Source organism: Rutidosis leptorrhynchoides, chromosome 8, assembly GCF_046630445.1.
Source record: "Rutidosis leptorrhynchoides isolate AG116_Rl617_1_P2 chromosome 8, CSIRO_AGI_Rlap_v1, whole genome shotgun sequence".
NCBI classification, from domain to species: Eukaryota; Viridiplantae; Streptophyta; class Magnoliopsida; order Asterales; family Asteraceae; genus Rutidosis; species Rutidosis leptorrhynchoides.
The window spans coordinates 314270649-314342737 of NC_092340.1; the positions used below are offsets into that span (position 1 = coordinate 314270649).

The 72089-nt window shown below is 35.0% G+C and overlaps 4 protein-coding genes across 4 annotated transcripts; 2 read left to right on the forward strand and 2 right to left on the reverse strand.

The window, feature by feature from the left end:
• Nucleotides 1-313: 313 nt before the first annotated feature.
• LOC139861408 (VQ motif-containing protein 4) lies at nt 314-1944 on the reverse strand. The gene is made up of 2 exons (XM_071849803.1): nt 1162-1944; nt 314-632 (listed from the first exon to the last, which is right to left on the reverse strand). The coding sequence occupies exons 1-2, from the start codon at nt 1844-1846 to the stop codon at nt 616-618; spliced, it is 702 nt and encodes a 233-aa protein (XP_071705904.1). The 5' UTR covers nt 1847-1944; the 3' UTR covers nt 314-615.
• A 27367-nt stretch (nt 1945-29311) lies between these two features.
• On the forward strand, nt 29312-30592 carry LOC139864433 (uncharacterized). The gene has a single exon (XM_071853012.1). The coding sequence runs from the start codon at nt 29312-29314 to the stop codon at nt 30590-30592; it is 1281 nt and encodes a 426-aa protein (XP_071709113.1).
• Nucleotides 30593-30710: 118 nt separating this feature from the next.
• LOC139864434 (uncharacterized) lies at nt 30711-31313 on the forward strand. The gene has a single exon (XM_071853013.1). The coding sequence runs from the start codon at nt 30711-30713 to the stop codon at nt 31311-31313; it is 603 nt and encodes a 200-aa protein (XP_071709114.1).
• Nucleotides 31314-39021: 7708 nt separating this feature from the next.
• Nucleotides 39022-44905, reverse strand: LOC139864435 (uncharacterized). Its single transcript, XM_071853014.1, has 3 exons — nt 44195-44905; nt 39289-39977; nt 39022-39172 (listed from the first exon to the last, which is right to left on the reverse strand). The coding sequence occupies exons 1-3, from the start codon at nt 44903-44905 to the stop codon at nt 39022-39024; spliced, it is 1551 nt and encodes a 516-aa protein (XP_071709115.1).
• Between the last annotated feature and the right edge of the window lie 27184 nt (nt 44906-72089).

The following is a 72089-nucleotide window of genomic DNA, read 5'->3' on the forward strand; positions in this document are numbered from 1 at the left end:
CAAGTTCAATACCTACCAATTAGTTCAATTCAATGACACTAATTTTTTACATAGTCAAATACTAAAAGAATCAAAACAAATTAATACCATAGAATATTATATCACTAAACAATAATAAAAATACAAAATTGCACATATACTATATATACGAGTTGTAGACGGTCAATCCTTAGAATAGAAAGTCATTCACCACTCTCTAAGGGCAGAGACAACCAAATAAACTGTTATTTTAAAAGACAAAAAATTCATAACCTTTAAAACGGCAAAATCCCACTACATAAAAACCACTTATAACTCAATTAAACTCTATATCTATAAAATATATTATTATATATTTATATCTTAACATAATAACATCCGAATAAATATAAAACATCAAGAAAACATATACTACTCTAGTAAAAAAAATGCATCAATCTGACAATCTTCACTAATCAAGATTCCTTGGCCCATTCTACTATTTTCCTTGACAATCAAATAGACCCGAACGAAATAACAACTTTACCCTATTTTCAATCACTCCAATCAACTCCTATTTTGTAGTTTAGCTTCACAAACATACAACCCTTCATGCAAAGTGTACAACACTTCTTGCACATGAATATAATCTTGTCTCTATGTGGAGTACTTATCTTCAAAGATATCAACTTGTAAGTTTGATCATTGAAATATGTGAACATTGGATTTGATTTGGTCAATATTAACAATTGGACCAATTTAACAACATCCATTTGATTTGGTCAAATTTAACATTTGGACAACATCCAATTGCCAGCCTAATGCACATGTGAGATGTAAGATTGTATTGATTCCAAAGCATAATGTACAAGCAAGTAATGCATTTCAAATGATATCGAAATTGAACACATCGTAAAAGTCTAGGGCTTAAATTGAGAACATGATAGAAACTTGTACAAGGAAGAGATTAAAAATATCTTTTCTGGGGTAAATTCCTTTCTCATCACAACAATTCAATAATCAATACTGACTTGTACATTGTGCAGTAAAGTTGTACCTTTTCCAACTAGGTCAATTTTCACTCTTCTTTTTTTACCCTTTTCACCCACCAATCTCTTGTAGTACAAAATTCAACTACTATAAAAAAACCATTACATAGAAAATTAATTAATTGACGAAAAAAACTCATTATTCATGAAGAACCTGAAACCCTAGGTGACGTCACCGGAAACAAGGGTAAAAGTCGGGGCTCCGAATCCCTTTTCGGAGTACTCGCCGGCGATGGATGTAAATAAAAACCCTTTTTTGCAATCGCATTATCTTCAGCTTCAACGTTCATATTCGTACAATTTCCGGTCACCGGAGACTTAAAAAGATCCGGCACAAGTGGGGTTACCGGACTAAGCATTAAAGACGGAAAATTTAGAATTCCGGGAGAAAGAATCTCCGGCGTACTTGGTCGCCGTGGAGATCCAGAAAAACCAGACCCGTTTACAAACCCGGGTACCAAGGGACTGATCTTGAAATTCTTCATACTATTCCTCCGTTCATACAATTTGGAGGTGTGTTTTTTGTTGGGTCCAGTTTTCATGGGCGGAATGGGGTGTCTGGTATGTGGGTCGGGTCGGGTTGCGGTAGCATGTTTGACTGTTTCGGATGATCCGGTTAGCATTTGGACAACTTTCTTGAAAGAAGTTGTGTCAGCTTGAACGAAAGTTGTAGGGTATGGGTTATTCGGGTCGGATCTAGGGATGGGTGTTGGTGGTGGTGATGGATGGTGGTGATGATGGTTTGTGGTGGTGGTGGTTGAATTTGTACTAGTGCTATGGGTGTTTGGTGATTGATTTTTGGTGTCTAGAGGTCTAGGTGAATAATTGTTGTTTTCCATTGGTAGAGTGAATCTAGAGGGAGAAAATGAGAAGAAATTTAGTGAGAGAAAAGTTTATTTGAGAAGAAATGAAGAGAAAGGTGAGAAATGAAGAGAAGGATGAGTTTGAAGTGCGTTTGTTTGGCATTTAGCATTATTTATTATAATTATAATATAATAATATAATTAATCAAAATTAAATTTTGTTACTTTGTTTGGTTGGGTTGGGTTGGAAATGTCTTGGTGGGACTTTGGATCTATTCCGTTTTTACATTCTTACTTGCATATATCGAGAGTTAACTACACTTGCGTTTGACTTTACCATTTACTACAATAAGTTTTTCATTGGATTATTAGGTGTCTACACGATTGAGGAGGTTGTTTATCTTTTTTCATCTATCAAGTCATATTTCTGTTTTACAATTAATCCATTTTTTTGTTTGACTATATTTAAATAGGTAGTTTGATTATATATTTACCGGAAATAAATTAATTTTTAGATTAAGTGAAAAATAAACAACGTGCTCTTAGATATGTTGATGTCAATTAGAACAAAAATTAGAAATTAGCTCTGACTTGAGACTCATGTTCGAGTATAAAAATGATCGTTTGTTTTTTATTTACTCTTTTCTTTCACCCAAACCACCCTATTTCCACCACTAAACCCCTTTTCCTCTACCCATAACCACCCCATATTCACCGCTATACTCATTTTTCTCCACTCACAACCACCCCATATCCACCGCTATACTTCTTTTCCTCCGCACACAACCACCTCATGACCTCATCTCCACCTCTAACTTCTTTAAATCACCATTTCCAATTTTTCTATGTATTATGCATGAACCTTTTCTCTTTCAAAGTCACCTACCATCAATCACTCTTGCTTCCTAAGGCCACATACAATCATACACTTCTTTCAGTAAACTTCTCTCCTCCACATCAGCGCCACATCAGCACAAACCCTTTTAACATTTCTTTCACTAAACACTCACAATCATACACCACATTTCAAACTTTAACCAATTTTAAATTATTATTTAAATACATAAAATAAATACCAATAACATTTTATTAAATAAAATTAAAACATTACATTATTAAGAAATTAAAAAACATTACATAATTAAAAATAAAAGACAATACATAAAATAAAATAAAAAAACGTTGCATAATTAATAAAAAAACAAATACGAACTTATTATTAAAAAAAGAACTACTCGAGTGGTGTCAGGTCGTCGTCTTCGTCTTCGTTTTGTTGTTCTTCGGTGTCTTCGTCGGTTAACAAGATCGTCTTCATTTTTTGTCGATACTTTAGAAGTATTTGTTGGTCTTCCGATGGCAAGTCAGGGTTGATGCTTGTGTTGAAAATTCGAAAGGCGCGATTCATTACTTTCATTAAAGACGATTGTCGTTTTTGTTTTTGAGTTAAAGCAATTTCTTTTTGGGCGACCAACAGTTGAGAACGAACTTCTTCGGATGAACAAGAAGAGGTGGCATCGGACGAAGCCAAACTCTTTCGGCTTTTTCTACCGGCTAGTCGACCCGGTGGACACCGGATTGCGTCTTCCCCGAATAAAGTAGTGTGATCGGGGTTTGGATCAACCCGTAAAGGTTGATCGTCCCCCAAAGTGATCGGTGACTCGGGTATTGGACGCCTACGGGATGTCATTATGCCATCCAGGACAGAAAACTTCGGACACCTTCTGAGTACTTGCCATGCTTTGTAATGCGTAAACACGACACTTTGACGCTTCCGATATTCATCACGCGCTGCTTCAATGATATCCGCGTCATTAGCTCCACTTGGCCAATTTTTTTTAATTGGTTGTAAATACTAATAAAAACTTTGATATCTCTATCATTTTCGTCCATTTTCCGGTTATTTGATCGTTGTTTCTTTTTCGATCGGCGACTTGATTATAGTTGGATACAACTGTAGTCCAAAACGAATCGGCCGATTGTGAATTTCCAGTTTTCGGGTTTTCCGTCGCATCGAGCCAACGTTCGGCCAAAATTACTTCTTCTTTCGGAGTCCAATGCATTAATTGACGTTTCGGCTTTTCACTTCCTTCGCCTACTTTGGATTTTCCCTTTCTTTTAGATTTTTGTTTTTCGGTCTCGGTTTGTGTTTCGGGTACGCTTTCAAGCGTCGGTTGTGTTATATTTTGTGACAAATTGTATGAAAGTTGTTGTTGTTGTTGAGATTGTGAAAAGAATTGTTGTTAGGGGATAGGAAATTGTGATTGTGTATAGTATGGATTCATGTTTTGATATTATAATTGTTGTTGAAATGGTAGTGTTGGTGGTTGAACAAATTGTAATTGTTGTTGAAATGGTAGTTGTTGTGATGGGACAAACTGTTGTTGTTGAGAAAAACTAGTTTGGCTTGGAGACGAATTGCTAGCTTGGTTCGATGATGAATGATTTGGTGACGGGATTGGATTGTTTAACATATGGTTAAAGAAATCGTTGTTATTTTGTTGACACATTTTTTTGGAATGGAAGATTGGGAGTGTATAAAAGTGTTTGAGTTTAAATAAAGATTGAAAGTGTTGAGTGGGTTGAGTGGGTTGAGTGGTTTTGTTTGTGTAGTATGTGTATGTATATATAGATAGGTAAATAAATATGTAAAAGAAAAAAAAATAAAAAACTAAAAATTAAATTATGTAGCCGTTAGGGGGGGGAACAAAAAATAAAATAGTGGGCCCCACAAAGAGACCGTTAGAAGGGGGTAAGGGGGTGGCTGGCGGGTGATGTGGCGGATCGGTGGTGGTGGGGGTGAGACAGGTGGCGGTGGGTGGCGACTCCTTTCACGAGCCATTACAAGTGGCCTAATACATCTCCCCCTAACAGCTCTTTTGTTACACCGGTGTTGTTTATATCGATGTCGAAATTGGTTTTCAGGTCGATTTGGGTTATTCTTATGTTTATTGCCATGTGGTCTTCATAGGTCGTCTTAAAAACTCTGCTAAGAGGCATGTGATCAAGGCAACTTTCGGCAATGTGGGTGAGATCATCGATATTCGGCTTTGGTCTTCGAGACGGTACGCACTTGTTTCTTTTGCGGACAAGGATCATGCTTCGACGACTGTTTCATCCCTTAACAGATCTGCATCTTCGATCGTCCTATGTACGTCAGATGGCCAAGGCGTTGACAAGTTAGAGATTCCGGTCGTCGATATTTCGATAAGCATTGGGCCAATGTTAAGGTGCAAACTCTTCTAGAATTCTTTCATTTCTGAGTGCCTTGACCTTTTCGTGTTAATCAACGATTTTGTACCGAAAGATCAAAGATTTGTTACTTGGTTTTAAGGTATCTATCAAAATAGTTTTTTCGAGGTATACAGCTACGTCTGTCTATGTGAATGAGATAGGTGTTCGCAAACTCCATGATGCTCCCCTTGACGATTTCGTTTCAGTAACCCCAATTGTGGATATTGCCTCATCTTTTTACCAGTTCTTTTGGATCGAGATCAATGGTGTTTCGCCAATGTGCTTCTCGGCCATTGGCGCAAGAACAATTGCAGGTTTATTCGGCAAAGTGTTGTCCACGGCGAAGGTGTCATCTTCCCTAGGTAATCTCGGGTCCCATATCGCGCTTATTAAATCGTCCTCTTTTAAACGTATTCACGATCTCGTCAATGTGTATTTAGATGTTTTAGTGCCTTCGTCTTCTCTTATCTGGGTTTCCGAGATTAGTGATGTAACGTGTTTAGATAACATACTGAGGAAACATACGGACGAAACAAGCCAAAAACATTGAAAAGTGGATCTCTCCCAATGCAACTAATATTTAGCTTTAAGCAATTGTGGTTACCGACAACTAAATCGCATGTCGACCGCATCAGAGTCTGTAAAGATTTACTTTGTCTATTTAAATTAACGCTTTGCCTAACTTTAATATCACTAGGGATGGCAATGAAAATTTGACCCGGTTGATATCAGCCGGATTCGATTCATTTAAAGCGGTTATGGATGATTTAAATGGATGAATATCGTATATGAATATATACGTTTATTAGATCAGATATGGATGACATTTTATAATTCGTGAACATACCTAATTTCAGGCTAAATATATTATGTGTATGACTAATTTTATGATATAGTTCAAAATTTTTATCCCAGAAACGGCATTCTAACCTTCTAACATTGCCAGAATTAATTTATCTGTTTTATTATTGCTATTTGACATAAATTTTTATAAGTGTCTACATTCTTAATGATAGGATCATTTCTAATGAAGTTTTACTTGACTTATAGAAAGAAAATCTATATATAATATAAATACTCACTCCTTCCCAATTCCCATATTAATTGTTTCCGGACAAAAAACACATAGTTTAAGAAAATGTCATAAATATATTGTACTTTTTGTTTACTTTTCAGTTTTACCCTTACGTTTTCTTTTACCTTTAATTCTATCAACATACATTAAGAGCATAGTAGAATTTAAACTTCTTATTCTTTTTAATTTATGAAAGGGGACAATTAATTCGAAACATCCTTAAATAGAATATTGGACAACAAATTAGGGACGAAGGAAGTATATATAAATATATCAATATAATGGTTTCACTATATACGTATATTCTCCTTAAGTAGATAACATTTACTTCTACAATTTCACAATTCATTGCATTACATATTTATTTTTAATTTTTTTGTATTTTAGTTGCGAAATATTTATCTCCATATTTCTCTAATCGGTCAACGTATCCGTGGAGATATTTCCCTCCAATATATATGTTACGACAGAGTAGTCATTTCATGATTCGGAGTATGTAGGTTATGTCAGTTAAGACTTATTTTTGACAAATTATACGATTATATAACAAGATATGACTTTTAAAAGTAATAAGTTAAAAAAATTATATATCCGTGAATAACATGATTAAACATCGGATATGGATATAGATGAAACTTTAAGTAATGGATATAGATGTGGATTTGGCATAATCCGATGCATTGTCATTTCTAAATACCACCATTTGCATACTTATTCTTTGATATTTTCATGCAACTCACTAAGCATTCATGCAACAATTATATATGTTGGATTTGAGGCCAAAATGATTCTAGTTTTTTTTTTTTTTTTTTGAACAGCGAATGGGATCACCCGAGGTGGACTTTAACCACCCGTTGCGACCATCTCTCGTTTCGACTATGCCGATGCAGCGATAAACCCCGCCCCCATCGCTGCCCGGGAGGAAACCTTGAAACCGATCCAAGGGCACGGCCAAGTAAAACCCCCTCCCCTTTACCCCCCAAACGATATGGGAAAGGTGCCATGAGTGGATACTTCATGGAAGTGATGAAATTGTGTTTTTAATATGTAGCCAACGAAGGTCGAACTCCTGACCTCCCCTAAAGGAGAAAAGCCACCACCTGTTGAACCACATCAACAATGGAAATGAAAAGTGTTCAAAGTGATTCCGCTTACTTAATCTTGTTGGTCATGATAAATTTTTATGAATCTTTGTAAAATTGGATCTCCCTCGACTTTGGAGAATACTCAGTGAAGTAAATCTAAATTGGTAAAAAAGGAAATTAATTATAAAAAAGAGTACATATCGTCGTCTACGACCACCATGAATTATATATATATATATATATATATATATATATATATATATATATATATATATATATATATATATATATATATATATATATATATATATACTAGGTTTTTGAGCCTGTGCGTTGCACGGGTGTGTAAAAAATAGTGCAAAAAATGTAATTAGCAGTTCATATTGGTATGTAAATAGCGGTACTAAAAGAATATAAAAAGTATAAGAATTACTCCGTATTTAAGAGCCCGTGGTGTTGACAAATTTTAAAAATTCTTTTGAGTTTAAGAGCCTGTGGTGTGGACAAATTTTAAAAATTCCTTTAGAGTTTCAGAGCCCGCGGTGTTGACGAATTTTAAAAGTTCTTTTGAGTTTAAGAGCCCGTGGTGTTGACAAATTCTAAACGTGGTTTCGGATCGCGTTAGCACCATTAATATCTTTTTAATATATAAATTATATATCACGTAATATTTAGAGTATATTGAAAACTTGTAATGGAACGTAATATTAGTAAAATATAAGTTATATTATTTTAGAATTATTATATATAATTACTTTAAATAAAGGTGTAACCCGCGAGTTTAATTTTATAAAAGTTGTTAGTCATTTCAGTAAAATAATGATACCCGGGGGAGTCGTCATGTATAATTAATGTTATAATAGTTATATTTGCGTATTCATAAATATATTAAGGACTTTAACTGTAAATTCATATCACTTTCATATTTATTGCTAAAAAGAAATGCTCCGTTGGTAGTGCATCGAAGCTCTGATTCGAATACCATTTATTGCGTTTTGTTTGTAAAATTATTTCGAGTTTAACGGTGATGGCGGTGAAACCTAACTCGTGGCGAAAGGAAAGATAAATCCGTTAAAAGAATTTGGTGGATTTATTTGAAAACTGAAATGTCCCGTTCTTATTGATTAAAAACGTTCCATATTAATTGATTTCGTTGCGAGGTTTTGACCTCTATATGAGACGTTTTTCAAAGACTGCATTCATTTTAAAACAAACCATAACCTTTATTTCATCAATAAAGGTTTAAAAAGCTTTACGTAGATTATCAAATAATGATAATCTAAAATATCCTGTTTACACACGACCATTACATAATGGTTTACAATACAAATATGTTACAACAAAATAAGTTTCTTGAATGCAGTTTTTACACAATATCATACAAGCATGGACTCCAAATCTCGTCCTTATTTAAGTATGCGACAGCGGAAGCTCTTAATAATCACCTGAGAATAAACATGCTTAAAACGTCAACAAAAATGTTGGTGAGTTATAGGTTTAACCTATATATATCAAATCGTAACAATAGACCACAAGATTTCATATTTCAATACACATCCCATACATAGAGATAAAAATCATTCATATGGTGAACACCTGGTAACCGACATTAACAAGATGCATATATAAGAATATCCCCATCATTCCGGGACACCCTTCGGATATGATATAAATTTCGAAGTACTAAAGCATCCGGTACTTTGGATGGGGTTTGTTAGGCCCAATAGATCTATCTTTAGGATTCGCGTCAATTAGGGTGTCTGTTCCCTAATTCTTAGATTACCAGACTTAATAAAAAGGGGCATATTCGATTTCGATAATTCAACCATAGAATGTAGTTTCACGTACTTGTGTCTATTTTGTAAATCATTTATAAAACCTGCATGTATTCTCATCCCAAAAATATTAGATTTTAAAAGTGGGACTATAACTCACTTTCACAGATTTTTACTTCGTCGGAAAGTAAGACTTGGCCACTGGTTGATTCACGAACCTATAACAATATATACATATATATCAAAGTATGTTCAAAATATATTTACAACACTTTTAATATATTTTGATGTTTTAAGTTTATTAAGTCAGCTGTCCTCGTTAGTAACCTACAACTAGTTGTCCACAGTTAGATATACAGAAATAAATCGATAAATATTATCTTAAATCAATCCACGACCCAGTGTATACGTATCTCGGTATTGATCACAACTCAAACTATACATATTTTGGAATCAACCTCAACCCTGTATAGCTAACTCCAACATTCACATATAGAGTGTCTATGGTTGTTCCGAAATATATATAGATGTGTCGACATGATAGGTCGAAACATTGTATACGTGTCTATGGTATCTCAAGATTACATAATATAGAATACAAGTTGATTAAGTTATATTTAGAATAGATTTGTTACCAATTTTCACGTAGCTAAAATGAGAAAAATTATTCAATCTTGTTTTACCCATAACTTCTTCATTTTAAATCCGTTTTGAGTGAATCAAATTGCTATGGTTTCATATTGAACTCTATTTTATGAATCTAAACAGAAAAAGTATAGGTTTATAGTCGGAAAAATAAGTTACAAGTCATTTTTGTAAAGGTAGTAATTTCAGTCGAAAGAACGACGTCTAGATGACCATTTTAGAAAACATACTTCCACTTTGAGTTTAACCATAATTTTTGGATATAGTTTCATGTTCATAATAAAAATCATTTTCTCAGAATAACAACTTTTAAATCAAAGTTTATCATAGTTTTTAATTAACTAACCCAAAACAGCCCGCGGTGTTACTACGACGGCGTAAATCTGGTTTTACGGTGTTTTTCGTGTTTCCAGGTTTTAAATCATTAAGTTAGCATATCATATAGATATAGAACATGTGTTTAGTTAATTTTAAAAGTTAATTTAGAAGGATTAACTTTTGTTTGCGAACAAGTTTAGAATTAACTAAACTATGTTCTAGTGATTACGAGTTTAAACCTTCGAATAAGATAGTTTTATATATATGAATCGAATGATGTTATGAACATCACTACTACCTCAAGTTTAGTAGGTAAACCTACTGGAAGTGACAAGAAATGATCTAGCTTCAAAGGATCTTGGATGGCTTGAAAGTTCTTGAAGTAGGATCATGACACAAAAACAAGTTCAAGTAAGACTTTTACTCGAATTAAGATAGTTTATAGTTATAGAAATTGAATCAAAGTTTGAATATGAATATTACCTTGAATAAGAAAGATAACCTACTGTATATAACAAAGGTTTCTTGATCTTAGATGATTACTTGGAATGGATTAGAAAGCTTGGAAGTAAATTAGTAAACTTGAAGGGATTTTTGAAGTGTTCTTGAAGTGTTCTTCCTATGATGATTATAGCTTGATGCTTGAAGTGATTTTTGATGAAGATGATGATTAACTACTGGAAAAATACGTTCATAATAGTGTGTGTGTGTTGAGAGAGAATTAGAAAGAGAATTGGAAGTGAAATGGAGTGAATGATGAGTGGTAATTGGTGAGTGGTGAGTGGGGTTAAAAGGAGTTCTAGTTAGTTGACTAGCTCATGGTAGAAGTTAAAATTGATTAGTCATACATGACATAATCAAGAGTGGAATCCCATGCTAGTTCCTATTGGTATATACCCATAGTAAGTACGTTTTGAAGCTGTGTATAATACAGGTAAGAATACGACTAAAATTCTTGATGTAAGAAAAGAATGGGAAAGTAACTGTAATCATTTTCGTTAAGTATGAGTGTTTTGATATATGTCTTGAAGTCTTCCAAAAGTATTTTAATACATCTAAATACACTACATGTATATACATTTTAACTGAGTCGTTAAGTCATCGTTAGTCGTTACATGTAAGTGTTGTTTTGAAACCTTTAAGTTAACGATCTCAATTAATGTTGTTAACCCATTGTTTATTATATCTAATGAGATGTTAAATTATTATATTATCATGATATTATGATATATTAATATATCTTAATATGATATATATACATTTAAATGTCGTTACAACGATAATCGTTACATATATGTCTCGTTTCGAAATCCTTAAGTTAGTAGTCTTGTTTATATGTATATAACTCATTGTTAATATACTTATGGAGATACTTACTTATCATAATCTCATGTTAACCATATGTATATCCACATATATATCGTCATGTCGTTTTTACAAGTTTTAACGTTCGTGAATCGCCGGTCAACTTGGGTGGTCAATTGTCTATATGAAACATATTTCAATTAATCAAGTCTTAACAAGTTTGATTGCTTAACATGTTGGAAACATTTAATCATGTAAATATCAATCTCAATTAATATATATAAACATGGAAAAGTTCGGGTCACTACAAAAACATCCTTAAATAGCTTATTTACATCAATTTTAAATACTAATGTATATAATAATTAGTTTTTGATCCGTACTAAGAAGTTTATATAGGAACATTACGTACTAAGAAGTTTAGTATAGTTTAAATACTAATGTATACGAATGTATATAATAATAATAATAATTAGTTTTTGACCGTTCATGAAGTTTTATATAGGAACAATATATTTTGAAGTTTGAAATATATATATAATATAGATATAGATATATAGATATAATATATAGATATAAACATCCTAAAATAACTTTCAACCACAATTCACAAAAAACTTTTGATTTATATATATGTATATATATATATATATATATATACTGAAGTGCCCTTTAAATTAATTTTACAGTTAAATTTACTGAAGTGCCCTTTAAATTCTAAAATTTACCCTCATTTCTAGTGTACACATGTCCTCATTTCATTGCTTCCTACCTCAATGTATTATAAGACCTTTTGTAGATGAACTAATACCTATATATATATATTATATATATATATATATATATATATATATATATATATATATATATATATATATATATATATATAATCACTTTACCTACTTAGTTATGTACAAACTTCAACCTCACTTCACGCGCTCAAGTTTAACTATACTTTAAAATAAACAAAGAAAAAAATTAAGACTTTACTATTTAAGCCGTTCTTATCTAATTGTCCACTTGAAAATTGAACACATTTTAAAAAAATTAAAATGATTAAGCTGCTAGTTAACCAAAATTCATTTTGACAAACTTAAGTTGTTTTTAATTAACTGAAAATGAAAGTGAACAATTAAACTGTAACATCGCAAAATGAAATAGTAAACATTAAAAATAAATATGAAGGCAAACAATTAAATTAACCACTTATACTATCGATGGACGAGAAGTAAGTAATTATTCAACTGCTTTCTGTTTATTTACATTCAATTGTTATGTTATGACATACCAATTGTGAAGATTATTTTACATAGTTTCTGAAAATAGAAAAGTTTTTTATTTTTATTTTTTTATTTATAGTTTATTGTATTAGAATTTGGGAAGAGTAGTTTTGGGAGTGTGGTACAAGCGCTGGTATAGAGAGTAATAATGGAAAGAAATGCAGGCGGTAACAGGCATTGGGATCCGGGACCCAGTACAAAATTGTCAAACAAAGTTCAATTCTGCTCATTGACTTTTCAGGGCCTCTTTATTAAACTCATATATTTAAATGTATTTTACAATTATTTTCTAACTTCATTAAACAATACAACTTCCATTCAAAGAAAACGATATCAACACGGCGGTTGAGGTTGAATTTGGATATAAATCTGTGGTTGAGGTTTCGGGTAATGGAAGTTATAAGTTGGTTGATTTTAGAACCGTCACTTCTAAATTCAATAAATCATTTAGAAAGAAGCCTAATCTGAAGAGTGCGCTTGTTTGATTGGTAGTTTAGTTGTGAACTCTAGTTTGATTGATATATAAGTTGAACTCGGTTGTTTGTGCGTTTATAAGTTACATTGATGCTTCATTTTGTTAATGAATTTTCCGATTCGGTTATATATATTTTCGTTTTTGCACTATTAAAAACAATGTCAACATTTATGGTCGTAGTTGTTTTTTAATGGTTTCAATCTTCATTGAATTTTGTTAGAGTGCTTTGATTTTTAGAATTTTTTAAACCTTTCGAAAAAAAACTATATCAATAATTTGACATATTTTAGAGTACACAGTATCGCATGTTGGATCCGACGTCGGTGATGACTGACGGTCAACCGACACTTGACCGATGTCTGTTTGACATTTTTTGTTCCTAACTCGCTGAAGCAACAGTGAATTTAGCTAATTTGTGGAGCGCAAATTTGAATTTTTATTTTTTCTTTATTATAAATACCACTAACTTATAACATTTTACCCACCATGAAAGGGACCACGCCGGACGAACGGCTAGTCGGGAACATCATATAAAAATTCAGCCCGGGCGGCATGCACGTTACCGGCATCATGTGGCCAGTCATGGTAATTAGCACCGTAAAGAAACACTTGGAGTGAATAGAAAGCAAACCTTCCCCGTCAGACTAAGTGCTCCGTGTTATCTTAGCCGGTACCAACATGCTGTCGGTACCGTTACTACTTCCCGGTTCAGTATTTCAGCCCGGTATAAAGATACCTTCCCGGGACAAGCACGCTGTCCCGGAGAAAGTGCACTGTCCCAAAATAGATACTTTATCCCGGAACGAGTACTCGATCCCGGAACAAACATACAAGCAGGTTGCACGTCACGTCAGCCCACGAATCTAGGAAAGTTTGTTAGGATCTGCTCGATTATTTCCATGAAAGGGACAGGTGCCACGTCACCCCTCGGGATTGGCAAAGTTTGTTACAACCATGAAAGGGACATGTGTCACGTCACCATTCCCTCATAACATCTATAAATACGCGAACAAGATCATTTATTCAATTACACTGGGTGCATTAATGTTACTCTGCCAAAATAAATTACGGTAGCATTTCTCCAGTCGTTAACACAATTCCGATCAATACTCCGATCGTCATCGGAATTAATCCTCACTTTTAGATATTAACTTATTCGATTCCAATCGAATAAGGTTAATCTAATCGATTGTTTTACGCCCTTGGAATCCAGATTTCAAATCAGGGTTTGCACAATTATTAGAGTTAAAACATTCGACCCACTCTTTTTCCCAAATCAAGCACTCAAACCCGAAATCTATTTGCACTAGTCGATTTTGGTTTGATCAAATTGCGCTATCTAAAGGTACGAAATTAATCACTACTCACCCTAATGAGCTGGAAGACGAAGAAGCAAGCCCAAACAGCACAACCGACGCTGATGTGCACATGATTCACTCATGGATCGTGGGATAACGATGAAAATTAGGGTATTAGATGAATGGAAGCACGAACCAATCATCTTCCCCTCGTTAAATATTAACCCATCTTCAGACCCAGTTATTATACGGACACACATCTCCAATTGCCAAATTGAACGAATATACACCGACACCGGTGCTGGGGCAAAGGTCATGTTTGAACATTGTTTTCTGTAGCTACCAGAAAGCATCAGACGGAAGAAGAAAGCCGCAACTTCGCCACTAGCAGGATTCAACAGTGCTGCAACCTGGCCGGTGGGCTCCATCACGCTGGAGGCCATTTTAGGAATATTGTCCTTCCAAAGCACTGTAGACATCGAATTTTTCATAGTCAAAACAGACTCACGGTATAACGTTATCCTAGGACGTAACGCCATGCAGAAATTTGGTGCAATTACGTCAACGGTATACGGCATGTTGAAGTTCCCAACTCCAGCCGGAGTAGCCACGATCCGGACGCAAGAATTGGAACCAATCGAATGTATGCAGATATTCAAAGGAACCAATGATATTATAATCCATGATAACGGTTACGTAACCCCGAATCCCAAGCATCCGGACCAGCGGATCCAGATCGGCGCTACCTTGAGCACCAACGCGAGAGACACACTCTGTAAACTCTTAGCAGCAAATATTGATGTCTTCGCCTGGGAGCCATCCGACATGACGGGTGTCCCACGAGAAATAGCCCAACACCGGCTAAACGTAAACCCGAACATCACACCGGTTGTTCATAAGAAAAGAGCAATGGCGCTAGAACGAAGTGAATTCCTGGATAACGAAGTACAACGGTATAATGAAGAAAGTAAAATATCAAACATGGGTGGCAAATCCCGTGATGGTAAAAAAGGCATACGGATCTTGGCGCATGTGTGTCGACTACAAGGACATCAACAAAGCATGCCCAAAAGACAATTACCCTCTGCCGAAAATCGACTCGAAGGTTGAGTCCCTCTCGGGTTTCCAGTTTCTGAGCTTCCTGGATGCATACAAGGGTTACCAACAAATCACAATGGCAGAAGTCGACGAAGAAAAGACTGCATTCTTCACAAACAAAGGAATTTTCTGTTATATAAAAATGCCATTTGGGTTAAAGAATGCCGGAGCAACATACCAACAGGTAATCGCCAAAGCATTCCAGGACCAAATCGGACGAAATATCAAAGCATATGTAGACGACATCGTCATCAAAAGCAAAACAGAAGAGCAAATGATTTTAGACATCATTGAAACGTTCGATTCACTACGTAAAATCAATATGAAGCTAAATCCGTCAAAATGCTCTTTCGAAATGGAAGAAGGCCATTTCTTAGGCTTCACGATAACTCCGAGAGGAATCAAGGCAAACCCGAAGAAAATCCAAGCAATCAAAAACATGCAGTCACCCAGGAGTAAAAAAGATGTGCAAAGCTTAAACGGGAAGCTAGCGGCACTCACAAGGTTTCTGTCACGGGCGGCTGACAGAGCCCTTCCCTTTTTCCAAACGTTAAAGGGCTGTCTGAGCAAGAAAGATTTCATTTAGACAGATTAGGCCGAGAAGGCCTTCCATGTAGTGACCCGAACTTTTCCATGTTTATATATATTAATTGAGATTGATATTTACATGATTAAATGTTTCCAACATGTTAAGCAATCAAACTTGTTAAGACTTGATTAATTGAAATATGTTTCATATAGACAATTGACCACCCAAGTTGACCGGTGATTCATGAACGTTAAAACTTGTAAAAACTATATGATGACATATATATGGATATATATATAGTTAACATGATACTATGATAAGTAAACATATCATTAAGTATATTAACAATGAACTACATATGTAAAAACAAGACTACTAACTTAATGATTTTTAAACGAGACATATATGTAACGATTATCGTTGTAAAGACATTTAATGTATATATATCATATTAAGAGATATTCATACATGATAATATCATGATAATATAATAATTTAAAATCTCATTTGATATTATAAACATTGGGTTAACAACATTTAACATGATCGTTAACCTAAAGGTTTCAAAACAACACTTACATGTAACGACTAACGATGACTTAACGACTCAGTTAAAATGTATATACATGTAGTGTTTTAATATGTATTTATACACTTTTGAAAGAATTCAATACACTTATCAAAATACTTCTACTTAACAAAAATGCTTACAATTACATCCTCGTTCAGTTTCATCAACAATTCTACTCGTATGCACCCGTATTCGTACTCGTACAATACACAGCTTTTAGATGTATGTACTATTGGTATATACACTCCAATGATCAGCTCTTAGCAGCCCATGTGAGTCACCTAACACATGTGGGAACCATCATTTGGCAACTAGCATGAAATATCTCATAAAATTACAAAAATATGAGTAATCATTCATGACTTATTTACATGAAAACAAAATTACATATCCTTTATATCTAATCCATACACCAACGACCAAAAACACCTACAAACACTTTAATTCTTCAATTTTCTTCATCTAATTGATCTCTCTCAAGTTCTATCTTCAAGTTCTAAGTGTTCTTCATAAATTCTACAAGTTCTAGTTACATAAAATCAAGAATACTTTCAAGTTTGCTAGCTCACTTCCAATCTTGTAAGGTGATCATCCAGCCTCAAGAAATCTTTGTTTCTTACAGTAGGTTATCATTCTAATACAAGGTAATAATCATATTCAAACTTTGGTTCAATTTCTATAACTATAACAATCTTATTTCAAGTGATGATCTTACTTGAACTTGTTTTCGTGTCATGATTCTGCTTCAAGAACTTCGAGCCATCCAAGGATCCGTTGAAGCTAGATCCATTTTTCTCTTTTCCAGTAGGTTTATTCAAGGAACTTAAGGTAGTAATGATGTTCATAACATCATTTGATTTATACATATAAAGCTATCTTATTCGAAGGTTTAAACTTGTAATCACTAGAACATAGTTTAGTTAATTCTAAACTTGTTCGCAAACAAAAGTTAATCCTTCTAACTTGACTTTTAAAATCAACTAAACACATGTTCTATATCTATATGATATGCTAACTTAATGATTTAAAACCTGGAAACACGAAAAACACCGTAAAACCGGATTTACGCCGTCGTAGTAACACCGCGGGCTGTTTTGGGTTAGTTAATTAAAAAAACTATGATAAACTTTGATTTAAAAGTTTTTATTCTGAGAAAATGATTTTTATTATGAACATGAAACTATATCCAAAAATTATGGTTAAACTCAAAGTGGAAGTATGTTTTCTAAAATGGTCATCTATACGTCGTTCTTTCGACTGAAATGACTACCTTTACAAAAACGACTTGTAACTTATTTTTCCGACTATAAACCTATACTTTTTCTGTTTAGATTCATAAAATAAAGTTCAATATGAAACCATAGCAATTTGATTCACTCAAAACGGATTTAAAATGAAGAAGTTATGGGTAAAACAAGATTGGATAATTTTTCTCATTTTAGCTACGTGAAAATTGGTAACAAATCTATTCCAACCATAACTTAATCAACTTGTATTGTATATTATGTAATCTTGAGATACCATAGACACGTATACAATGTTTCGACCTATCATGTCGACACATCTATATATATTTCGGAACAACCATAGACACTCTATATGTGAATGTTGGAGTTAGCTATACAGGGTTGAGGTTGATTCCAAAATATATATAGTTTGAGTTGTGATCAATACTGAGATACGTATACACTGGGTTGTGGATTGATTCAAGATAATATTTATCGATTTATTTCTGTACATCTAACTGTGGACAACTAGTTGTAGGTTACTAACGAGGACAGCTGACTTAATAAACTTAAAACATCAAAATATATTAAAAGTGTTATAAATATATTTTGAACATACTTTGATATATATGTATATATTGTTATAGGTTCGTGAATCAACCAGTGGCCAAGTCTTACTTCCCGACGAAGTAAAAATCTGTGAAAGTGAGTTATAGTCCCACTTTTAAAATCTAATATTTTTGGGATGAGAATACATGCAGGTTTTATAAATGATTTACAAAATAGACACAAGTAGGTGAAACTACATTCTATGGTTGAATTATCGAAATTGAATATGTCCCTTTTTATTAAGTCTGGTAATCTAAGAATTAGGGAACAGACACCCTAATTGACGCGAATCCTAAAGATAGATCTATTGGGCCTAACAAACCCCATCCAAAGTACCGGATGCTTTAGTACTTCGAAATTTATATCATATCCGAAGGGTGTCCCGGAATGATGGGGATATTCTTATATATGCATCTTGTTAATGTCGGTTACCAGGTGTTCATCATATGAATGATTTTTATCTCTATGTATGGGATGTGTATTGAAATATGAAATCTTGTGGTCTATTGTTACGATTTGATATATATAGGTTAAACCTATAACTCACCAACATTTTTGTTGATGTTTAAAGCATGTTTATTCTCAGGTGAATATTAAGAGCTTCCGCTGCTGCATACTAAAATAAGGACAAGATTTGGAGTCCATGTTTGTATGATATTGTGTAAAAACTGCATTCAAGAAACTGATTTCGATGTAACATATTTGTATTGTAAACCATTATGTAATGGTCGTGTGTAAACAGGATATTTTAGATTATCATTATTTGATAATCTACGTAAAGCTTTTTAAACCTTTATTTATGAAATAAAGGTTATGGTTTGTTTTAAAAATGAATGCAGTCTTTGAAAAACGTCTCATATAGAGGTCAAAACCTCGCAACGAAATCAATTAATATGGAACGTTTTTAATCAATAAGAACGGGACATTTCAGTTGGTATTCGAGCGTTGGTCTTAGAGAACCAGAATTTTGCATTAGTGTGTCTTATCGAGTTTGTTAGGATGCATTAGTGAGTCTGGACTTCGACCGTGTTTACTTGAAAAATGATTGCTTAACAAATTTTGTTGGAAACTATATATTTTTAACATGTGAATATTATGTGATATATTAATCTCTTAACGCGTTTGATATTATGTGATAGATGTCTACCTCTAGAACAAGTCCCATTGACTCACCTAATAATAATGAAGAGTCAAATGTAAATTAGAATGATTCGTGGACTGATTCACAAGTTCCCGAAGAGGAACCGGAAGAAGAGTCGGAACCAGAAGAAGAATCGGAACCGGAAGAAGAATCAGAACCGGATGAAGGAATAGAACCGGTGGGGGAAATAATAAAACGGTTAAGTAAAAGAAAATCCTCAACCAACCGACCAAGGTTAATTATGGTCAATGGTGTTTCCGCCAAGGAAGCAAAATATTGGGAGGATTACCAATTCTCCGATGAATCGGATTCCGACGAGAATTCCGATGATGTTATAGAAATTACCCCAACTGAATTTAAAAAGGCAAAAGAAAATAATAAGGGAAAGGGCATAAAAATAGAGAAATCTAATTCCAACCCCGATGAACTTTATATGTATCGTCAACCCCCGAAGTCCTTAAGTTGTAACAATGACCCGGGAACCTCTAAACCACCAGGTTTTTCTAAACCAATGTGGAAAACGACGGCTCGTATTAGGGGAACATCATATATCCCTAGAAACTTGGCAAAACGAACCAAAACCGAAGAAGAAGAAACAAGCGAGTCGGAATAAGATAGTTGTATTCGTGTGGTGTAATATATGTAATATAGTGTGCTTATGCTTTATGATATATGTAAAAATTGCTTGTATTAATAAGTATTTTTTTTATGAATCTAACTCTTGTCTATTTTACAGTATAAAAACACAAAATGGATAAACAACCCAATATTTTAAGAGACCTACCCGGAGACATGATTGATGAAATCTTGTCTAGAGTCGATCAGAATTCTTCGGCACAACTATTTAAGGCGAGATCAGTTTGTAAGACATGCCTTGGTTTATAAAAGGCTTTCGTTCGAAAGATGGGGGATATCACATTGGGAAATCCATAAGTTACGATGTGTTTACTTTGACGCATATGTTGCGGGGAACCCAAATGCTATTTTACGCAATGGGTTAAGAAATTATTTTGACTCAATATATCCGAATATTGGACTTCGTGATTTAGAAAAAGCGGCTAACATGTAACATAAAGAAGCATGTTATGCTTACGGATTAGTAATGTTCGCTTCTCACCAAAGTGAGAACAAGAACATCGGGCTACAACTATTAAACAAAACGTTCCCACAAGTGACGGAGTCGGTAATTGGGGTAAGAAATGAGGTTTTTAGATTGTTACGGGACTGTTGGACATTACGTAACCCTCGTCCCTTTGACGACGTTACAACACGCTGTCTTATCAACGGCCATAACGGTTATGTTCCACAAGACCAAGGATGGGAAGTAATCCTAGTAAAACCAGAATGCATGACTTGTTTCTGGACGTATGAATTATGTGTCTTTATTGCCTTTGCTGAACGACCTGTGTACTAGCTAGAATTATCTTCACAACCATCTTGTATCAAATTTATTGTGTGCTATATTTCATGCTATATGTAAAATAAGCGGTATTGTAAGTTTGTAAAATATTGTGTAAAAGTTTGAACGCGAAATATTATTATAATCAGTTTTTCATATAGAATTGTAGTAGTTGAATTGTATATTAGCTACTAAGTATGAACTTAACGGGTAGGTACTACCCGAATTTAAACTTATAAAACGCTAATATGAAGAAAAAGCTTTTATAAATGAGTTCATATTATGCTACGAAATACTATTAACTACTCTTAATATTCTGTATGATTAACTTGTTCCATTTGACTATTTTGAAGGAAATGGCACCGACTACTCGACACACCATGAATATGAATGAAGAGGAATTCCGTACTTTTCTAGCTTCAAACATAGCCGCAGTACAGGCTGCGCTACATACCAACAATAACCTTGGATCTAGCAGTACAGGAAATCGTGTAGGATGCACCTACAAAGAATTCACTGCCTGCAAACCTTTGGAATTTGATAGAACTGAAGGACCAATCGGATTGAAACGGTGGACCGAGAAGGTCGAATCGGTGTTTGTCATAAGTAAGTGTACTGAAGAGGACAAAGTGAAGTACGCTACGCATACCTTCACAGGTTCTGCGTTAACATGGTGGAATACCTATCTAGTGCAAGTGGGACAAGACGATGCGTACGCACTACCGTGGTCAGCATTCAAGCACTTGATGAACGAGAAGTACCGTCCCAGAACAGAGGTCAATAAGCTCAAGACAGAACTTAGAGGGTTACGAACCCAAGGATTTGATATTACCACGTACGAAAGACGATTCACAGAATTGTGCCTATTGTGTCCGGGAGCATTCGAAGATGAGGAAGAGAAGATCGACGCGTTTGTGAAAGGATTACCGGAAAGAATCCAAGAAGATATAAGTTCACACGAGCCCGCCTCCATACAACAGGCATGTAGAATGGCTCACAAACTAGTGAACCAGATTGAGGAAAGAATTAAAGAACAGACGGCTGAAGAGGCCAATGTGAAGCAAGTCAAAAGAAAGTGGGAGGAAAACGGTGATAAGAATCACCAATACAACAACAACAACAGCAATTACAATAATAATCGCAACAATTATCCCAACAATCGCAACATCAATCGCAACTATAACAAACGGCCCAACAACAACAACAACAACAACAACAACAACAACAACAACAACAACAACAGCAACTACAACAATCATCCCAACAACAATAACAACCCCAACAACAACAACAATCAGAAGCAGCTATGCCAAAGGTGTGAAAAGTATCACTCGGGGTTCTGCACCAAATTTTGCAACAAGTGTAAAAGAAATGGTCATAGCGCGGCGAATTGTGAGGTCTACGGACCAGGGGTTAACAGAACGAAAGGAACAAATGGTGTCGGAACGAGTAATGGCGGAGCAAGTAGTGTCGAAGCAAGTTATTCCAATGTAGTTTGTTATAAATGTGGAAAACCGGGCCACATTATTAGAAATTGCCCGAACCAAGAGAACACGAATGGACAAGGCCGCGGAAGAGTTTTCAATATTAATGCGGCAGAGGCACAGGAAGACCCGGAGCTTGTTACGGGTACGTTTCTTATTGACAATAAATCTGCTTACGTTTTATTTGATTCGGGTGCGGATAGAAGCTATATGAGTAGAGATTTTTGTGCTAAATTAAGTTGTCCATTGACGCCTTTGGATAGTAAATTTTTACTCGAATTAGCAAATGGTAAATTAATTTCAGCAGATAATATATGTCGGAATCGAGAAATTAAACTGGTTAGCGAAACATTTAAGATTGATTTGATACCAGTAGAGTTAGGGAGTTTTGATGTGATAATCGGTATGGACTGGTTAAAAGAAGTGAAAGCAGAGATCGTTTGTTACAAAAATGCAATTCGCATTATACGAGAAAAAGGAAAACCCTTAATGGTGTACGGAGAAAAGGGCAACACGAAGCTACATCTTATTAGTAATTTGAAGGCACAAAAACTAATAAGAAAAGGTTGCTATGCTGTTCTAGCACACGTCGAGAAAGTACAAACTGAAGAAAAGAGCATCAATGATGTTCCCATTGCAAAAGAATTTCCCGATGTATTTCTGAAAGAATTACCGGGACAACCCCCACATCGATCCGTTGAATTTCAAATAGATCTTGTACCAGGAGCTGCACCAATAGCTCGTGCTCCTTACAGACTCGCACCCAGCGAGATGAAAGAACTGCAAAGCCAATTACAAGAACTTTTAGAGCGTGGTTTCATTCGACCAAGCACATCACCGTGGGGAGCTCCTGTTTTGTTTGTCAAGAAGAAAGATGGTACATTCAGGTTGTGTATCGACTACCGAGAGTTGAACAAACTTACCATCAAGAACCGCTACCCACTACCGAGAATCGATGACTTATTTGATCAACTACAAGGCTCATCTGTTTATTCAAAGATTGACTTACGTTCCGGGTATCATCAAATGCGGGTGAAGGAAGATGATATTCCAAAGACTGCTTTCAGAACACGTTACGGTCATTACGAGTTTATGGTCATGCCATTTGGTTTAACTAATGCACCAGCTGTGTTCATGGACCTTATGAACCGAGTGTGTGGACCATACCTTGACAAGTTTGTCATTGTTTTCATTGATGACATACTTATTTACTCAAAGAATGACCAAGAACACGGTGAACATTTGAGAAAGGTGTTAGAAGTATTGAGGAAGGAAGAATTATACGCTAAGTTTTCAAAGTGTGCATTTTGGTTGGAAGAAGTTCAATTCCTCGGTCACATAGTGAACAAAGAAGGTATTAAGGTAGATCCGGCAAAGATAGAAACTGTTGAAAAGTGGGAAACCCCGAAAACTCCGAAACACATACGCCAGTTTTTAGGACTAGCTGGTTACTACAGAAGGTTCATCCAAGACTTTTCCAGAATAGCAAAACCCTTGACTGCATTAACGCATAAAGGGAAGAAATTTGAATGGAATGATGAACAAGAGAAAGCGTTTCAGTTATTGAAGAAAAAGCTAACTACGGCACCTATATTGTCATTGCCTGAAGGGAATGATGATTTTGTGATTTATTGTGACGCATCAAAGCAAGGTCTCGGTTGTGTATTAATGCAACGAACGAAGGTGATTGCTTATGCGTCTAGACAATTGAAGATTCACGAACAAAATTATACGACGCATGATTTGGAATTAGGCGCGGTTGTTTTTGCATTAAAGACTTGGAGGCACTACTTATATGGGGTCAAAAGTATTATATATACCGACCACAAAAGTCTTCAACACATATTTAATCAGAAACAACTGAATATGAGGCAGCGTAGGTGGATTGAATTATTGAATGATTACGACTTTGAGATTCGTTACCACCCGGGGAAGGCAAATGTGGTAGCCGATGCCTTGAGCAGGAAGGACAGAGAACCCATTCGAGTAAAATCTATGAATATAATGATTCATAATAACCTTACTACTCAAATAAAGGAGGCGCAACAAGGAGTTTTAAAAGAGGGAAATTTAAAGGATGAAATACCCAAAGGATCGGAGAAGCATCTTAATATTCGGGAAGACGGAACCCGGTATAGGGCTGAAAGAATTTGGGTATCAAAATTTGGAGATATGAGAGAAATGGTACTTAGAGAAGCTCATAAAACCAGATACTCAATACATCCTGGAACGGGGAAGATGTACAAGGATCTCAAGAAACATTTTTGGTGGCCGGGTATGAAAGCCGATGTTGCTAAATACGTAGGAGAATGTTTGACGTGTTCTAAGGTTAAAGCTGAGCATCAGAAACCATCAGGTCTACTTCAACAACCCGAAATCCCGGAATGGAAATGGGAAAACATTACCATGGATTTCATCACTAAATTGCCAAGGACTGCAAGTGGTTTTGATACTATTTGGGTAATAGTTGATCGTCTCACCAAATCAGCACACTTCCTGCCAATAAGAGAAGATGACAAGATGGAGAAGTTAGCACGACTGTATTTGAAGGAAGTCGTCTCCAGACATGGAATACCAATCTCTATTATCTCTGATAGGGATGGCAGATTTATTTCAAGATTCTGACAGACATTACAGCAAGCATTAGGAACTCGTCTAGACATGAGTACTGCCTATCATCCACAAACTGATGGGCAGAGCGAAAGGACGATACAAACGCTTGAAGACATGCTACGAGCATGTGTTATTGATTTCGGAAACAGTTGGGATCGACATCTACCGTTAGCAGAATTTTCCTACAACAACAGCTACCATTCAAGCATTGAGATGGCGCCATTTGAAGCACTTTATGGTAGAAAGTGCAGGTCTCCGATTTGTTGGAGTGAAGTGGGGGATAGACAGATTACGGGTCCGGAGATTATACAAGAAACTACCGAGAAGATCATCCAAATTCAACAACGGTTGAAAACCGCCCAAAGTCGACAAAAGAGCTACGCTGACATTAAAAGAAAAGATATAGAATTTGAAATTGTAGAGATGGTCATGCTTAAAGTTGCACCTTGGAAAGGCGTTGTTCGATTTGGTAAACGAGGGAAATTAAATCCAAGGTATATTGGACCATTCAAGATTATTGATCGTGTCGGACCAGTAGCTTACCGACTTGAGTTACCTCAACAACTCGCGACTGTACATAACACTTTCCACGTCTCGAATTTGAAGAAATGTTTTGCTAAAGAAGATCTCACTATTCCGTTAGATGAAATCCAAATCAACGAAAAACTCCAATACATCGAAGAACCCGTCGAAATAATGGATCGTGAGGTTAAAAGACTTAAGCAAAACAAGATACCAATTGTTAAGGTTCGATGGAATGCTCGTAGAGGACCCGAGTTCACCTGGGAGTGTGAAGATCAGATGAAGAAGAAATACCCGCATCTATTTCCAGAAGATTCGTCAACACCTTCAACAGCTTAAAATTTCGGGACGAAATTTATTTAACGGGTAGGTACTGTAGTGACCCGAACTTTTCCATGTTTATATATATTAATTGAGATTGATATTTACATGATTAAATGTTTCCAACATGTTAAGCAATCAAACTTATTAAGACTTGATTAATTGAAATATGTTTCATATAGACAATTGACCGCCCAAGTTGACCGGTGATTCACGAACGTTAAAACTTGTAAAAACTATATGATGACATATATATGGATATATATATAGTTAACATGATACTATGATAAGTAAACATATCATTAAGTATATTAACAATGAACTACATATGTAAAAACAAGACTACTAACTTAATGATTTTTAAACGAGACATATATGTAACGATTATCGTTGTAAAGACATTTAATGTATATATATCATATTAAGAGATATTCATACATAATAATATCATGATAATATAATAATTTAAAATCTCATTTGATATTATAAACATTGGGTTAACAACATTTAACATGATCGTTAACCTAAAGGTTTCAAAACAACACTTACATGTAACGACTAACGATGACTTAACGACTCAGTTAAAATGTATATACATGTAGTGTTTTAATATGTATTTATACACTTTTGAAAGACTTCAATACACTTATCAAAATACTTCTACTTAACAAAAATGCTTACAATTACATCCTCGTTCAGTTTCATCAACAATTCTACTCGTATGCACCCGTATTCGTACTCATACAATACACAGCTTTTAGATGTATGTACTATTGGTATATACACTCCAATGATCAGCTCTTAGCAGCCCATGTGAGTCACCTAACACATGTGGGAACCATCATTTGGCAACTAGCATGAAATATCTCATAAAATTACAAAAATATGAGTAATCATTCATGACTTATTTACATGAAAACAAAATTACATATCCTTTATATCTAATCCATACACCAACGACCAAAAACACCTACAAACACTTTCATTCTTCAATTTTCTTCATCTAATTGATCTCTCTCAAGTTCTATCTTCAAGTTCTAAGTGTTCTTCATAAATTCTACAAGTTCTAGTTACATAAAATCAAGAATACTTTCAAGTTTGCTAGTTCACTTCCAATCTTGTAAGGTGATCATCCAACCTCAAGAAATCTTTGTTTCTTACAGTAGGTTATCATTCTAATACAAGGTAATAATCATATTCAAACTTTGGTTCAATTTCTATAACTATAACAATCTTATTTCAAGTGATGATCTTACTTGAACTTGTTTTCGTGTCATGATTCTGCTTCAAGAACTTCGAGCCATTCAAGGATCCGTTGAAGCTAGATCCATTTTTTTCTTTTCCAGTAGGTTTATCCAAGGAACTTAAGGTAGTAATGATGTTCATAACATCATTCGATTCATACATATAAAGCTATCTTATTCGAAGGTTTAAACTTGTAATCACTAGAACATAGTTTAGTTAATTCTAAACTTGTTCGCAAACAAAAGTTAATCCTTCTAACTTGACTTTTAAAATCAACTAAACACATGTTCTATATCTATATGATATGCTAACTTAATGATTTAAAACCTGGAAACACGAAAAACACCGTAAAACCGGATTTACGCCGTCGTAGTAACACCGCGGGCTGTTTTGGGTTAGTTAATTAAAAAAACTATGATAAACTTTGATTTAAAAGTTGTTATTCTGAGAAAATGATTTTTATTATGAACATGAAACTATATCCAAAAATTATGGTTAAACTCAAAGTGGAAGTATGTTTTCTAAAATGGTCATCTATACGTCGTTCTTTTGACTGAAATGACTACCTTTACAAAAACAACTTGTAACTTATTTTTCCGACTATAAACCTATACTTTTTCTGTTTATATTCATAAAATAGAGTTCAATATGAAACCATAGCAATTTGATTCACTCAAAACGGATTTAAAATGAAGAAGTTATGGGTAAAACAAGATTGGATAATTTTTCTCATTTTAGCTACGTGAAAATTGGTAACAAATCTATTCCAACCATAACTTAATCAACTTGTATTGTATATTATGTAATCTTGAGATACCATAGACACGTATACAATGTTTCGACCTATCATGTCGACACATCTATATATATTTCGGAACAACCATAGACACTCTATATGTGAATGTTGGAGTTAGCTATACAGGGTTGAGGTTGATTCCAAAATATATATAGTTTGAGTTGTGATCAATACTGAGATACGTATACACTGGGTCGTGGATTGATTCAAGATAATATTTATCGATTTATTTCTGTACATCTAACTGTGGACAACTAGTTGTAGGTTACTAACGAGGACAGCTGACTTAATAAACTTAAAACATCAAAATATATTAAAAGTGTTATAAATATATTTTGAACATACTTTGATATATATGTATATATTGTTATAGGTTCGTGAATCAACCAGTGGCCAAGTCTTACTTCCCGAAGAAGTAAAAATCTGTGAAAGTGAGTTATAGTCCCACTTTTAAAATCTAATATTTTTGGGATGAGAATACATGCAGGTTTTATAAATGATTTACAAAATAGACACAAGTACGTGAAACTACATTCTATGGTTGAATTATCGAAATCGAATATGCCCCTTTTTATTAAGTCTGGTAATCTAAGAATTAGGGAACAGACACCCTAATTGACGCGAATCCTAAAGATAGATCTATTGGGCCTAACAAACCCCATCCAAAGTACCGGATGCTTTAGTACTTCGAAATTTATATCATATCCGAAGGGTGTCCCGAAATGATGGGGATATTCTTATATATGCATCTTGTTAATGTCGGTTACCAGGTGTTCACCATATGAATGATTTTTATCTCTATGTATGGGATGTGTATTGAAATATGAAATCTTGTGGTCTATTGTTACGATTTGATATATATAGGTTAAACCTATAACTCACCAACATTTTTGTTGACGTTTAAAGCATGTTTATTCTCAGGTGAATATTAAGAGCTTCCGCTGTTGCATACTAAAATAAGGACAAGATTTGGAGTCCATGTTTGTATGATATTGTGTAAAAACTGCATTCAAGAAACATATGTCGATGTAATATATTTCTTTTGTAAACCATTATGTAATGGTCGTGTGTAAACAGGATATTTTAGATTGTCATTATTTGATAATCTACGTAAAGCTTTTTAAACCTTTATTTATGAAATAAAGGTTATGGTTTGTTTTAAAAATGAATGCAGTCTTTGAAAAACGTATCATATAGAGGTCAAAACCTCGCAACGAAATCAATTAATATGGAACGTTTTTAATCAATAAGAACGGGACATTTCATTCCAGGATGTAAAGGCATTCTTAAAAGAACTGCCAACGTTAACGGCACTGATACCGAGTGAAACCCTCACGGTATACCTTGCCGCCTCCTCTGAGGCAATTATCTCGGTTCTAATTGTCGACAGAGGTAAAACCCAAATGCCGGTGTACTTCGTAAGCAAAGTATTACAAAACGGAGAAGTAAATTACTCGGCCATGAAAAAGCTAATTTACGCCTTAGTGCACACAGCCAGACGGTTACGGCGATATTTTCAAGCACATCCGATACAAGTTTTCACGGACCAACCGATTAAACACGTCTTGACTAGACCAGAAATTTCTGGAAGAATGGCGAAATGGGCAATAGAACTTGGCGAGCACGAAATCACCTTCCTCCCGAGACATTCAGTCAAGGGCCAGGTCATAGCCGACTTCCTGGAAGAGCTCCCCTCTGACATGGTCAAACAAGGTGAAATCACTATCACAAGAAAGGAAACGGACGAATCCTGGGAACTATATACGGATGGAGCGTCAAGTGAGGAGGGGCTCGGCATAGACCTACTCCTCGTTTCCCCAAACGGAGAAGAAATAACATACGCTATCCGGTTGAAGTTCATTGCCTCAAACAACGAGGCCGAGTACGAAGCACTTATAGCCGGATTACGCTTGGCAAAAAGTATCGATGTACGACAACTCACAGCTTATGTCGACTCACAACTGGTAGCAAGCCAGTTAAATGGCAGCTTCGAAGCAAGAGATACATCGATGCAAAAATACCTAGAGCTCACAAAGGCACTAACCAACACCTTCGCGACATTTGAAATAAAGCAAATACCTCATAACCGTAACAAGAAAGCATATGCTTTGAGCAAGCTTGCCTTTTTGCTCTACGACCACTTCACCAAAAAGGTTATGGTTGAAGTACTGGAAAGAAAGTCAACTGAAGAGGATACTCTCATGGAAACAATCACAACAGAAGAAGAATGTTGGATGACACCTTTCATAAAATACGTTGTCGATGGTATCCTCCCGGAAGACAAACTACAAGCTCGTAGGATACGAATGCCGGCACCAATGTATAACTTTAAAAATGGCATCCTGTATAGGAAATCATTCACAGAGCCTTACTTAAGATGCGTTGGGCCAGCGCATGCCAAACAAATCATACAAGAAATGCACGAAGGAGCCTGCTCTAAACACTCCAGCTACCGAACGATAGTCAGCAGGATCAAAAGAATGGGTTATTTTTGGCCACCTATGTACCGGGACACATATGATCTGATCGTGAACTGTGAGGCATGTCAAATACATGCTCCCGTCAACAGATCCCCTCGTCGTAACATGATTCCTATACACCCCGCTTGGCTGTTCTGCAAATGGGGGATCGACGTTGTCGGCCCATTCCCAAGAGGTGTCAGAAACGTTAAATTCCTAGTAGTCACAATCGACTACTTTACAAAATGGGTCAAGGCAAAACCGTTAAGCACGATCACATGAAGAAAAATCTTAACCTTTGTATGAGGACATCGTTTGTCGTTTCAGTTTACCACGAGAGATAGTCAGCGACAACGGCACACAGTTTGCACATAATCCATTTAAAGACTGGTGTGCAGACATGGACATTCAGCAATCATTTACTTCCGTAGCCTACCCACAGGCCAACAGACAAGTCGATGTCACTAACAGAGACATCGTCACCGGAATAAAAGCAAGACTAGGTAAACATCGACAAGGATGGGTGGACGAACTCCAACATGTACTATGGGCACACCAGACAACACCGAAAGACAGTAAAAACGAAACTCCTTTCAGTCTGGTATACGGCACCGAAGCGGTTATCCCGGCTGAAGTGCTTATCCCAACCAACCGGATAACAACATTCGATGAACAACAAAACAACGAAGCATTACGAGAAAACTTGGATGCTCTAGAAGAACGGTGGACAATAGCACATATCCAGCAAGTCGAAAAGAAGAAAAAAATCGCAAATCACTATGACAAAAAAGTCAAGCCACTGGACTTTCGGTTAAACGACTTGGTGTTACGTAGCAACGAGGCCAGCCGACAGCAAGATATCATAAAATTGGGCCCACGATGGGAGGGACCTTACCGGGATGTCGGCATAACTGAGTACGGCGTGTGCCACCTGGAAACACCAGACGGAGTTTCGATACAATGCCCTTGGCAGGCCTTTCATTTAAAGAAATATCATGTGTAACTTATCTGCAACCGGGAGGCCTGATCACCCACTCGGATGGAAGAAATGCAAAACACTTATGTACTCAAATCATTTCTATGTATAAGTCATCAATAAAGTTTCATTTTATATACTTATGCATTGTAACGACTCTGAATATGACACAAACGAAAACAAAAGTTTTTGGCATATTCCAGACCTACCGCCAGAAGAAATTCCTTCTAGCTTTCGTTGGTAGGAGGACACCTCTTGAAGAACCTTCTCGGATAACGAGGGTGTCCGGCCATATCATTGATGGTCCGGTTTTACCGTATAAACAACTCGATCATACTCACGCGTAGTCTAGATATCTACGTTTTTGTCATGACACTACTCGTAATTAAAGCAAAATAAACTAGTTTACACATAAGACATAACAAAATGTAAGAAAATCACATTCATAACAAAAACACAACCGAGGGCATATCTCTACGGTTGGTAATTTAAAATATCCTCTACGGATGAGTTCTCGTCCTTACAGATTTTATCTAACTCTTCAAAGCTAATCTGGCCGAGAGCCTCATGTGCCCGCTGGCAGTCCTGGACACAGGTAGCGCTCAAATCAATTTTCATCTTTTGGGTCGCGCTATCAGACGGCAAGAAGCACTGCACTGCCCTCAACACCTCAAACGTAGTCAACTTCTTGATAGCATCGATAAAGGCATTAAACGGTTGATGAACAATGGACGACTTCAAAAGGCAGGCAAAAAGCACAGGTATACCATGTTGAACGCGAGTAAGTTCACCCAACGTTATCGACACCTTCTCTGATAACTTCTTATTGTCATCAGAAAGAAGGGCGACCCTCTCCTGTTCCCGGGCAAGCTCCGCCTTCAACACTTCCTGAGCTTCTCGGGAAATGCGCAACTTGTCCCGAGTAGGCTCCAACGCCTCCTTTGCGCACGCCAGCTCCCTCGCAAGGCGAGTAATTGTCCCTGAAAATTCTGACACATGACGGTTATCGTTCTCAAACATAACACAATGCTCGTGAATGCGACGAGCATCAGCCTCGCTCCAGTACAATTCATCCGCCGCAAGATTCTGAGCAAACACGGCAAACTGAGAACGCAAGTGCTGTGCCTGGGTGGCGGAAAGAGCGGCCAATGCCTCTTTCAGAGCCGGAAAGGTTATGAAGTCCAAATACTCCATGTAAACCGGGTAGTCTGAAGCATCACAGTGTAAAAGATCACGGAATGGCTCGACGTTACAGTCGGGCAGGACGTAAAGATTCTGCCCAACATTAGTTATCAGCCGGGGGCGAGCATTCGAGGCCTCCACGGCGGGTTCTTTACCGGGACGGTGCCCTTAAACCGACTCCCTTTCAGTAACCGGCTCTTCCTCAGCCACCCGACTCTCCCCCACAACCGGCTCAAGTCTCTCCCGGGGAGCAGCACCCTCTAGCAACGGAACCATGGGGACAGATGTCTGCGTCCCCGCAGAAGTCACACCAGAATTACCTATGAATAAACGAAAGAAAGCAATGTAGTCAGCACAAGATACTATTAGATAAACAAAAAGTGAGCATGTGTCAAAGGCATACCTTCAGCTGCTACAGACGGCTCAATCCGACACCTGGTACGACGGATTAGCCCACCCTCTGAAGAACCGCCATTGGAAGACTCCAAGTCTTCAGGAGGCGGCGCCCTATGCTGGCTGAAAGATACCGGGGCCATACCCTCAACCACCTTATCGGTAAAAACCATGCCATCTAGACTCGTCGCCCTCAGAACCTCCGACACGGTCAACTCTGCACAGATCATAAACGTCGTTCTATAAATCACGACTACGAAAAAAAAATAAAGAACATTACACGGATAAATACCTCTCCCGCCTCTGCGAGCAACAGGAATCCTATCAGAATGGGTCAAGTTGTTGCTAACATTGGCCATTACCAGCACCTACTCATCATAAGACCGTTGAGGAATCATCAGGCCCCTCAACTGGTCAACCATTGCTTCGCCCAGCTCAGACAGCTGTCTCGGCTATTGTACAGTCACCGACCTAAACAGATAGGACTGGGTGTTCCTTAACGGAAAATCGGAGCACTTAGCAAAAACGAATGATTGAACCAGTTATCTGCAATCACCGGTGCCTCCCCAAGAAAATTGATCTCATCTGTAAAAATGTACCACCCTTTGCGATAAGACGATAGCCGAAATATACTTCTGAAAATGTTCAAACTTAGGACCATGCATAAACCATTAAAATACATTTCAAAAAGCACAATCGCACGAACCCCATTCGGATGCAAACGTGCAACACTAAGGCAGTAGAAATTTAGAACCTTCATGTAGAAGCGAGTAAATGGGTATCTCAGATTTGAGACCTCAAAAGGTCTCAAATAGATAGCACAATGATTTGGTGGGGGCCCACAAGTGCGCTGTTGTGACCTGGGTATCACCAACCCCAAGCCTCGTAATTGAGGGCATATATAACAAATCCTATCAAGATAGGCTTGATCAACGTTGCTAGGCACACGTAATACGTCATGAAGAATATTAGCAGGTCTAGGAGGCATATTGAACGAAGAAGAAAATAAAGGAAGATTCAAATCGAAGAAGATAAGAAAATTATTTAAAATTATTTCTCTGTATTATGCAAAATAAAGACTATCGAAAGTAGAAAAACTTGAATGAACATAAGCGGTCGTTTATATAGGCAAAAATCCTATGCGGGTCTCATAAAACTCAAAAAGGTGCATCGAAACACGAGAAGCACTTTACTATGACTAAGACAGCATGCAACGCGCATTAATTGCATGTCAAATCACGCACGTGGGTCATGTTACCTTAAGTTTGGCAACGCAGCTGTTCCAGCCGACCTCACCAAACTGGGGTGACTTATTGATACGCATAATGATCCGTCTCAAAACGACACTAACAAGTAGCGCCCGACTAGGATCTTAACTGGCACGGTCCATATCAGAAGAAGGGCTCCTTACCAACATCATCCGGCATCAGGAGATTACTTGTGAGCATACCATGAAAGTGACTATGCCGGACGAACGGCTAGTCGGGAACATCATATAAAAACCCAGCCCGGACGGCATGCACGTTACCGGCATCATTTGGCCAGTCATGGTAATTAGCACCATGAAGAAACACTTTGAGTAAATAGAAAGCAAAACATTCCCGGTCAGACTAAGTTCTCCGTGTTATCTTAGCCGGTACCAACATGCTGCCGGTACCGTCACTACTTCCCAATTCAGTATTTCATCCCGGTATAAAAATACCTTCCCGGGACAAGCATGCTGTCCCGGAGAAAGTGCACTGTCCCGGAATAGACACTTCATCCCGGAATGAGTACTCGATCCCGGAACAAACATACAAGCAGGTTGCACGCCACGTCAGCCCACGAATCTAGGAAAGTTTGTTAGGATCTGCTCGATTATTCCCATGAAAGGGACATGTGCCACGTCACCCCTCGGGATTGGCAAAGTTTGTTACAACCATGAAAGGGACATGTGCCACATCACCATTCCCTCATAACATCTATAAATACGTGAACAAGATCATTTATTCAATAACACTAGGTGTATTAATGTTACTTTGCCCAAATTAATCACGGTAGCATTTCTTCAGTCGTTAACACAATTCCGATCAATACTCCGACCGTCATCGGAATTAATCCTCACTTTTAGATATTAACTTATTCGATTCTGATCGAATAAAGTTAATCTAATCGATTGTTTTACGCCCTTTGAATTCAGATCTCAAATCAGGGTTTGCACAATTATTGGAGTTAAAACATTCGACCTACTCTTTTTCCCAAATCAAGCACTCAAACCCGAAATTTATTCGCACTAGTCGATTTTGGTTTGATCACGAATAAATCGAAAAAATTGTTTAATGATATAAGCATTTGTGGCTTTGATTTATCGACATTGTGTGTGCTACTTGAAGAAGTACCATCTCTTTACACAAAAGTTTTGTATTTCCGCGATTACACTAAAATATTTGAAAATCCTGAATATCCGCAAAAATGGTATGAAATCGCAGGGGAAACCAATATACACGATAACAACATTTACATCCTTTCTACATGTACACGAATAGTTCCAATAATGGATACTACGCTGATTAGTAATTTAATATTTTCATTAATAATTTATGTAATGTTTAGCATTTTATAAATTTATTTTACTGTGTACTTGTAGTTTTTATTTATGTGATCTTATGAAAATTATGTGCTCATAGTTTTACTTTATGTAATTGTTTTTTTCATTATAATTTCCAGTGTGTTATTTTTAATATATTTTACTAAAATAAATAAATTGACTAATATATACTAGCTAAAATAATATATAAATAAATAGTTAAAAATAACCAAAAAATAATATTTTCTCTCCCCAATACACTGAAATTGAAATTGAACGACTTAGCATGTTTCTCACCAGTGTGTTTTTTTAGTGTCAGTCCGGTCACCGCCAGTAATCAGGTAAATACTGAAAGACATTGAACTACACTCGATGCTCTTATTTCATGCAATATACATCATAAGCATTTTAAGTTCAAATTATTAATATTAGAAAGATAGATAAATATTTTTGTTAACTTTGAAAAAAATGTATGACTGAATTCATTTGGATTATATTTTTTCCATGACGACTTTCCTGAGTTTTAATCCGACATGGATTTCTTGGATTAGGGTGTGCCTCTCTTCATCTAAAGCGTCACTTTTACTCAATGGAAGTCTTACGACGAAGTTTGATATCGGTAGAGGTCTTAGACAAGGCGATCTCCCCTCTCCTTTTCTATTTATCATAGGCATGAGAGGACTTATTTAGGAGCTATGACAAAAAGAAAATTACATGACCCTCAAAAGTAAATCAGTTCATCCAATATAATCATTGCCTCTAAACCGACACTAATAATACAAACACCTTCAATTATTATTATACTCTTAATTACCGGAGTATTTATCAAACAACTATATTTATTTATTTATTTATTTATTTATTTATATAGAATATTAATATGCTAATTTTACATCATTATCATATCATCCTAATTTTACATCATTATCATATCATTATGATTATACTAAATTATAGTATATAGTATGAGTAATATACTCCATAGGGAGAATGATGAGCCATTTACTATTCGCAATCATATAACCGTAATTAATTAATGTATAGTATAATGGCAAAATTAAAATTCAAATTAAATGGCCCATTTTAAGTCTAAAAAACAAGATACCATAAATCGATTTACGGAATATTTAATGTTTAATTGTTCGATAGTTAATCATTTATTTTACTGTTTACCCACCATTAACTGACCCGTTAACCTTTTTTAACGCTCAGTTAATCGACCAAAACTACCCGCCATTTAAGCCAGGGGCGGGTCTACATAGTGTCCCGTGAGGTCACGGGACATCGCTAGTGTAAAAATTACCAGTAGAAAATATCTTGTAAATTGTATAGGACACCACTAAATTTAACTAGAGGATCCCATATATTTTTTTTTCTAATTTATAACTTTTTCCTTTAAAATGTATTGGACACCACTATATTTGACTACTCGGACCCAATATATTTTCCGAATTTGTTGTTTTATTAAAGTAAACAAACACTAAAATAACATTAAAATATAATTAGTATTGAAAAAATTTTCAGGACCCCACTGAGTTTGCATTCTGAAATCGTCATTGAACAAAGCGCGGACTTTTCATCATCATTGTTCTCAAAATAGTTATTCAGAAATTGTTATTCACAATCAAGTTTAATAAGAACATTTTGACTAATCATATTTTGAAGCATTATACATCTGATATTTTTTTCACCAAACGTAACCTTAGATATTATATTAAGTCAAATAGAAATAAAAAGACTTTTTAATACTTTATAAAGTGTTTGACTATTTATTTATTTATATTGGAAATTAATTAAGTTTAATTAATCGTTGCTATTTTAATTTAAAGATCGCTTACATTGTAATTATTATGAACACTGGTAGGTGTGGCTTTTATATAAAGCAGGAAGCGGTCATCGACTCGTCGCTCAATTTAAACTAGTAACTGTATTTGTAGTTCTTTAAATTACGAAGTTTTTATATCAGCTATGTTGAAGTGCAATGAAAGAGATATGACAAAACTGTAGAAGATTAACACAATCTACATTTATCTAACAAATTTTTTTTTTTTTTTTTTTTTTGAAAAGCCAACATATAATATAAAATTAAAAAGAGAAATGTACAAGGGGAGAATGATGAGTCCAAATGCAGACCCAAACATTCTGTGACTCACTGTACAAAATAAACACAAGAGGATAAACACTATACATCAAGCTAGCAACAAAATGAAGAAACTCACAAATCATTATGTACACATAAATCCCTATCACACTCACTGTACAAGCTCAGCTCCCATTAGACTTCGTCTTCTACCCTGGATCCACAATAAGTTTCGGATCAAGCAACCACTGATGCCAGTCTAGCAGTTTAACCCTCGAACGATTGTGAACCCATTCAAACGTCTTGACTTGTATATCACTTACGATCTTCGAAGCAGCCCACGACTCTTGATGAAAAACTTTGTGATTTCTATTTTTCCAAATGTGATAATCCGTGACCCACTCGACTGCCTGCCAAATCTCTTTAAGAACACCTGACGAAACACCGCCAACATCCCCCAAGAATATATTACTAATATTAGGATTAGCAGGAGCAATAATACCCCACCAACTATAAATGCCTCTCCATACATCCCATGCGTGCTTACAAGAGACTATTGCATGATCAACCGATTCTACCCCGTTATTGCATAAATGACATAACACCGAATCAAGATCGACTCCACGCTTATCAAGTTCTACCCTTATCGGAATACGTTCCTTGAGAGCCCGCCATATGAACAATCCCACTTTTTGAGGAATCAACTTATTACGCATAGTGCTCATGTTCGAACCATGTCCAGCATGAATTAGTTCATCAATCTTTCTAGTCATTACCTTAGTCTTGTACACGCCACTGTTGTCCAACCTACAGACCCAATGCCCTTCACCATGATCAAAACCAGTGAATCCAAGGATTAGCATCCTTAGATCTTCCAATTCACCAATGAGTCTACTTGTAAGATTTCTAGACCAAAGCCACGAGAATTCCCACGAACCATTTATAAAAGAAACTCTATCCTTAACTGATGCCATCTGATTAATATCCAAGCGAAACAATTTCGGGAACCTGTATTTCAGCCGCGAACCACCAACCCAAATTTCGTCCCAAAAGAAGGTGTCACGACCATCACTTAATTTCTTTTCAAACAACACATTAAAGTCTAAACCGATATTAAGCAGATCATTTCCAGTTTTAATGATGTTGCGCCAAACTGAGTTACTGTTGACCGTAGAAAACAGATTTTCTTGACCCAAACCCCCGTCCCGCCCACAGATACTTTTGATAACGTTAACCCTAAGTGTGTTGCTTTCGGTGCGAAAGCGCCACCACCATTTACCCACCAAAGCCCAATTTTTAGCTTTAAGAGACCTTATATTTAACCCGCCCTCCCCGTAAGTGACAAGGATGGATTCCCATTTAACCCACGACATTTTAGTGTCGTTACTCGACCCGCCCCAAAAAAACTTACGGCGTAATTTCTCGAGGAGGCTGATGACATTAGAAGGAGCGCGAAACAAAGAGAAGAAGTAAATCGGAATACTACTAAGAACCAATTTTAAAAGAGTTAACCGTCACCCATACGACATCGATCGTGCCTTCCAATCCGATAGCCTCTTTGTGAATTTCTCAATTACAGGTTTCCAGGCCCGGTGCTTGCTCATATTATCCCCAATTGGCACGCCTAGATAGTTAAATGGAAGCAGCCCGGCACTACAGCCCATTCTAGCAGCAAGATTATGAACATCAGAATGTGTAACCCCCACTCCCAATAGGTTACTTTTATTCATATTTATTTTAAGTCCCGAAACTTTCTCAAAACACTCAAGAGTTTTCCGCACATTTGACACATTCCTTTTACTCCACCAAAGAAAATAGTATCGTCTGCGAATTGTAAGTGCGAGACCCCAACTTTGTTCAAGCCTACCTCTACCCCCAGGATCAGACCTTCTCGAACCGCAATTTTTGATAGTATATTTAGCCCTTCACCCGCAATAATAAAGAGATAGGGTGAGAGGGGATCACCCTGCCGGATACCTCTTTGCAACGAGAGCTCTTTGGTAGGAGACCCATTTATCAGGACTAAAATAGAAGCCGAGCGAAAACAAGTCTCAATCCATCTAATCCATTTTTGACCAAACCCCATATTAGTCATAATATCAAATAAGAAACTCCATCTAACACTATCAAAAGCTTTTTCAAAATCCGCCTTAAAGGAAAAGCATTTGGACTTCCTCCTCATGACATCATCGATCAATTCATTAGCAACAAGAATACTATCAAGGATGGATCTACCTTTGATGTACGCCGTTTGTTCAACCCCGACAAGTTTATAGATGACACCCCGAAGTCTACACGAAAGAACCTTTGCAATTATCTTATAGTAACTTCCTAGAAGAATTATCGGTCGATAATCACGGAGGCATAATGGGTCTTTTTTCTTGGGAATTAGAGTAATAAATGAGGCGTTACACCCCGGAGAAATCACACAACGTTCCCAGAACCACTGAAGCTCAGCCATTAAATCATCCTTAATAAGCCACCAAATTTTTTTGAAAAATTTAAAGTTAAAGCCGTCCGGACCGGGTGCCTTGGATATTTCACAATCATTAATTGCCACCCACACTTCTTCTTCTATAAAAGGATGTTCCAGCTTGCAAGCATCATCAGTCAAAATTTTTGCCGTTTCAAAACCCAATAAGCTGTAGCCTGTTTTATCGTGATCCTCGTAGAGATTTTTGAAGTAATTGAATGTGATGACCCGTCCTAATCCATCCGGACGAAGTCCATATCGATTATAAACGATTCACAACAGTTGATTACATCGCGAGGTACCTGACCCCTATATGATACATCTTATAAACATTGCATTCGTTTTTGAAAAGACAATCTTTCATTACAACGAAAATTGACGGCATGCATACCATTTCATAATATATCTAACTATAACTGACTTAATAATAATCTTGATGAACTCAACGACTCGAATGCAACGTCTTTTGAAATATGCCATGAATGACTTCAAGTAATATCTTTATAATGAGCAAATGCACAGCGGAAGATTTCTTTCGTACCTGAGAATAAACATGCTTTAAAGTGTCAACCAAAAGGTTGGTAAGTTCATTAGTTTAACTTAAATAATCGTTTCCATCATTTTAATAGACCACAAGATTTCATATTTCCATTACTCCTAAACATACGTCCCATGCATAGAGACAAAAATATCATTCATATGGATTGAACACCTGGTAACCGACATTCACAATATGCATATAAGAATATCCCCATCATTCCGGGATCCTCCTTCGGATATGATATAAATTTCGAAGTACTAAAGCATCCGGTACTTTGGATGGGGCTTGTTGGGCCCGATAGATCTATCTTTAGAGTTCGCGTCAATTAGGGTGTCTGTTCCCTAATTCTTAGATTACCAGACTTAATAAAAAGGGGCATATTCAATTTCGATCATTCAACCATATAATGTAGTTTCGATTACTTGTGTATATTTCGTAAAACATTTATAAAAACAACGCATGTATTCTCAGTCCCAAAAATATATATTGCGAAAGCATTTAAAAAGGGAATAATGAAACTCACGCATATAAATATTGTAAAACAGTTAATAAAGCATTTGCATGTATTCTCAGCCCAAAATGTATATAAAAAGGGAATAATGAAACTCACGCATATAAATATTGTAAAACAGTTAATAAAGCATTTCCATGTATTCTCAGCCCAAAATGTATATAAAAAGGGAATAATGAAACTCACGCATATAAATATTGTAAAACAGTTAATAAAGCATTTGCATGTATTCTCAGCCAAAATGTATATAAAAAGGGAATAATGAAACTCACCTAATGTATTTTGTAGTAAAAATACATATGACGACATTGAACAATGCAGGGTTGGCCTCGGATTCACGAACCTATATTATTCATATATATATATATATATATATATATATATATATATATATATATATATATATATATATATATATATATATATATATATATATATATATATTAAAATATATAATCGTAATCGAACAAGTTTATATATAATTTGTTATATATTCAGATTAATATTTATACAAAATTTAATTAATACATATAATATATTATATTACTTATTTGATATATAAATTAATTAACGTTATATCAATATAAATGATATTATATTAGTTAAACACAATATTAAGTAATATTAGTGTACTTATGTAATAATTATATTTTTGTAAAAATTTCTTTTGTTTGCAATATAATAGTTTCTAAAATAAAAATAATAATAATAGTTATAATACTAATATTAATGATGATGGTAACAATAATATCTTTAATAAAAATGATAATAATGATAAGATAAAAGTGATAATTTTTATTGAAATACTATTTTTAATAATAACGATAATTTTAATAATAATAGTTTTTAATAGTAATTTTAGTAATCATACTAATACCTATTTTAATGTTTAAATGACAATTCTAATAATGATACTTTGTAATATTAGTAGTAATAATGTTAATACCTATTTTTGTAAAAATGACAGATTTCACATATTGATACCTTTCATACAGATAGTACTAACCATACAAATAACACTAATAATAATATTTATAAGTCTTGTAATAATAATAATAATAACTAATAATGATAATCATAGCAAAAATTCTAAGGTTCACCATGCTTAATAATAATAGTAGCAAGTATTAATTATAATAACAATAACAAAAATAATATTAACAATTAATAGTAATAATAATAAATTTTAAAATGGAGAACTACCTCAAAAACGAATCCTAAAAAGAAAAGACCCCTGCAGGGCTCGAACCTACGACCTCTCGTACCCTCCTTAACACACTAGACCGTTGGGCTATTGCCCATTTCCTGAAATAATCTCCCAGCTTATTTTATTTAACCCTTTTATTTCTGTTCCCATATTTCTTCACCATCTTCAATATCTCAGTCGACCAGAACCAAAATCCAAATTCAACTTGTCGTTCGTTTTGATCTCGCAACTTAATTATAAATAACTTGTCATTTAATTGTATTTACATAAAACAAAAATAAAATATATATATATATATATATATATATATATATATATATATATATATATATATATATATATATATATATATATATATATATATATATAAAACAGTCTGCTGTTAGCGACGGGAAAAAAAAAATTTGATTTCGAGATTGAGTTGATTTCAGCGAAATATTATAACACAAATTGTGTTACAATTGCTTCCTATAAACACTATAAATTGTTAATTTAACTCCATTTGAAACAGGTAATTCAAATTTGATCATGGAATAATCTTTGACTTTTTGCTTTATAAACTTTGACTCGAAAATTCACAATCAATACAACGAATTGGAACCTCAAATTTTGCAGATAGTTTACATGAAGGATTCCTAACAGAATAGCATTGTTACATTTTAAGTATTCGTTCGATTTTGTGACTTGGTTATAAAGTGGAAGAACAGAGAGTAAAAAGAAAAAAAAATATAAACTTTGTGTGTTTTTAATTCTTGAATTGCAAAAGCGTTTATAATCAGTGTGAGTGAGTACATGGTTTAATAGTTGTACTGATCATAATTGATTCGTGATATTGACGTCTAACAGATTCAGATTTTTACTCGACAAGAACAAAGAAAAAGAAGGAGAAAAGAAATAAAAAAAAATATACTGGATCGATGCTTGTAACAGATTTTGGATTTTTCAGATTAAGTCTTGATTTGTACAAATATATAGAAGTAAATAATAAAATTAAACAGTGTGTTTGTGATGCATAACCAAAATTGATGCTGTAAATAATTTTATTTATAATTATTATTAAGATTAATAATTAGTAATTATAAATATACTAATATTATTAATAAAAAATACTGATAATTTTAATAATAGAATAATAATAATAATAATATCATTAATCAAAATAATCCTAATAATAATAATATTTAGAATAATAATACTAATAGTTGTAATAATATTTATAATAATATTATTAATAATAATATCATGATAAATTGTATTATTGTTATACTAATAACAAAAATGATGATTCTTAATATTAGTACTAAATAATAATACTGGTAATAGTATATTACATGTTTTAAATTGTTATTTCTATATGTTACATATTATAATAATATTAGTACTACAATTTATAATATTAATGTAAATATCTAATAGTAATAATGAGAGTAATAATAATATTGATACAATAATGAGGCTTATCAAATCTCATTTTTATATTATATTTCATATATTAAATTAACAATATCAATAATATAATAAATGTAGTTTATCTTGTAATTACTTTATACATATAAACATTACAGTTTATTATTTATATTATGTTCACTACTTATATAATACGTAATTGAATATGCATACACTATATATATATATTATAATATATATTTAATGGTAATTGCATATAGAATTCATATCTTATATAGATTCATTTCTAATAACAATCTTAATATATTATATATTATTTTACATATTCAATCCTACTGATTAATTTGTATTTTATCATTTTATATTATATATCTACATGCACCTTTATGTACAAACAATTGTTCGTGAATCGTTGGGGATAGTCGAAGTCAAATACATTCATGGAAATAGTTCAAACATTATGAGACTCAGTTTAATATACTTTGCTTATCGTGTCGAAATCATATAAGATTAAGTTTAAATTTGGTCGGAAATTCCCGGGTCATCACATTGAAGGCTTCCTCCTTTATTTCCTCCGGTCCCTCCTGCCAGACCCCATTGATATGTAAACCACGAATATTATTTTTGAGATTCCTTTGCTTGATACAAGAGTGGAAGAACTTCGAATTCTCGTCGCCTTCAACTGCCCATCTAATGCGCGCCTTCTGCTTCAACATGTTACGTTTAACTTTATCTTTTTTAACCCAGTTACTTCTCGCATTTAACCACTCATGTCTCTCGTTATCGGATAAAGTTCGGTTTTCGGCTTCAAGTTCCCACAAATTACTCTGATTTATCAGCTCCTTTATCTCTAGATCCAGTTTCCCATAAGTATTATTGCTCCACTCCCTTAAACGGACCTTTACATTTTTGAGTTTGAGTCTAAATATCGAGTCAGACCCACGCACTGTAACAGTCTCATTCCAGGCTGCCACAATAATGTCCTCAACACCAACTTCATCAAACCAAGCGTCGAAAACCCAAAACGGTTTTGGCCTAAAATCTGTGCACCCATTTTTCAATAGTATAGGAGAGTGATCAGTGAGTTTCCTATATAGAGAAATGGCAGCTAGATCATTCCATAGTTGAGCGAAGTTGTCTGATACAAGGAAGCGGTCTAACTTACTAAATTTCAGCCCGTTCTCACAAATCCGCGTAAATTTCTTGCCTACAAGTGGAATTTCCAGCAAGCTATTCCTTTCAATGAAGTCATTAAACATTGACGCTCTTCTTTCTATAAATACACAATTTTGTCTTTCATCAACATGTCTCACTTCATTAAAGTCTCCACAAAATACCCACGCCACATTATCGAGCCTTAGCAACCTATCAAGACTGTAACATCCTCAATCGGGCCTAGTTGTAAGAGTACTATTTTGCCCTTAAGTTTGTATTGCGTTATTATATGCTTTTATTTCTATTTAATATTTATTATTATTTAATGATGTGGTTAGGACCAGTTTGTGACAAGGGTCATAGAACAGGTTTGTTTATTTAATTTGGACTCCGTTTGGGTTGCCAAATGACGTACAAAAGTTATCAGATAACTGATAAATACCCGTGTGTTGTGAGGTGGGAAATATAGCAGCCTTAAGTTGTGACGATCGCTCCAAATTCATATGGACGAACACGTCATTCATCGATTTCATTGCGAGGTATTTGACCTATATATGATACATTTTGTAATCATTGCATTCTTTTGAAAAGGCACACCATAAATGAATATTTAAATCAAAAGTTTTCGACATCTGATGATTTCTACATATAGACAGTCACCATAAATAATAGTTTATAACAGTACTTCCGTTGACAATGCAGTCAAAATAAGATACATGGTGATGATTTGGTGAATGCTACGTTTCCTTGAAAAAATATGTCATGTAAGACTCCATGCACATAGCTTGTCTAACATCTAAGCAAATAGCGGAAGACTTCTAGGAAACCTGAGAATAAACATGCTAACAAGTGTCAACACAAAAGTTGGTGAGTTCATAGTTTTAATATTTCGTATAATCTGTATATAAAGGTGGATCACAAGATTTCAGTTGTTTCATCCAGAAACGTTTATCAAAATATTCAACGAAATTGAGCACCCTGGTAACTAAACTTAACTTATATATAATTTATACCCTTTGTATAATCATCTTAATAATACACGCAAACCAACGTGTACGCTTCTCAAATAGCATACGTCCGTTAAAAGGCTAGTGCTCTAGCTCGGACGGGGATATCAAGCCCTATGGATCCATATACTACTACTCGCGCCCACCAGTTCTTATAACTGGCAGTTACTAGTTACCAAAGCTAAGGGATTTTCGGTTCAAACTCAGTGTAGAATTTAGTATGTACTTGTATCCATTGCGTTTAAAATAAAGTGCATGTATTCTCAGCCCAAAAATATATTGCAAAAGCAATTAAAAAGGGATCAATGAAACTCACCTTAGCAGCATATAAAGTCGTTCACCAAAATGTGATCGAAACACGGATTACCAAATAACCGTAGATCTCAACCTAGAGAACACATGTTGGTCAATAAATGTCTATCAAGCTAGGTCAGGTCATAGTGTATCACAATCCTAATGCTCGATATCGACATACAAAAGTTATCCAAAGTCGTTTCAAAAAGTTAATTTTGACAATAGTTCAACAAAATGAGACGTACCTTATTTAAGGATTCATTTACTCGGTTGATAATATTCAAAAATCCAATTTATCAATCTCTTAAATAAGTTGTTTAAATCTTAATTGCAGATTCAAAAGCAATTTCAATTAACGTCAATCATAATTCAGTTGATCATATCTTTTAATCCGTTCATCGAAACTATTTGATATCTAAATGAAAAGTTATTGATTTTTCGCCAGCTTTCCAAAAACATGTATATCATATACCTTTTACCAGTAATATATGTATTTAATTCGTGATTCGTTATAAACTGTTTATCGACGAAATTTAGTATACAAGTATGTATAAATATATATTCGAGCACTAGACCAGGATACACTATTAATATATAATAGATAAGATATAAATGCTTACGTATCAATATTGTGATTTAATATTGTAGGAAGGTACGTAGACGCAACGGAGATAATAAACACTAGGTTTGTCTTGCGAATAGTACCCATGAATATTACCCATAACCTTCATAGTTATAACTCATACTTTCCTTAGTTCTATCCCGTTCGAAAACCATTTTGAAAGTGACACGCTCATGACCTCGTCGTAGAATTTTATGTATAATACTACTAATAATAATAAGATTAATAATAATATTAATCTTAATAATACTTTAAATAATAATAATAATAATAATAATAATAATAATAAGATTAATAATAAATATTAATCTTAATAATAATAATAATAATAATAATATTAATTATAATAATAAAAATATAAATAATAATACAGAGTAAAAAGAGAGTGAAATAGATTGAGGATATAAACTGGCCAAATGATCGAGCTTTATAATGTCTCCTGGAAATCCCTGCCATGCGACCGCATGGCATATGTAAGGGGAACCCATGAGATCGCATGGCCCCTGGTGACAGCTCAAAGTTGCTTGTTTTCTTGCTTGTCGACATAATATTATATAATATATATAATATATTTAATTTAAATAATTAATTATATATTATATTAAATTCACATGCATAGTTGACTTGTAATTTTCATTCTGATAAGTCGTACGTTGTCACTCGACTTATGTCCCAGTTCCGGTTTTTCGAATGTCCCTTCGTACGCTGAGAAAACTTGTACATTACATTTTGGGACACGTAACTTAGTCAAAATATAGCCTTAAATTATCCCTAAATTATATTACTCAAAATATAACTTATACATTTGAGTGTTTTGGTCATTTACTTCTATAAATCATCGTCTCGCTATTTGTTAAAATACATTTTAAAATAGTATTTACTGTAGCAAGTTAGTGTAGCAAAGTCAATTTTCAATGTAGCAATTCACTGTAGCAAAGTCAATTTCACTGTAGCAAATAGTGATTTTCGAAAACACTGTAGCATTTTGGGTACTGTAGCAATTTGAAAATACTGTAGTAAATTAGTGTTTTACTGGTTCATCTTAAACGCTTTATTTAACTTATCTGAATATCAATCGAATCAATAAACGAATGTTACTATCGTTTACTAAATAACTTAAAATTATATATATGTATATATCTTTTTAATATACATAAATCAGTTTTTAAATACACATTGGAAGTTATTTATAAATAAATTTTAATAATAAATATTTCAACTTATCATATATATTCAAATAGATATTTAAACCAATAAGTTTAATGTACGGTATCAAACAATTAATATATTGTTACCTTTTCAAGTTATAGTATATATGTATCTATTTACATATAATTGTTCGCGAATCGTCGAAAACAACCGAAGGGTATTTAAATATATAAAAGTAGTTCAAAAATTTTGAGATTCAGTTTTACAGACTTTGCTTATCGTGTCGGAAATGTTAATCATACAAAGATTAAGTTTAAATTTGGTCAGAAATTTCTGGGTCATCACAGTACCTACCCATTAAAGAAATTTCGTCCCGAAATTTGAGTGAGGTCGTCATGGCTAACAATAAAAATATTTCATGACGAATATGAGTCAATAACTAGAGTTTTATCACGGTTGAATAATATAGATACAACAATCCAATTACTCGAAGCGTATGAGAGAAGTTATCGTAATCAAGTGAAATGGAGAATAGAGATGCGTCTTATCTCTTGATGTAGTAACAATTGATTTCCAGATTTTAAGGAATAGAAAATCTTCATAATCTAAATAAGATTTGATTCTTCAGAATTTGCGGAAATTAGGATTTTCTTTGATTAAATGCGTAATCTGCCTCGATTGCTATGTCTGATATTTTGCTTATAAATTGACCACTTCCATTTCATTTATTTTCACCATTCCTATAATCTTCTTCCTTATTTCATACTTACAAAAGATTTGTGAAAATGCTTCATCCAGTTCTGATTCTTGATATTTTCTTGGCTATCATATCATTCATTCTTCTTTTTCATCTGCCACCAGAGGAGGTTATCTTCTTCTACTATTACCTTGGGGTTATATTATTTTTCATTCTCCCGTGTCTTTATATTGCTATACGCATTGATATACACGGTTTGTAATTTCGGGGTTGTTTTCGGGCTTCATATTTTCCATTATATTTTGGAGCTTCATGCTTTCATTTTCTCTTCCCGACTTTAAGTCAAGCGAATAATGGTCCAGAATTTGTAGCTATTCATTTCGGAATGAACATAGTTAATGTTCTAAGAAAGAAATTGTAATGGCACGATATTGATTTGTCAAATTACCAGAATATCTGGAAAAGACCGAATCATCAAGAAAAATATTTTCTTGATATGTTTAGAGGTTAAATAGAATGAAAGAGTTATGTAACATGGTTCATGATGAGGGTATGATCTGAGAACCTTTATCACGTTCCATTAGAAACTCAGCATAACTTACTGTAATATAATCACGTTGATCAAGTGTCATTATATTATACTACCTCATACTTCAGCTCCCAACACCACTTCCAAAATATTCATATTTTAAACTTGAAAGTTTCAGAATTTAAAAACTAAAATAGTATCTTTTATGATGTAACACAGATATCGCAAGGAGAAAATTGATTTCCGATACGAATGATTATTAAATTATCTCCAGAAATATGGAGGATATTTATAATAATAGATACGATGATATCTTAGAATTTCTAATATCAGAGGATGATGAAGAATATTGTCCGCAAGAGTTTAGATTCGGAAGCAAGGTATTCATTAATGGCTTCAGCAGATACTGAATCATTTGGATTCTTTAAAGGCAGATTTCATCCTTGTGATTTATCCACAGCCTCTTTCATACTTTGCTCAATCCATTTTCCAGTTACAAACTTTCTCTTTTTCTGAGCTTTGCCAGCACACTACCCTTTATCATCAAACTTTTTACTGTTAAGGTCATTTACAGTTTTTGCTGCTTCATCAGCATTTTTTCAAGATTTCGAGAACTATTTCGTAGTTTAAGGTGTTTTTCAGAAACTTCACATTCGAAATCTGTAAGTCTAGAAGATCGATGTTATCTATATATAACTGTTGTCGTAGAAAATGCTGCGAGATTCAAAGTACAGATTATTAATTCTCGGTAGTTGTAATGGCAATTACCATTACAAGATGTGGATGAGTACATGATAGGGTTTCAATGAACAATTATAATGGTTTTTCGGAGAGACTTTACGTCACAGATTAATGAATTTGCTGGTACCTTTACTGTTAATGTGGTGCAACATGAAAGGTTCCCCAGTAACAAAAACGTATATGCCAAAATTACAAGTCTGAAAGGTCGTTGTTGACTGGTTGAACGGTTGATAATACTGGATACTTTGAAAAGAAATTGCAAGGTTATTTTTAGTAATAACAATGCTAAAGGATCTTTCACATTTTTGAAGTCAAAGTATAGCTTTGAAAGATGTAGAGATCTAAGAATGATGTCACTCGTTAAATCTTGACTTGGATTCTGATCCGTCAATATCAGAATATGTAATTGAATTTGTATGGAAACGATTATATATCGCTGTGAGCATAGTTAATAATTTTTTTTGAATCAAAGTTGAAGAATGTACAGTATAACATATTATTTGTGAACTTATATATTTCCCGAGAATTACCTACCCGTTAAAGATTTCACTAGTAATATTTTGTACAAAAGAATTTTTATTACCGTCTTTATGAAAATATATGTATGTATATTTTCTTTAGATGTAATACAGATTTGATGAGTTAATATCATAGTAAGCTCATTTTATTTTTGACTTGAATTAGAAATGAATAATCTCTAAAATATTAAAGATTTAATAATCTTTACGGAGTAATTCACTAATGTAATCAATACTCAGTTTTATTGATATTTTCTCGGTGAATCATGTTGGTGCTCATGGAACTCTTGCTAACTTCGCAAGGTACGAATGATGTTTTCTAGAAAGTTTCGAATACATCGAAGATGAAAGTATAAAATCAACCATATAATTGAATAATATACTTAGTTTATTATGAAATGGAATTCATTGAGTTGGAAACAGAGATTGTAGTTAACGATGGTTAAGTCATTAACGAAGGATGTACATCATAGCATATGAATTAACCGAGTAGTACCTACCAGTTAAGATTCACACGTAATAACTTGGTACGAAGAGATTTATTTTGATTTCAAAATTCATATATATTAATTATACATAAAATTTCTTCAGGGGAAATGAATTAATACTTCATCGGTTATTGTTGCTGGTATTTCTTGGTAACTACGGTGCGTAGGACGTTGATGCTCGTGGAACAGATTGTGAAGTTGAGGTTTGCGATGCTGATGTTGTTGGTGGTGGTAATGGTACTATTGGTGTTGTTGTCGGTGGTACTGTTGATGCCGATGATGCTGCTGGTGCTTGTAACCTTTGCATCATATTCTCCAAAGCCACTACCCGAGAGCGAAGCTCGTTGACTTCCTCTACTACACCGAGATGATTGGCAGTTCGAAAGAGCGGATGAATAAGATCCAGAATTTGAAAGAGTATATGATCATGACGAGATATTCTGGAGATGAGAGAGAAAATGGTATTACGAACAGGTTCGCCGGTAAGTGCTTCAGGTTCTTCGCCAAAAGTGCAATGTGGTGGATGGAAGAGATCGCCTTCTTCTTGTCTCCAATAATTAAGTAGGCTACGAACTCATCCCCAATTCATCCAGAATAGATGATGGCTAATTGGTTGATCTATTCCGGTTACACTGTCTTCGGAATTCAGGTGAATATCCATATAGGAATAGCTGTCGAAATTTAAGGAATTTGAACTAGATACGGGATCCATCTTGTATAATTAGAGAGATGATTTTTGATATGAAATAGATTATAAAATTTGATTGGTACTTTTCAATACATAATTTACATATGTATATATAATACAAAAATCTCGTAAATTACGGAGAAATTTTCGGAAGATGGCAGTCAAAGTTTACTGTAATAGATATGCCAAGATATGAATTTTGTCTATACACTATCTATGCAATCAATGCAATAAGACTCGTTTAGACTTAAGATGATAGACACGTAATTTCTGACAAGAAATGATAAGCAAAACTTTTGACATGCAGACACAGTCGAAGTCCAGACTTACTAATGCATCCTAACAACTATCAGTTAGACACACTTATGCAAGACCTGGTTCACTAGGACCAACGCTCTGATACCAACTGTGACGATCGCTCCAAATTCATATGGACGAACACGTCATTCATCGATTTCATTGTGAGGTATTTGACCTCTATATGATACATTTTGTAATCATTGCATTCTTTTGAAAAGGCACACCATAAATGAATATTTAAATCAAAAGTTTTCGACATCTGATGATTTCTACATATAGACAATCACCATAAATAATAGTTTACAACAGTACTTCCGTTGACAATGCAGTCAAAATAAGATACATGGTGATGATTTGGTGAATGAAACGTTTCCTTGAAAAAATATGTCATGTAAGACTCCATGCACATAGCTTGTCTAACATCTAAGCAAACAGCGGAAGACTTTTAGGAAACCTGAGAATAAACATGCTAACAAGTGTCAACACAAAAGTTGGTGAGTTCATAGTTTTAATGTTTCGTATAATCTGTATATAAAGGTGGATCACAAGATTTCAGTTGTTTCATCCAGAAACGTTTATCAAAATATTCTACGAAATTGAGCACCCTGGTAACTAAACTTAACGTATATATAATTTATACCCTTTGTATAATCATCTTAATAATACACGCAAACCAACGTGTACGCTTCTCAAATAGCATACGTCCGTTAAAAGGCTAGTGCTCTAGCTCGGACGGGGATATCAAGCCCTATGGATCCATATACTACTACTCGCACCCACCAGTTCTTATAACTGGCAGTTACTAGTTACCAAAGCTAAGGGATTTTCGGTTCAAAATCAGTGTAGAATTTAGTATGTACTTGTATCCATTGCGTTTAAAATAAAGTGCATGTATTCTTAGCCCAAAAATATATTGCAAAAACAATTAAAAAGGGATCAATGAAACTCACCTAAGGAGCATATAAAGTCGATCACCAAAATGTGATCAAAACACGGATTACCAAATAACCGTAGATCTCAACCTAGAGAACATATGTTGGTCAATAAATGTCTATCAAGCTAGGTCAGGTCATAGTGTATCACAATCCTAATGCTCGATATCGACATACAAAAGTTATCTAAAGTCGTTTCAAAAAGTCAATTTTGACAATAGTTCAACAAAACGAGACGTACCTTATTTAAGGATTCATTTACTCGGTTGATAATATTCAAAAATCCAATTTATCAATCTCTTAAATAAGTTGTTTAAATCTTAATTGCAGATTCAAAAGCAATTTCAATTAACGTCAATCATAATTCAGTTGATCATATCTTTTAATCCGTTCATCGAAACTATTCGATATCTAAATGAAAAGTTATTGATTTTTTGCCAGCTTTCCAAAAACATGTATATCATATACCTTTTACCAGTAATATATGTATTTAATTCGTGATTCGTTATAAACTGTTTATCGACGAAATTTAGTATACAAGTATGTATAAATATATATTCGAGCACTAGACCTGGATACACTATTAATATATAATAGATAAGATATAAATGCTTACGTATCAATATTGTGATTAAATATTGTAGGAAGGTACGTAGACGCAACGGAGATAATAAACACTAGGTTTGTCTTGCGAATAGTACCCATGAATATTACCCATAACCTTCATAGTTATAACTCATACTTTCCTTAGTTCTATCCCGTTCGAAAACCATTTTGAAAGTGACACGCTCATGACCTCGTCGTAGTATTTTATGTATAATACTACTAATAATAATAAGATTAATAATAATATTAATCTTAATAATACTTTAAATAATAATAATAATAATAATAATAATAAGATTAATAATAAATATTAATCTTAATAATAATAATAATAATATTAATTATAATAATAAAAATATAAATAATAATACGGAGTAAAAAGAGAGTGAAATAGATTGAGGATATAAACTGGCCAAATGATCGAGCTTTATAATGTCTCCTGGAAATCCCTGCCATGCGACCGCATGGCATATGTGAGGGGAACCCATGCGATCGCATGGCCCCTGGTGACAGCTCAAAGTTGCTTGTTTTCTTGCTTGTCGACATAATATTATATAATATATATAATATATTTAATTTAAATAATTAATTATATATTATATTAAATTCACATGCATAGTTGACTTGTAATTTTCGTTCTGATAAGTCGTACGTTGTCACTCGACTTATGTCCCAGTTCTGGTTTTTCGAATGTCCCTTCATATGCTGAGAAAACTTGTACATTACATTTTGGGACACGTACCTTAGTCAAAATATAGCCTTAAATTATCCCTAAATTATATTACTCAAAATATAACTTATACATTTGAGTGTTTTGGTCATTTACTTCTATAAATCATCGTCTCGCTATTTGTTAAAATACATTTTAAAATAGTATTTACTGTAGCAAGTTAGTGTAGCAAAGTCAATTTTCAATGTAGCAATTCACTGTAGCAAAGTCAATTTCACTGTAGCAAATAGTGATTTTCGAAAACACTGTAGCATTTTGGGTACTGTAGCAATTTGAAAATACTGTAGTAAATTAGTGTTTTACTGGTTCATCTTAAACGCTTTATTTAACTTATCTGAATATCAATCGAATCAATAAACGAATGTTACTATCGTTTACTAAATAACTTAAAATTATATATATGTATATATCTTTTTAATATACATAAATCAGTTTTTAAATACACATTGGAAGTTATTTATAAATAAATTTTAATAATAAATATTTCAACTTATCATATATATTCAAATAGATATTTAAACCAATAAGTTTAATGTACGGTATCAAACAATTAATATATTGTTACCTTTTCAAGTTATAGTATATATGTATCTATTTACATATAATTGTTCGCGAATCGTCGAAAACAACCGAAGGGTATTTAAATATATAAAAGTAGTTCAAAAATTTTGAGATTCAGTTTTACAGACTTTGCTTATCGTGTCGGAAATGTTAATCATACAAAGATTAAGTTTAAATTTGGTCAGAAATTTCTGGGTCATCACAGTACCTACCCGTTAAAGAAATTTCGTCCCGAAATTTGAGTGAGGTCGTCATGACTAACAATAAAAATGTTTTCATGACGAATATGAGTCAATAACTAGAGTTTTATCACGGTTGAATAATATAGATACAACAATCCAATTACTCGAAGCGTATGAGAGAAGTTATCGTAATCAAGTGAAATGGAGAATAGAGATGCGCCTTATCTCTTGATGTAGTAACAATTGATTTCCAGATTTTAAGGAATAGAAAATCTTCATAATCTAAATAAGATTTGATTCTTCAGAATTTGCGGAAATTAGGATTTTCTTTGATTAAATGCGTAATCTGCCTCGATTGCTATGTCTGATATTTTGCTTATAAATTGACCACTTCCATTTCATTTATTTTCACCATTCCTATAATCTTCTTCCTTATTTCATACTTACAAAAGATTTGTGAAAATGCTTCATCCAGTTCTGATTCTTGATATTTTCTTGGCTATCATATCATTCATTCTTCTTTTTCATCTGCCACCAGAGGAGGTTATCTTCTTCTACTATTACCTTGGGGTTATATTATTTTTCATTCTCCCGTGTCTTTATATTGCTATACGCATTGATATACACGGTTTGTAATTTCGGGGTTGTTTTCGGGCTTCATATTTTCCATTATATTTTGGAGCTTCATGCTTTCGTTTTCTCTTCCCGACTTTAAGTCAAGCGAATAATGGTCCAGAATTCGTAGCTATTCATTTCGGAATGAACATAGTTAATGTTCTAAGAAAGAAATTGTAATGGCACGATATTGATTTGTCAAATTACCAGAATATCTGGAAAAGACCGAATCATCAAGAAAAATATTTTCTTGATATGTTTAGAGGTTAAATAGAATGAAAGAGTTATGTAACATGGTTCATGATGAGGGTATGATCTGAGAACCTTTATCACGTTCCATTAGAAACTCAGCATAACTTACTGTAATATAATCACGTTGATCAAGTGTCATTATATTATACTATCTCATGCTTCAGCTCCCAACACCACTTCTAAAATATTCATATTTTAAACTTGAAAGTTTCAGAATTTAAAAACTAAAATAGTATCTTTTATGATGTAACACAGATATCGCAAGGAGAAAATTAATTTCCGATACGAATGATTATTAAATTATCTCCAGAAATATGGAGGATATTTATAATGATAGATACGATGATATCTTAGAATTTCTAATATCAGAGGATGATGAAGAATATTGTCCGCAAGAGTTTAGATTCGGAAGCAAGGTATTCATTAATGGCTTCAGCAGATACTGAATCATTTGGATTCTTTAAAGGCAGATTTCGTCCTTGTGATTTATCCACAGCCTCTTTCATACTTTGCTCAATCCGTTTTCCAGTTACAAACTTTCTCTTTTTCTGAGCTTTGCCAGCACACTATCCTTTATCATCAAACTTTTTACTGTTAAGGTCATTTACAGTTTTTGCTGCTTCATCAGCATTTTTTCAAGATTTCGAGAACTAGTTCGTAGTTTAAGGTGTTTTTCAGAAACTTCACATTCGAAATATGTAAGTCTAGAAGATCGATGTTATCTATATATAACTGTTGTCGTAGAAAATGCTGCGAGATTCAAAGTACAGATTATTAATTCTCGGTAGTTGTAATGGCAATTACCATTACAAGATGTGGATGAGTACATGATAGGGTTTCAATGAACAATTATAATGGTTTTTCGGAGAGACTTTACGTCACAGATTAATGAATTTGCTGGTACCTTTACTGTTAATGTGGTGCAACATGAAAGGTTCCCCAGTAACAAAAACGTATATGCCAAAATTACAAGTCTGAAAGGTCGTTGTTGACTGGTTGAACGGTTGATAATACTGGATACTTTGAAAAGAAATTGCAAGGTTATTTTTAGTAATAACAATGCTAAAGGATCTTTCACATTTTTGAAGTCAAAGTATAGCTTTGAAAGATGTAGAGATCTAAGAATGATGTCACTCGTTAAATCTTGACTTGGATTCTGATCCGTCAATATCAGAATATGTAATTGAATTTGTATGGAAACGATTGTATATCGCTGTGAGCATAGTTAATAATTTTTTTTGAATCAAAGTTGAAGAATGTACAGTATAACATATTATTTATGAACTTATATATTTCCCGAGAATTACCTACCCGTTAAAGATTTCACAAGTAATATTTTGTACAAAAGAATTTTTATTACCGTCTTTATGAAAATATATGTATGTATATTTTCTTTAGATGTAATACAGATTTGTTGAGTTAATATCATATTAAGCTCATTTTATTTTTAACTTGAATTAGAAATGAATAATCTGTAAAACATTAAAGATTTAATAATCTTTACGGAGTAATTCACTAATGTAATCAATACTCAGTTTTATTGATATTTTCTCGGTGAATCATGTTGGTGCTCATGGAACTCTTGCTAACTTCGCAAGGTACGAATGATGTTTTCTAGAAAGTTTCGAATACATCGAAGATGAAAGTATAAAATCAACCATATAATTGAATAATATACTTAGTTTATTATGAAATGGAATTCATTGAGTTGGAAACAGAGATTGTAGTTAACGATGGTTAAGTCATTAACGAAGGATGTACATCATAGCATATGAATTAACCGAGTAGTACCTACCAGTTAAGATTCACACGTAATAACTTGGTACGAAAAGATTTATTTTGATTTCAAAATTCATATATATTAATTATACATAAAATTTCTTCAGGGGAAATGAATTAATACTTCATCGGTTATTGTTGCTGGTATTTCTTGGTAACTACGGTGCGTAGAACGTTGATGCTCGTGGAACAGATTGTGAAGTTGAGGTTTGCGATGCTGATGTTGTTGGTGGTGGTAATGGTACTATTGGTGTTGTTGTCGGTGGTACTATTGATGCCGATGATGCTGCTAGTGCTTGTAACCTTTGCATCATATTCTCCAAAGCCACTACCCGAGCGCGAAGCTCGTTGACTTCCTCTACTACACCGAGATGATTGGCGGTTCGGACGAGCGGATGAATAAGATCCAGAATTTGAAAGAGTATATGATCATGACAAGATATTCTGGAGATGAGAGAGAAAATGGTATTACGAACAGGTTCGCCGGTAAGTGCTTCAGGTTCTTCGCCAAAAGTGCAATGTAGTGGATGGAAGGGATCGCCTTCTTCTTGTCTCCAATAATTAAGTAGGCTACGAACTCATCCCCAATTCATCCAGAATAGATGATGGCTAATTGGTTGATCTATTCCGGTTACACTGTCTTCGGAATTCAGGTGAATATCCATATAGGAATAGTTGTCGAAATTTAAGGAATTTGAACTAGATACGGGATCCATCTTGTATAATTAGAGAGATGATTTTTGATATGAAATAGATTATAAAATTTGATTGGTACTTTTCAATACATAATTTACATATGTATATATAATACCAAAATCCCGTAAATTACGGAGAAATTTTCGAAAGATGGCAGTCAAAGTTTACTGTAATAGATATGTCAAGATATGAATTTTGTCTATACACTATCTATGCAATCAATGCAATAAGACGCGTTTAGACTTAAGATGATAGACACGTAATTTCTGACAAGAAATGATAAGCAAAACTTTTGACATGCAGACACATTCGAAGTCCAGACTTACTAATGCTGTAACATCCCGCCTTTTTCCGTTTTCTTTTCCGTTATACTAATTTGAACTCCGTTATATGTTTATAACATCTCCCGTTAATACGCGTTTTAAAATATTCCGTTTAGGTATTTTCCGCACCCGACTACAAACTCGAGGGACTAAAATTGACACGGGGCAAACTAGTTGACTAAGTCACCTAGTCTACCCCAATCACCACCATTCAACCATCTCTCTCTCTCTCTCTCTCTCTCTTTCTCTCTAGCAAGAACACACCCAATTTCCAAATTCATTCAATCATCATCTAAATTCGATCTAGGAGGCTTACAACAAAATAAACTACATATTTGGAATCCTCTCTTCATCCTCTTCAATTTGATACCAACTTCATCTCATTTGGGTAACTTTCTAAAATCACTAGATTTTGTGTTCTTGATGTTTTTAACTTATAAAAGTGTTAATTAGTGTCTATGGCTCAAGTCTAACATGAATATATGATTTATATGCTCGATCTTGTTGTTTTAGTGTAACTAGCATGAACTTGAATTTTGGTGTGTTGTTCTTGAATTTTGGATGATCATATGTTGTTAGATGTTAAAAGTTGATGTTTTAATTGTGTTACTAGCATCACTAGCTTCAATTTGATGTGTAGGTTGCCTTAGAAAACTTCATGAACTTGATTATTGATTTTGGTGAATTTGGGTTAGGGTTTGATGAACTTGAAATGGACTTTTGATGCATTGAATGCCATGGATTATTATTGGTAAGTGTTTAGTTGGATTGTATGCTTGATTACCTTCGAAACGGCATATCATTCATGTAAATTGGTTGCCCGAATCATTGAATTGCATTTATGAACTTGTATGCGGTTAATGTTAAGCATTAGATGCGGTTTTGGTTGTTGTAATAGGTAGATTGATTGATGAAATGTGTTTAGTTGTTTTCCTCATCAAATTACCTTCCCAACGGTATAAGATACTTGTCTTGATTGTTTGCGGATCATAAATGGTGATTGTTTGAAGTTAGGTTCGTGCATAAAACTTAAAAACTGCCAGAATTCTCTGCACAGGTAATGGCGCGGCGCGCCATATACCCGCGCGGCGCGCCATTATGGTCTGTCCAACTTGGTCAATTTTCGAATAATGTTTGCTATGCTACGCACCTCCGATTCACATGTAACTTGTCCTAACATGCTCATACATGATTAAAAACCTCAGAAAAATAGTTCGGGACACGACCCGAACGTGTTGACTTTTTCGTTGACTTTGACCGACCAAAGTTTGACTTTTTGTCAAACTTAACCAAATGATTATGCAACCTTCCTAACTTGTTTATATACTTGTATCTTGCATGAAACTTGACAATTTGATTTCACATGCTAAATAATCGAGTCGTAACGAGCCATAGGACTAATTGAACATCTTTGACCTATCGTGTTTACCGTTATTGATACGACCTATTTGTTTAGGTCAAGACTAGCACTATCCTTCGCACACGTTATTTTGTGAAGTACTTTTCGTACGTGCACTCAAGGTGAGATCATAGTCCCACTTTTACTCTTTTTGAACTTACATTTGGGATGAGAAAACATAAACATTTCTTTTACTAAGTGAACACAAGTACAGGAGAACAAACATTCTACATACGAGTTTAGAACAAAATCCTCAATTCGATTATCATTAGTTACACTTGCCGGGTGTAAGCGAGAACTTATGTTGTATGGATCCATATGGGTTTGACAAACCCTCATTCAAACGGTTCGCTACCGTTTACGAATGAAATATATTTTCGAGAAACAGTGTATGTTCTAGCACTAAGTGATGGGGTTCAATGGAAGGAATGTTAAGCATTGATAATTGGGTGCTCGTGAAACAAACTTTTGGAATGTATTACTATTATTTCATTGATGCAAATCTTGTGGTTCACTTGTACTTACTTACTTAAACCTATGATTTCACCAACGTTTTCGTTGACAGATTTCTATGTTTTTCTCAGGTCCTTGAACGATACATGATACATGCTTCCGCTCATTATTTTGATACTTGCATTGGATGTCGAGTATATATGCATACATGGAGCGTCTTTTGGATACTTTTAAATTGTGTCGCATAAGTTTCATTTGTACTTAAAACTTTGTATCGTAACTTGTGGTGGAACTATTCTTGTAAACTTGAACAACCTTTACATTTGAAATGAATGCGACATATCTTTTGGTCAAACGTTGTTTTAAAGACTTATGACCACGTAACGGGACCTAAGTAGACGGCGCCGTCAATGATGATTTGGTCGGGTCGCTACAGATGGTATCAGAGCGTTGGTTGTAGGGATTTAGAGTTCATTAGTGTCAACCCCGAGTCATAGGGTACATTGGTGAGTCTAGACTACAACCGGCATATAGACTTGAAGTAGGAATTACTTGACTACTTGTGCATTTATACTCGAACGCTTCTACTCATATCTACTCTTAGTTCATCTTAATCTCACGTTGTTTAATTTGATTGACGCGCCACCTTGACTATATGAAATGATGTCGAATGCACATATGAATCAGGGTAATATAATTTCCGGGATTATATTACGGTGACTCATATGAACGTTCCGACATTATGACATAAAGAATTTAAGGCGAGTCGAGGAAAAACTTCTCTTTATCTTTATTCTATATCACGGTTAGTATTATTGAGAATACTAATCAATGATATTCTTGTGTCTTGAAGGAACAATGGCTCCTCGTCGTGTACGCCGCAATGAAACTCCCGAACAAGCTCTCGAACGGATGATAGCCACCGCCGTAGATGCGGCCATGGCCGGTCACTCATCCAACAACAATAATAATAACAACCACAACAACAACAAAAACAACAACCAAGGAGCCGGTAACTCTAGCGAAGGGTGCTCCTACAAAGCTTTCATGGGGTGCAAACCCCACACTTATGATGGAACCGGGGGACCGGTTGTGCTTACTCGTTGGTTTGAACAAACCGAGGCCGTCTTTAGTATAAGCGGTTGCCGGGATCAAGACAAGGTCAAATACTCCACTCACACTTTCTCCGGAATTGCTCTAACATGGTGGAACACCTATGTTCAATCGGTGGGTACCGATGAAGCTCATGCCCTCTCTTGGGCCGATCTAAAGGAAAAGATGATTGTTGAATATTTTCCGCGCGAAGAAACCCGAAAGCTTGAGGAAGAACTAAGAGCTTTGAAAGCGGTCGGAAACGATCTTAAAGCTTATAATCAACGCTTCGCCGAACTATCCTTGATGTGTCCTAATCTTGTTAACCCCGAATCTCAAAGGATTGAGCTCTACATGCTCGGTCTTCCAAAAAGCATCAAACAAGGGGTGATGTCATCCAAACCCACTACTCATCAAGCCGCTATGAACATGGCTCGCCAACTAATTGAAACGGTTGACGAAATCGTAGTGCCGGCTCCTAAGGCCGAGGACAAGTCGGGTGGCAACAAAAGGAAATGGGAAGCCACTCCATCAACCAACTACAACAACAACACCTTCACCAAAAAGCCCTTCAACAACGACGGCAAGAGGGGTTATGCCGGGAACCTACCTCTTTGCAACAAATGCAACAAACATCACTTTGGTGAATGTGGCAAGTTAATTTGCCACCGGTGCCAAGGAGTTGGTCATAAGGCCAACGATTGTAAAAGTGCCACTCCCGTTGCTCGAAAGTGGCCCAATGCACCAAAGACGGGCACTTGTTACGAATGTGGTCAAACGGGTCATTATAGAAATGCATGCCCAAAGAAGAAAGCCAACCCCAACAACCGAGGCCGAGCCTTTAACATCAACACCGAGGAAGCCCGAGATGACAATGAACTAGTCACGGGTACGTTTCTTCTCAACAACTCTTATGTTACTTGCTTATTAGATTCGGGTGCCGATAAATGTTTTGTGTCCAAGACTTTAGCTCCTACCCTTTGCACTCCACCACACCCTTTAGATACTACTTATTCCATCGAAGTGGCCGACGGAAAACTCTTAAGTGCCGACACATATTACCGGGGGTGTACTTTGAACATTTTGGGTAAGGAATTTGAAATTGACTTGATACCCATGGAACTAGGAAGCTTTGATGTAATAATCGGTATGAATTGGTTAGTCAAAACGAAATCTCACATTCTTTGTGATCTTAACGCAATCCGAATTCCTATCGAGAATGGTGAACCTTTGATCGTCTATGGCGATAAGAGTTGCACCGGACTCAACCTCGTTTCGTGTATTAAAGTTAGAAAACTACTCCGTAAGGGTTGTTTTAAGATCCTTGCTCACATTAAGAAAGTCGAGTCCGATGAGAAGCACATCGATGATGTGCCAATTGTTAGTGACTATTCCGATGTATTTCTCGACGAATTGCCGGGTCTTCCGCCTCATCGACCGGTTGAATTCCAAATCGATCTTATTCCGGGAGCCGCACCCGTAGCGCGTGCACCATATAGACTCGCTCCATCTGAAATGCAAGAATTGCAAAGTCAAATCCAAGAACTACTTGATCGTGGTTTTATCCAACCTAGCCATTCACCTTGGGGCGCTCCGATTTTGTTTGTTAAAAAGAAAGATGGATCCCTACGAATGTGCATTGATTATCGTGAACTAAATAAATTGACGGTTAAGAACCGATATCCTCTTCCTCGCATCGATGACCTCTTTGATCAACTACAAGGGTCTTGTGTATATTCGAAAATCGATCTCCGCTAGGGTTATCATCAATTGAGGGTTAAGGGGGAAGATGTCTCCAAAACCGCTTTCCGAACTCGTTATGGTAGTTATGAATTCCTTGTCATGCCATTTGGTCTCACTAACGCACCGGCGGTGTTCATGGATCTTATGAACCGCGTGTGCAAACCGTATCTCGATAAATTCGTTATTGTGTTCATCGATGACATATTGATCTATTCTAAAAATGAAGAAGAGCACGAACAACATCTCCAACTTGTGCTTGAACTTTTAAGACAAGAACAACTCTATGCCAAATTCTCCAAGTGTGAATTTTGGTTAAAGGAAGTTCAATTTCTTGGTCATGTTGTAAGTGACCAAGGTATTAAAGTCGATCCAACGAAAATCGAAGCCATTAGCAAATGGGAGACTCTTACTACTCCTACTCACATTCGTCAATTTTTGGGTCTCGCCGGGTACTATCGTAGATTCATCGAAAACTTCTCTTTGGTTGCACGTCCTCTAACCGCATTGACTCACAAGGGAAAGAAATTCATTTGGGCGACCGAACATGAATCCGCATTCCAAATCTTGAAAACGAAGCTAACCACCGCTCCTATCTTGTCACTTCCCGAAGGCAATGATGACTTTGTTGTATATTGCGATGCCTCAAAACATGGTTTTGGGTGTGTATTGATGCAACGAACGAAAGTCATTGCTTATGCTTCTCGACAACTCAAAATTCATGAACGAAACTATACGACACATGATCTCGAACTCGGAGCCGTTGTCTTTGCACTTAAAATGTGGAGACACTATCTTTATGGAACCAAAAGTACTATCTTCACCGATCACAAAAGCCTTCAACACATTTTCGATCAAAAGCAACTAAACATGAGACAACGAAGGTGGATTGAAACCTTAAACGATTACGATTGCGAGCTTCGTTACCATCCCGGGAAGGCAAATGTAGTAGCCGATGCCTTAAGTCGAAAAGAAAGAGCGGTGCCTCTTCGTGTCCGAGCCTTAAACATCACCATCCACACAAACCTTAATAGCCAAATTCGGGTAGCCCAAGATGAGGCTCTCAAGGATGAAAACCTTTCACACGAGCTCTTGAACATTCTCGTCTCTCGATTCGAAATTAGGGAGACCGGACTCCGATATTACGCCGGAAAGATTTGGGTGCCTAGTTATGGGGACCTACGAAGCCTTATTTTAGATGAAGCCCATAAGTCACGATACTCGATTCACCCCGGTGCCAATAAGATGTACCACGACCTTAAACAACTATATTGGTGGCCGAACATCAAAAGGGACGTAGCTACTTATGTTTCCAAGTGTTTGACATGTTCCAAAGTCAAAGCCGAACACCAAAGACCGTCCGGACTACTTCAACAACCCGAGATCCCGCAATGGAAGTGGGAAAGGATAACGATGGATTTTATCACCAAGCTACCAAAAACGACGGGCGGTTATGATACCATTTGGGTTATTGTTGACCGTCTCACCAAATCCGCACACTTCCTTGCCATGAAAGAAACGGACAAAATGGAGAAACTTGCACAACTTTACATTAAGGAGATCGTAGCCCGACACGGTGTACCTTTATCGATTATCTCCGACCGAGATGGCCGTTTCGTTTCTAGATTTTGGCGTACATTGCAAGAAGCGTTGGGAACGCGTTTAGACATGAGCACCGCATATCATCCTCAAACCGATGGACAAAGCGAACGTACAATTCAAACCTTAGAGGACATGTTACGAGCTTGCGTGGTTGATTTCGGAAAAGCTTGGGACAAGCACTTACCTCTCGCCGAGTTCTCTTACAACAATAGTTATCACGCGAGTATTAAAGCCGCACCTTTTGAAGCGCTATATGGCCGCAAATGTCGTTCACCTCTTTGTTGGGCCGAGGTAGGGGACGTGCAAATCACCGGACCCGAACTCATTCACGAAACCACCGAGAAAATCGTTCAAATCCGAGATAGGCTTAGGACGGCCCGAAGTCGTCAAAAGAGCTATACCGACAAACGACGCAACGATCTTGAATTTCAAGTCGGTGACCGAGTAATGTTAAAAGTCGCACCTTGGAAGGGTGTAATCCGTTTTGGGAAACGCGGGAAGCTAAATCCGCGGTATATTGGTCCTTTCGAAATCTTGGAGCGTATTGGAACCGTTGCTTATCGTTTAGATCTTCCGCCTCAATTGAACTCCGTTCATCCTACCTTCCATGTATCTAACTTGAAAAAGTGTCTTGCCGAACCCGATATCGTCATCCCTCTCGAAGAACTTACTATTGATGACAAACTTCATTTTGTGGAAGAACCGGTTGAAATTGTGGACACCTCCGTCAAGACATTGAAACAAAGCCGAATCCCGATTGTCAAGGTTCGTTGGGATGCCAAAAGAGGACCCGAGTTTACTTGGGAAAGACAAGATCAAATGCAAAGGAAGTATCCTCATCTATTTGTGAATTCAGAAACGCAAGATCTCGAGGAAGAAACAACGACTACTACGCCTACTTAAATTTCGGGACGAAATTTCTTTTAAGGAGTAGGTAATGTAACATCCCGCCTTTTTCCGTTTTCTTTTCCGTTATACTAATTTGAACTCCGTTATATGTTTATAACATCTCCAGTTAATACGCGTTTTAAAATATTCCGTTTAGGTATTTTCCGCACCCGACTACAAACTCGAGGGACTAAAATTGACACGGGGCAAACTAGTTGACTAAGTCACCTAGTCTACCCCAATCTCCACCATTCAACCATCTCTCACTCTCTCTCTCTTTCTCTCTAGCAAGAACACACCCAATTTCCAAATTCATTCAATCATCATCTAAATTCGATCTAGGAGGCTTACAACAAAATAAACTACATATTTGGAATCCTCTCTTCATCCTCTTCAATTTGATACCAACTTCATCTCATTTGGGTAACTTTCTAAAATCACTAGATTTTGTGTTCTTGATGTTTTTAACTTATAAAAGTGTTAATTAGTGTCTATGGCTCAAGTCTAACATGAATATATGATTTATATGCTCGATCTTGTTGTTTTAGTGTAACTAGCATGAACTTGAATTTTGGTGTGTTGTTCTTGAATTTTGGATGATCATATGTTGTTAGATGTTAAAAGTTGATGTTTTAATTGTGTTACTAGCATCACTAGCTTCAATTTGATGTGTAGGTTGCCTTAGAAAACTTCATGAACTTGATTATTGATTTTGGTGAATTTGGGTTAGGGTTTGATGAACTTGAAATGGACTTTTGATGCATTGAATGCCATGGATTATTATTGGTAAGTGTTTAGTTGGATTGTATGCTTGATTACCTTCGAAACGGCATATCATTCATGTAAATTGGTTGCCCGAATCATTGAATTGCATTTATGAACTTGTATGTTGTTAATGTTAAGCATTAGATGCGGTTTTGGTTGTTGTAATAGGTAGATTGATTGATGAAATGTGTTTAGTTGTTTTCCTCGTCAAATTACCTTCCCAACGGTATAAGATACTTGTCTTGATTGTTTGCGGATCATAAATGGTGATTGTTTGAAGTTAGGTTCGTGCATAAAACTTAAAAACTGCCAGAATTCTCTGCACAGGTAATGGCGCGGCGCGCCATATACCCGCGCGGCGCGCCATTATGGTCTGTCCAACTTGGTCAATTTTCGAATAATGTTTGCTATGCTACGCACCTCCGATTCACATGTAACTTGTCCTAACATGCTCATACATGATTAAAAACCTCAGAAAAATAGTTCGGGACACGACCCGAACGTGTTGACTTTTTCGTTGACTTTGACCGACCAAAGTTTGACTTTTTGTCAAACTTAACCAAATGATTATGCAACCTTCCTAACTTGTTTATATACTTGTATCTTGCATGAAACTTGACAATTTGATTTCACATGCTAAATAATCGAGTCGTAACGAGCCATAGGACTAATTGAACATCTTTGACCTATCGTGTTTACCGTTATTGATACGACCTATTTGTTTAGGTCAAGACTAGCACTATCCTTCGCACACGTTATTTTGTGAAGTACTTTTCGTACGTGCACTCAAGGTGAGATCATAGTCCCACTTTTACTCTTTTTGAACTTACATTTGGGATGAGAAAACATAAACATTTCTTTTACTAAGTGAACACAAGTACAGGAGAACAAACATTCTACATACGAGTTTAGAACAAAATCCTCAATTCGATTATCATTAGTTACACTTGCCGGGTGTAAGCGAGAACTTATGTTGTATGGATCCATATGGGTTTGACAAACCCTCATTCAAACTGTTCGCTACCGTTTACGAATGAAATATATTTTCGAGAAACAGTGTATGTTCTAGCACTAAGTGATGGGGTTCAATGGAAGGAATGTTAAGCATTGATAATTGGGTGCTCGTGAAACAAACTTTTGGAATGTATTACTATTATTTCATTGATGCAAATCTTGTGGTTCACTTGTACTTACTTACTTAAACCTATGATTTCACCAACGTTTTCGTTGACAGATTTCTATGTTTTTCTCAGGTCCTTGAACGATACATGATACATGCTTCCGCTCATTATTTTGATACTTGCATTGGATGTCGAGTATATATGCATACATGGAGCGTCTTTTGGATACTTTTAAATTGTGTCGCATAAGTTTCATTTGTACTTAAAACTTTGTATCGTAACTTGTGGTGGAACTATTCTTGTAAACTTGAACAACCTTTACATTTGAAATGAATGCGACATATCTTTTGGTCAAACGTTGTTTTAAAGACTTATGACCACGTAACGGGACCTAAGTAGACGGCGCCGTCAATGATGATTTGGTCGGGTCGCTACAAATGCATCCTAACAACTATCAGTTAGACACACTTATGCAAGACCTGGTTCACTAGGACCAACGCTCTGATACCAACTGTGACGATCGCTCCAAATTCATATGGACGAACACGTCATTCATCGATTTCATTGCGAGGTATTTGACCTCTATATGATACATTTTGTAATCATTGCATTCTTTTGAAAAGGCACACCATAAATGAATATTTAAATCAAAAGTTTTCGACATCTGATGATTTCTACATATAGACAATCACCATAAATAATAGTTTACAACAGTACTTCCGTTGACAATGCAGTCAAAATAAGATACATGGTGATGATTTGGTGAATGCAACGTTTCCTTGAAAAAATATGTCATGTAAGACTCCATGCACATAGCTTGTCTAACATCTAAGCAAACAGCGGAAGACTTCTAGGAAACCTGAGAATAAACATGCTAACAAGTGTCAACACAAAAGTTGGTGAGTTCATAGTTTTAATGTTTCGTATAATCTGTATATAAAGGTGGATCACAAGATTTCAGTTGTTTCATCCAGAAATGTTTATCAAAATATTCTACGAAATTGAGCACCCTGGTAACTAAACTTAACGTATATATAATTTATACCCTTTGTATAATCATCTTAATAATACACGCAAACCAACGTGTACGCTTCTCAAATAGCATACGTCCGTTAAAAGGCTAGTGCTCTAGCTCGGACGGGGATATCAAGCCCTATGGATCCATATACTACTACTCGCACCCACCAGTTCTTATAACTGGCAGTTACTAGTTACCAAAGCTAAGGGATTTTCGGTTCAAACTCAGTGTAGAATTTAGTATGTACTTGTATCCATTGCGTTTAAAATAAAGTGCATGTATTCTCAGCCCAAAAATATATTGCAAAAGCAATTAAAAAGGGATCAATGAAACTCACCTTAGCAGCATATAAAGTCGTTCACCAAAATGTGATCGAAACACGGATTACCAAATAACCGTAGATCTCAACCTAGAGAACATATGTTGGTCAATTAATGTCTATCAAGCTAGGTCAGGTCATAGTGTATCACAATCCTAATGCTCGATATCGACATACAAAAGTTATCCAAAGTCGTTTCAAAAAGTCAATTTTGACAATAGTTCAACAAAACGAGACTTACCTTATTTAAGGATTCATTTACTCGGTTGATAATATTCAAAAATCCAATTTATCAATCTCTTAAATAAGTTGTTTAAATCTTAATTGCAGATTCAAAAGCAATTTCAATTAACGTCAATCATAATTCAGTTGATCATATCTTTTAATTCGTTCATCGAAACTATTCGATATCTAAATGAAAAGTTATTGATTTTTCGCCAGCTTTCCAAAAACATGTATATCATATACCTTTTACCAGTAAGATATGTATTTAATTCGTGATTCGTTATAAACTGTTTATCGACGAAATTTAGTATACAAGTATGTATAAATATATATTCGAGCACTAGACCTGGATACACTATTAATATATAATAGATAAGATATAAATGCTTACGTATCAATATTGTGATTTAATATTGTAGGAAGGTACGTAGACGCAACGGAGATAATAAACACTAGGTTTGTCTTGCGAATAGTACCCATGAATATTACCCATAACCTTCATAGTTATAACTCATACTTTCCTTAGTTCTATCCCGTTCGAAAACCATTTTGAAAGTGACACGCTCATGACCTCGTCGTAGTATTTTATGTATAATACTACTAATAATAATAAGATTAATAATAATATTAATCTTAATAATACTTTAAATAATAATAATAATAATAATAAGATTAATAATAAATATTAATCTTAATAATAATAATAATATTAATTATAATAATAAAAATATAAATAATAATACGGAGTAAAAAGAGAGTGAAATAGATTGAGGATATAAACTGGCCAAATGATCGAGCTTTATAATGTCTCCTGGAAATCCCTGCCATGCGACCACATGGCATATGTGAGGGGAACCCATGCGATCGCATGGCCCCTGGTGACAGCTCAAAGTTGCTTGTTTTCTTGCTTGTCGACATAATATTATATAATATATATAATATATTTAATTTAAATAATTAATTATATATTATATTAAATTCACATGCATAGTTGACTTGTAATTTTCGTTCCGATAAGTCGTACCTTGTCACTCGACTTATGTCCCAGTTCCGGTTTTTCGAATGTCCCTTCGTACGCTGAGAAAACTTGTACATTACATTTTGGGACACGTACCTTAGTCAAAATATAGCCTAAAATTATCCCTAAATTATATCACTCAAAATATAACTTATACATTTGAGTGTTTTGGTCATTTGCTTCTATAAATCAACGTCTCGCTATTTGTTAAAATACATTTTAAAATAGTTTCACTGTAGCAATTCACTGTAGCAAAGTCAATTTCACTGTAGCAAATAGTGATTTTCGAAAACACTGTAGCATTTTGGGTACTGTAGCAATTTGAAAATACTGTAGTAAATTAGTGTTTTACTGGTTCATCTTAAACGCTTTATTTAACTTATCTGAATATCAATCGAATCAATAAACGAATGTTACTATCGTTTACTAAATAACTTGAAATTATATATATGTATATATCTTTTTAATATACATAAATCAGTTTTTAAATACACATTGGAAGTTATTTATAAATAAATTTTAATAATAAATATTTCAACTTATCATATATATTCAAATAGATATTTAAACCAATAAGTTTAATGTACGGTATCAAACAATTAATACATTGTTACCTTTTCAAGTTATAGTATATATGTATCTATTTACATATAATTGTTCGCGAATCGTCGAAAACAACCGAAAGGTATTTAAATATATAAAAGTAGTTCAAAAATTTTGGGATTCAGTTTTACAGACTTTGCTTATCGTGTCGGAAATGTTAATCATACAAAGATTAAGTTTAAATTTGGTCAGAAATTTCCGGGTCATCACATAAGTGATTAAGTGTAGGATAATACTTTCATTTTCCAATTATTCCCAAATATCACCAACCGTACCTAACCTTCATCATACATCAAACCCTAATCCTTAAGCATTGATCTTGAGCCTAAATTGGTGTTAGAATTGTGTTTGTTATCGTTTACTGAGTCTATCAAGGTAAGTAACATGTGTTTTTGTGTTCAATTCGTTGTTAAATTCATAGTTTTGTGTGAGTTTTGTAAAAAGCTTGAATTTGTGTCAAAACAAGTGATTTAAGTGTTGTTATGGTCAAATTGTTGTGGGTTTTGAGTCTATAACAAGTAGTGAACAAGTTGTGGTCGATTTTGGTGTTTAAAACGAGCTCTAGATCGAGATTTGAGGATTTCATCGTGAAGTCCGTAGCCTTTGTTCAGTTTCTGATGAAGATGAACACACTCATCCGACTGTCGGTCGACAGTCGACCGACTGAGGGTTGAACAGACCGACTATTGAGTGAACTGACCGACTGAGAATTACCTTCGGCCGATTGATGTATTACCAAATGAATCGACCGACTGGGATGGTCAGTCGACCGGTTGTGTCGACAGTCGACCGATTGTAAGGGTCAGTCGACACTGAGTGTCCAGGGTAGAATATTTTACCTAAGTGTTGATTTTTAGCCGTTATGCTGCCCGTTTGTATTTTGATGTTCTGGATGTAAATTTTGAAAGTGCACAAGTGTTAAGCAAAAAATTTTAGCGGATACTTTTTCTGACAAAAATTTATATATTGTGTTATTTGATGTTAACGAACATAAACTAACTTGTGGATATGTTTTTCTCAGGAGAAAAGGAGAAAGAGAAGGTTCAGTGATTAGATAGCTGAATACCTTCTCGTTTGCTGGTAATCGGTGAGTGGGACTAACTGGAGATTATAGTATATAGAAGCATGTTATATTATGATTGCCATGCTTGTTAGATATACTTATTATTATGGTTAGTTAGTTCTTGTGATGACTGCATGTTAGTTGATGCTTGTCTGCTGAAGCCCAGTGCGTCCCTATTGTGTGGTAGCCTCAACCTGCGGGTTGGGTTCCTCTGTGGTAGCCTAGACAACCGCGGTGTATATATATGTGAATGACGCGTTCGTCATGTGTGGA

Excerpts from the sequence above, each read along its gene's own strand:
- LOC139861408 (XM_071849803.1), bottom strand. The coding sequence starts at position 1,846 with ATGGAAAACAACAATTATTCACCTAGACCTCTAGACACCAAAAATCAA.
- LOC139864433 (XM_071853012.1), top strand. The coding sequence starts at position 29,312 with ATGAAAAAGCTAATTTACGCCTTAGTGCACACAGCCAGACGGTTACGG.
- LOC139864434 (XM_071853013.1), top strand. The coding sequence starts at position 30,711 with ATGGACATTCAGCAATCATTTACTTCCGTAGCCTACCCACAGGCCAAC.
- LOC139864435 (XM_071853014.1), bottom strand. The coding sequence starts at position 44,905 with ATGTTTAATGACTTCATTGAAAGGAATAGCTTGCTGGAAATTCCACTT. Across the intron at positions 39,978-44,194 it reads TAAAGGAGGAAGCCTTCAAT|GATGATTTAATGGCTGAGCT; the intron begins GTGATGACCCGG and ends TGGCTTATTAAG. Across the intron at positions 39,173-39,288 it reads GTAAAAGGAATGTGTCAAAT|AATGGGCTGTAGTGCCGGGC; the intron begins GTGCGGAAAACT and ends TCTTGCTGCTAG.